The sequence below is a fragment of the Salmo trutta genome, chromosome 3 (assembly GCF_901001165.1).
Source record: "Salmo trutta chromosome 3, fSalTru1.1, whole genome shotgun sequence".
Taxonomy (NCBI): Eukaryota; Metazoa; Chordata; class Actinopteri; order Salmoniformes; family Salmonidae; genus Salmo; species Salmo trutta.
In genome coordinates, this window is record NC_042959.1 from 223939 (window position 1) to 296027 (window position 72089).

General features: G+C 46.2%; 1 protein-coding gene across 1 annotated transcript; it reads left to right on the plus strand.

The window, feature by feature from the left end:
* Positions 1-5461: 5461 nt before the first annotated feature.
* Positions 5462-50739, plus strand: gpr174 (G protein-coupled receptor 174). The gene is made up of 3 exons (XM_029719794.1): positions 5462-5611; positions 41727-42252; positions 48007-50739. The coding sequence occupies exons 2-3, from the start codon at positions 42046-42048 to the stop codon at positions 48940-48942; spliced, it is 1143 nt and encodes a 380-aa protein (XP_029575654.1). The 5' UTR covers positions 5462-5611; positions 41727-42045; the 3' UTR covers positions 48943-50739.
* The last annotated feature ends 21350 nt before the right edge of the window (positions 50740-72089 follow it).

The following is a 72089-nucleotide window of genomic DNA, read 5'->3' on the forward strand; positions in this document are numbered from 1 at the left end:
AGCATAGATAGACTAGAGAAAATAGAGAGAGAATAGAGAGACAAGAGAGAGACTTGAGAGAATAGAGAGATTAGAGAGAGAGAGACTAGAGAGAGAGAGACTAGAGAGAGTAGAGTGAATAGATAGACTAGAGAAAATAGAGAGAGAATAGAGAGACAAGAGAGAGACTTGAGAGAATAGAGAGATTAGGGAGACTAGAGCGAATAGAGAGACTAGCGAGACTTGAGAGACTAGAGACAGTAGAGAGACTAGAGAGACTAAAGAGAGACTAGATATAATAGTGAAACTAGAGATAATAGAGACAGTGGATCGATTAGAGAGACTAGAGAGAACAGAGAGACTAGAGCAAATAGAGAGACTAGAGAGACTAGAGACTAGAGAGAATAGCGAGATGAGAAAATTGGAAGGGAATATAGAGATTAAATAAACTAGAGACTCTATAGAGACTAGAGAGACTAGAGAGATTAGAGAGAGACTAAAGTTAATAGAGAGACTGGAGAAAATAGAGAGAGAATAGAGCGAATAGAGAGACTAGAAAGACTAGAGAGATTAGAGAGAGATTATAGGGATTAGAGATAGACTATAGATAATAGAGAGACTAGAGAGATTAGAGAGAGATTAGAGGGATTAGAGATATACTATAGATAATAGAGAGACTAGAGAGAATAGAGAGACTGGAGAGACTACAGAGAATAGAGAGACTAGAGAGAGACTAGAGACAATAGAGAGACTATAGAGAATAGAGAGACTACAGAGAAAAGAGAGACTAGAGCGAGACAAGAGTGAATAGAGAGACTAGAGAGAGACTATAGTGAGACTATAGAGAATAAAGAGATTCGAGAGATTAGTGAGACTAGAGTGAAACTAGAGAGACTGGAGAGAGATTAGAGAGACTTAGAGTACAGAGAATAAAGAGACAGAGAGGCAGAGAAAGAATAGAGCCAGAGAGAGAACAGAGTGACTAGAGAGAATAGAGAGAGACAAACGAGACTAGAGGGAGACGAGAGAAACTATAGAGAGACTATAGAGAATAAAAAAATTAGAGAGACTAGAAAGAGACTACAGAGAATTGAGAGAGACTAGCGATAAAAGAGAGACTATAGAGAATAGAGAGAATAGAGAGAGACAAGAGAGCATAGAGAGACTAGAGAAAATAGAGAGAGACAAGAGAGAGACTAAAGAGAGACTAGATATAATAGAGAGACTAGAGTGAGATTAGATAATAGAGAGACTAGAGAGCGACTAGAGATAATAGTGAGACTATAGATATTAGAGATACCTGAGAGGGAATAGAGAGAGACTAGAGAGAATAGAGACTAGAGATAATAGTGAGACTATAGATATTAGAGATACTAGAGAGGGAATAGAGAGAGACTCGAGAGAATAGAGAGACTAGAGAGAATAGAGACAGTGGATAGATGAGAGAGACTAGAGAGAATAGTGAGACTAGAGAGAATAGTGACAGTGGATAGATTAGAGAGACTAGAGAGAATAGAGAGACTAGAGCAAATAGAGAGACTAGAGAGAATAGTGAGACTAGAGAGAGACATGGGCGAATAGAGAGACTAGAGAGAGACAATAGAGAGACTATAGAGAATAAAGAGATTCGAGAGATTAGTGAGACTAGAGAGAGACTATAGATAACAGACACTGGAGATAGACTGGAGGTCGACTAGAGTGAGACTAGAGAGAAGAGAGAGAGACAAGAGAAAATAGAGAGACTGGAGAGAGATTAGAGAGACTTAGAGTATAGAGAATAGAGAGACAGAGGCAGAGAGAGAATAGAGAGACAGAGAGAGAATAGAGTGACTAGAGAGAATAGAGAGAGTCTAGCGAGACTAGAGGGAGACAAGAGAGAAACTAGAGAGACTATAGAGAATAAAGAAATTAGGGAGACTAGAAAGAGACTACAGAGAATTGAGAGAGACTAGAGCGAATAGAGAGACTAGTGAGACTTGAGAGAGTGACTAAAGAGAATAGAGAGACTAGAGAGAGACTAGAGAGAGATTAGATATAATAGAGAGTCTTGAGAGAGATTAGATAATAGATAGACTAGAGAGAATAGAGAGACGAGAGAGAAAAGACAGACTTGAGAAAATGGAGAGAAACTGGAGCGAGACCAGAGAGAATAAAGAAATGAGAGACTAGAAAGCGACTAGAGAAAATAGAGAGAGACTAGAGAGAGAGAGACTAGAGAGAGAGAGACTAGAGAGAGTAGAGTGAATAGAGAGACTAGCGAGACTTGAGAGACTAGAGAGAGACTAAAGAGAGACTAGATATAATAGAGAGACTTGAGAGGGACTAGAAATAATAGAGAGACTAGAGTGAGATTAGATAATAAAGAGACTAGAGATAATAGTGAGACTATAGATATTAGAGATACTAGAGAGGGAATAGAGAGAGACTAGAGAGAATAGAGAGACTAGAGATAATAGTGAGACTATAGATATTAGAGATACTAGAGAGGGAATAGAGAGAGACTAGGGAGAATAGTGAGACTATAGATATTAGAGATACTAGAGAGGGAATAGAGAGAGACTAGGGAGAATAGTGAGACTATAGATATTAGAGATACTAGAGAGGAAATAGAGAGAGACTAGAGAGAATAGAGAGACTATAGATATTAGAGATACTAGAGAGGAAATAGAGAGAGACTAGAGAGAATAGAGAGACTTGAGAAAATAGAGAGAGACTACAGAGACTAGAGACTAGAGAGAATAGAGAAACTAGAGATAATTTGAAGAGACTACAGAGAGTAGAGAGAGACTAGAGAACTTAGAATAAAGAAACTAGAGAGACTAGAGAGACTAGAGAGAGACTAGAGTCAATAGAGAGAGACTAGAGAGACTAGAGATAGACTATAGATAATAGAGAGACTAGAGAGAATAGAGAGAGACTAGAGAGACTACAGTGAATAGAGAGAGACTAGAGGTAAAATAGAGGCTGGAGAGAATAGAGAGAATAGAGAGACAAGAGTTAATAGAGAGACTATAGAGAGACTATAGAGAATAAAGAGATTTGAGAGATTAGTGTCTAGATAGAGACTAGAGAGAATAGAGAAACTAGAGAGAGACTATAGATAATAGAAAGACTAGAGACAGACTGGAGGGCGACTAGAGAGAATAGAGATACTAGAGAGAGACTGGAGAGAATATAGAGACTGGAGAAAATAGAGAGAGACCAGAGAGAGACTAGAGAGAAAAGAGAGACTAGAGAGAGACTAGAGCGACTAGAGAGACTAGAGAGAAAAGAGAGACTAGAGAGAGACTAGAGAGACTAGAGAGAGACAAGAGAGAATAGAGAGACTAGAGAGAGATTAGAGAGAGACTATATATAATAGAGAGACTGCAGAGATTAGAGAGACTAGAGAGTGACTGGAGAGAAGAGAGACTAGAGAGAGAGAGAGAACAGAGACTCGATAGAATAGAGAGACTGGGGTGAGACTATAGAGACTAGCTAGAGTAAAGAGTATAAAGAGACTAGAGAGAGACTAGAGCGACTAGAGAGACGAGCGAGACTAGAGAGACTAGAGTGAAAGACTAGAGAGAGACTATAGAGAGACTATAGAGAATAAAGAGATTTGAGAGAATAGTGTCTAGATAGAGACTAGAGAGAATAGAGAAACTAGAGAGAGACTATAGATAATAGAAAGACTAGAGACAGACTGGAGGGCGACTAGAGAGAATAGAGATACTAGAGAGAGACTGGAGAGAATAGAGATACTAGAGAGAGACTATAGAGAGACTATAGAGACAGAGAGAGAATAGAGAGGCAGAGAGAGAATAGGGAGACAGAGAGAGAATAGAGCGACTAGAGAATAGAGAGAGACTAGTGAGACTAGGGAGAGACTGGAGAGAAACTAGAGACTAGAGAGAATAAAGAGATTAGATGAACTAGAAAGAGACTAAAGAGAATTGAGAGAGACTTGCAATAAAATAGAGACTAGAGAGAATATAGAGACTAGAGAGAATAGAGAGACTAGAGAGACTTGAGAGAATAGAGAGACTAGATCAAGACTAGATCGAATAGAGAAAATAGAGAAAATAGAGAGAGACCAGAAAGAGACTAGAGAGAATAGAGAGTCTAGCGAGACAACAGAGAATAGAGAGACTAGAGAGAGACTAGAGAGAGACTATATAATAGATAGACTGCAGATATTAGATGATAGAGAGACTATAGAGCGACTAGAGATAATAGAGAGACTGGAGAAATAGAGAGAGACTAGAGAGAGAGAGAAAATAGAGAGTCGATCAAATAGAGAGACTGCAGTGAGACTACAGAGACTAGATATAATAAAGAGTATAAAGAGACTAGAGAGAGACTAGAGCGACTAGAGAGACGAGCGAGACTAGAGAGGCTAGAGAGAAAAGAGAGAGACTATAGAGAGACTATGGAGAATAAAGAGATTCGAGAGAATAGTAAGTCTAGATAGAGACTAGAGAGAATAGAGAAATTAGATAGACTATAGATAATAGAGAGACTAGTGACAGACTGGAGGGAAACTAGAGTGAGACTGGAGAGAATAGAGAGAGACTAGAGAAAATAGCGAGACTAGAGAGAGACTAGAGAGACAAGAGAGAATAGAGAGAATAGAGAGACTAGAGAGACTATAGAGAATAGAGTGAGACTAGAGATAGACTAGAGATTAGAGAGAGACTAGAGAGACTAGATTGTATAGAGAGACAGAGAGAGACTAGAGCGACTAGAGAGACCAGCGAGACTAGAGAGATACTATGGAGAGACTATAGAGAGAATATAGAGAGACTAGATAGAATAAAGAGATTAGAGAGACTAGAAAGATTAGAGAGATACTTGAGAGAATACAGATTACAGGAAGATTACAGGAAGACCCTCCAGTGATTCTGAGAACAGAATTGATGGTTTCTAACAGTCACTATAAACCACACCCCCAAACTCACACAGGAAGCTCTATCTGAGATCAACTTGAGAGAGACGGAGACAGAGACAGAGACAGAGACAGTGAGCGGGAGCGGGAGCGAGAGCGAGAGCGAGTGAGGCAGAACGAGACAGAGACAGAGAGCGTGAAAGGTAGACAGAGGCAGAGAGCGAGAGCGAGAGCCGCACACAGTACACACTGATAGAAACAGAGAGAAAGACAGAGGTTGAAAGCGAAACTTTGACAGTGACTGGTACAAGAGACAGTGTATTGATACTGATTGGAAGAAAAGAGGAAGAACGGAGAAACAGACTGACAAAAAGTTAGACCAGGAGGGCAGAGAGAGAGACAGGGAGAGAGAAAGATAGAGAGAGAGAGAGACAGGGAGAGAGAGAGACAGGGAGAGAGAGGGAGAGAGGGAGAGAGAGAGAGAGAGAGAGAGAGAGAGAGAGAGAGGAGAGGAGAGAGAGAGAGAGAGAGAGAGGGAGAGAGACAGGGAGAGAGACAGGGAGAGAGAGAGAGAGAGAGACAGGGAGAGAGAGAGAGGGAGAGAGACAGGGAGAGAGAGAGGGAGAGAGAGGGAGAGACAGGGAGAGAGAGAGGGAGAGAGGGAGAGACAGGGAGAGAGAGAGACAGGCAACATGTGTCTGGTGTGATATCGTTCTACTCTTTCCTCTAAATAGACTGAGAGACGAACCCTGAAGACAGGCTGAGGTGAGATACAACACTAACAACTATACCATTACGTGTGCGTGTGTGTGTGTGCGTGCGTGTGCGTGTGTGTGTGTGTGCGTGTGTGCGTGTGCGTGTGTGCGTGTGTGCGTGTGTGTGTGTGTGAGGGGAAAGGGATAACGGACTGCTTTAGCTGTATAGTCATGCCTCAGGGTGTAGTCAGGTGTAGTCAGGGGGTAGTCAGGTGTAGTCAGGTGTAGTCAGGGTGTAGTCAGGTGTAGGCATGGTGTAGTCAAGGTGTAGTCAAGGTGTAGTCAGGGTGAAGTCAGGTATAGTCAGGGTGTAGTCAGGTATAGTCAGGGTGTAGTCAGGTATAGTCAGGGTGTAGTCAGGTGTAGTCAGGGTGTAGTCAGGTGTAGGCATGGTGTAGTCAAGGTGTAGTCAAGGTGTAGTCAGGGTGTAGTCAATGTGTAGTCAGGGTGTAGTCAGGGTGTAGTCAGGTGTAGTCAGGGTGTAGCCAGGTGTAGGCAGGGTGTAGTCAGGTGTAGGCAGGGTGTAGTCAAGGTGTAGACAGGGTGTAGTCAGGTGTAGGCATGGTGTAGTCAAGGTGTAGTCAGGGTGTAGTCAGGGTGCACTCAGGTGTAGTCAAGGTGTAGACAGGGTGTAGTCAGGGTGTAGTCAGGTGTAGTCAAGGTGTAGTCAGGGTGTAGTCAGATGTAGGCAGGGTGTAGGCAGGTGTAGGCAGGGTGTAGTCAAGGTGTAATCAAGGTGTAGGCAGGGTGTAGTCAGGTGTAGGCATGGTGTAGTCAGGTGTAGGCAGGGTGTAGTCAAGGTGTAGACAGGGTGTAGTCAGGTGTAGTCAAGGTGTAGTCAGGGTGTAGTCAGGTGTAGTCAAGGTGTAGTCAGGGTGTAGTCAGATGTAGGCAGGGTGTAGGCAGGTGTAGGCAGGGTGTAGTCAGGTGTAGGCAGGGTGTAGTCAAGGTGTAGACAGGGTGTAGTCAGGTGTAGTCAAGGTGTAGTCAGGGTGTAGTCAAGGTGTAGTCAGGGTGTAGTCAGGGTGTAGTCAGGTGTAGTCAAGGTGTAGACAGGGTGTAATCAGGGTGTAGACAGGGTGTAGTCAAGGTGTAGACAGGGTGTAGTCAGGGTGTAGTCAAGGTGTAGACAAGGTGTAGTCAGGTATAGTCAGGGTGTAGTCAGGGTGTAGTCAATGTGTAGTCAGGTATGGGCAAGGTGGAGTCAGGGTGTAGTCAGGTATAGTCACGGTGTAGTCAGGTGTAATCAGGGTGAAGTCAAAGTGTAGTCAGAGTGTAGTCAGGTGTAGACAGGGTGTAGTCAGGGTGTAGTCGGGGTGTAGTCAAGGTGTAGACAGGGTGTAGTCAGGTGTAGTCAGGTGTAGTCAGGGTGTAGTCAAGGTGGAGTCAGGGTGTAGTCAGGGTGTAGTCAGAGTGTAGTCAGGTGTAGAAAGGGTGTAGTCAAGGTGGAGTCAGGGTGTAGTCAGGTATAGTCAGGGTGTAGTCAGGGTGTAGTCAGGGTGTAGTCAAGGTGTAGACAGGGTGTAGTCAGGTGTAATCAGGGTGAAGTCTATGTGTAGTCCGGTGTAGTCAGGTGTAGTCATGCCTCAGGGTATAGTCAGGTGTAGTCATGCCTCGGGGTGTAGTCAGGTGTAGTCAGGGTGTAGTCAGGTATAGTCAGGGTGTAGTCAGGTGTAGTCATGCCTCAAGGTGTAGTCCTGTGTAGTCAGGTGTAGTCAGTGTGTGTGTGTGTGTGTGTGTGTGTGTGTGTGTGTGTGTGTGTGGGTGTGTGTGGGTGGGTGTGTGTGTAGGTGTGTGTGTGTGTGTGTGTGTGTGTGTGTGTGTGTGTGTGTGTGTGTGTGTGTGTGGGTGCGTGGCATGGGGAAAGAGTTGAACGAGGGGGACTTTAGCAGTGTTGTGTCAGGACATCATTTTTCTGCCATGAGAATGAGAGGCTGTCCTCTCTCTGTCTCTCTGTCTCTCTGTCTCTCTCTGTCTCTCTCTCTGCCTCTCTCTGTCTCTCTCTGTCTCTCTCTCTGTCTCTCTCTCTGTCTCTCTCTCTCACACACACACACACACTCACTTGGCAGTAGTAGGTCCAGGCAGGGCAAGCAGACAGACAGCAGTAGTCTTCAGAGAGATGAGTCAAGGGGAAAAGTTACCACTCAGTACAGGTGTGTGTGTGTGTGTGTGTGTGTGTGTGTGTGTGTGTGTGTGTGTGTGTATGTGTATGTGTATGTGTATGTGTATGTGTGTGTGTGTGTGTGTGTGTGTGTGTGTGTGTGTGTGTGTGTGTGTGTGTGTGTGTGTGTGTGTGTGTGTGTGCCAGGTCACCCATGATACAAGTCAGTATTCGACGTCCATCCATGTCTGAGGACGTCGGGCGATGAAGTGGAAACCGGCCACTAAAGGAAACAGTGAACATTGTTACCTTCATATAGTTTAGGTTTTGCTAGAGTGTTGTGGACAGGGATGGCATTTGGGAGAAAGCATTTACCTTTGATTCCGAAAGTTACATGTTTGAATCCCAAGCTGATCTTACAGTTACACTATTGGATTTGACGTGTTTGGACGAAAATACTTTTTGACCCATTAATTCCATGTGGTTACAGAGTTAAAACAGAAAAAAATTGAAAGTGTTAAGTTTAGGTATTAATTCAGACTGGTTAAGTTTAGGTATTAATTCAGACTGGTTAAGTTTAGGTATTAATTCAAAGGGTTACATTTAGGTATTAATTCAGACTGGTTAAGTTTAGGTATTAATTCAGACTGGTTAAGTTTAGGTATTAATTCAAAGGGTTACATTTAGGTATTAATTCAGACTGGTTAAGTTTAGGTATTAATTCAGACTGGTTAAGTTTAGGTATTAATTCAGACTGGTTAAGTTTAGGTATTAATTTAGAGTGGATAAATGTAGGTATTAATTCAGACTAGTTAAGATTGGGTATTAATTTAGAGGGGTTACATGTAGGTATTCATTCAGACTGGATAAACGTAGGTATTAATTCAGAGTTTGTAAGTTAATGTATTAATTCAGAGGGATTAAGGTTAGCTATTAATTGAGAGTGGTTACATTTAGGTAATAATTCAAAGTGGTTAAATCAGGGTATTAATTCAGAGTGGATGTTTGGTATTAATTCAGAGTTGTTAAGTTTGGTATTAATTCAGAGTGGATGTTTGGTACAAATTCAGAGTGGATGTTTGGTATTAATTCAGAGTTGTTAAGTTTGGTATTAATTCAGAGTTGTTAAGTTTGGTATTAATTCAGAGTGGTTAAGTTTAGGTGTTAAATGAGAGTGGTTAAGATTAGGGCTATGGTTTGAGGAAAGCATAAACCTAAATATATTTTAAAAATGCGCTGTTTCCATTTAGTATCATCAAGAACTCTCCCTTCTTGCTAGAAATGTGTAAACTGCTGTGGTGCAGTGGACTAAGCAGCATGCTCTTGTTTTGAGCATTGTGGGTTTAAATCCCAGAAACGCTGAATCAGCTCCACCACGCACTGGGCCGAAGGTCAACAGAGGAGAGGAAAGAAAGAGAGAGAGAGAGAGAGAGCAGCAGAGAGAGAGCAAGAGAGAGAGAGAGAGAGAGAGAGAGAGACAGAGAGAGAGAGAGAGAGAGAGCGAGAGAGCAGCAGAGAGAGAAGAGAGAGAGAGAGCAGCAGAGAGAGAGAGAGAGAGAGAAGGGCTCTGAGATAAGATGATTAGAGATGTGAGAAGCAGGGTAGAGAGGAGCTGGAGCTGGGACAGGGAGCATGGTTAAAGGAGAGGGGAGCAGAGTGGACGAGGACAGAGGGGAGAATTTGTGCAAATATTTGAGAAATGTTAATGACTTTATGTGGAGAATAGACAGAGGTCAGACAGACTGATAGACATTGGCTAGATAACTGGCCAATTATAGAGGGGGGAGAGATGACAGTAGTCTGGACAGTGTTCTGCTAGACGAGAACCAGAGAGGGTCATGGGAGACTGCTGAGTCAGTTAGAACAGGAAACAGTTATTCTTCCAGGAAGAGGACCAGAACTAGAGCTGTAAATAATGATTAAACCAGGAAGAGGACCAGAACTAGAGCTATAAATAATGATTAAACCAGGAAGAGGACCAGAACTAGAGCTGTAAATAATGATTAAACCAGGAAGAGGACCAGAACTAGAGCTGTAAATAATGATTAAACCAGGAAGAGGACCAGAACTAGAGCTATAAATAATGATTAAACCAGGAAGAGGACCAGAACTAGAGCTGTAAATAATGATTAAACCAGGAAGAGGACCAGAACTAGAGCTGTAAATAATGATTAAACCAGGAAGAGGACCAGAACTAGAGCTGTAAATAATGATTAAACCAGGAAGAGGAGCAGAACTAGAGCTGTAAATAATGATTAAACCGGACCCTGAACCTCTGTAAGGGACTCAACCCTGATCCCAACCCTCTGTAAGGGACTCAACCCTGATCCTAAAGGAGCCCCAACAGATTAATAGATGACGCATTCTCAATTGCTTTCCACACTGCCCTCCCCCACCTAGATAAGGGTTAGGTATTAACTAACCCTACCCCACCTAGATAAGGGTTAGGTATTAACTAACCCTAACCCTAACCCACCTAGATAAGGGTTAGGTATTAACTAACCCTAACCCTAACCCTAACCCACCTAGATAAGGGTTAGGTATTAACTAACCCTAACCCTAACCCACCTAGATAAGGGTTAGGTATTAACTAACCCTACCCCACCTAGATAAGGGTTAGGTATTAACTAACCCTAACCCTAACCCTAACCCACCTAGATAAGGGTTAGGTATTAAACTAACCCTAACCCTACCCCACCTAGATAAGGGTTAGGTATTAACTAACCCTACCCCACCTAGATAAGGGTTAGGTATTAACTAACCCTAACCCTAACCCACCTAGATAAGGGTTAGGTATTAACTAACCCTACCCCACCTAGATAAGGGTTAGGTATTAACTAACCCTAACCCTAACCCACCTAGATAAGAGGAATACCTATGTGAGAATGCTGTTCATTGACTGTATCCACATTGATGGGGTGGCAGTAGAGCGGGTCGAGAGATTCAAGTTCCTCTGAGTCCAAATCACTAAGGACCCTCAAATCCTCAAAATGTTCTACAGCTGCACCATTGAGAGCATCTTGACTGTCTGCATCACTGCTTGGGATGGCAACAGCACCGCCCTCCATCGCATGGCGCTACAGAGGGTGGTGCAGACAGCTCAGTACATCACTGGGGCTATGCGTGCTGCCATCCAGGACCTCTGTATCAGAGGGTGGTGCAGACAGCTCAGTACATCACTGGGGCTATGCGTCCTGCCATCCAGGACCTCTGTATCAGAGGGTGGTGCAGACAGCTCAGTACATCACTGGGGCCGAGCGTCCTGCCATCCAGGACCTCTGTATCAGAGGGTGGTGCAGACAGCTCAGTACATCACTGGGGCCGAGCGTCCTGCCATCCAGGACCTCTGTATCAGAGGGTGGTGCAGACAGCTCAGTACATCACTGGGGCCGAGCGTCCTGCCATCCAGGACCTCTGTATCAGAGGGTGGTGCAGACAGCTCAGTACATCACTGGGGCCGAGCGTCCTGCCATCCAGGACCTCTGTATCAGAGGGTGGTGCAGACAGCTCAGTACATCCCTGGGGCCGAGCGTCCTGCCATCCAGGACCTCTGTATCAGAGGGTGGTGCAGACAGCTCAGTACATCACTGGGGCTGAGCGTCCTGCCATCCAGGACCTCTGTATCAGAGGGTGGTGCAGACAGCTCAGTACATCACTGGGGCTGAGCGTCCTGCCATCCAGGACCTCTGTATCAGAGGGTGGTGCAGACAGCTCAGTACATCACTGGGGCCGAGCATCCTGCCATCCAGGACCTCTGTATCAGAGGGTGGTGCAGACAGCTCAGTACATCACTGGGGCTGAGCGTCCTGCCATCCAGGACCTCTGTATCAGAGGGTGGTGCAGACAGCTCAGTACATCACTGGGGCTGAGCGTCCGGCCATCCAGGACCTCTATATCAGAGGGTGGTGCAGACAGCTCAGTACATCACTGGGGTTGAGCGTCCTGCCATCCAGGACCTCTGTATCAGAGGGTGGTGCAGACAGCTCAGTACATCACTGGGGCTATGCGTCCTGCCATCCAGGACCTCTGTATCAGAGGGTGGTGCAGACAGCTCAGTACATCACTGGGGCCGAGCGTCCTGCCATCCAGGACCTCTGTATCAGAGGGTGGTGCAGACAGCTCAGTACATCACTGGGGCCGAGCGTCCTGCCATCCAGGACCTCTGTATCAGAGGGTGGTGCAGACAGCTCAGTACATCACTGGGGCCGAGCGTCCTGCCATCCAGGACCTCTGTATCAGAGGGTGGTGCAGACAGCTCAGTACATCACTGGGGCCGAGCGTCCTGCCATCCAGGACCTCTGTATCAGAGGGTGGTGCAGACAGCTCAGTACATCCCTGGGGCCGAGCGTCCTGCCATCCAGGACCTCTGTATCAGAGGGTGGTGCAGACAGCTCAGTACATCACTGGGGCTGAGCGTCCTGCCATCCAGGACCTCTGTATCAGAGGGTGGTGCAGACAGCTCAGTACATCACTGGGGCTGAGCGTCCTGCCATCCAGGACCTCTGTATCAGAGGGTGGTGCAGACAGCTCAGTACATCACTGGGGCTGAGCGTCCTGCCATCCAGGACCTCTGTATCAGAGGGTGGTGCAGACAGCTCAGTACATCACTGGGGCCGAGCATCCTGCCATCCAGGACCTCTGTATCAGAGGGTGGTGCAGACAGCTCAGTACATCACTGGGGCTGAGTGTCCTGCCATCCAGGACCTCTGTATCAGAGGGTGGTGCAGACAGCTCAGTACATCACTGAGGCGGAGCGTCCTGCCATCCAGGACCTATGTATCAGGCAGAGGAAGGAAGGCCAGTACATCACTGGGGCTGTGCGTCCTGCCATCCAGGACCTCTGAATCAGGCGGAGGAAGGAAGGCCCGTTAAAGCCTCCAGCCACCCAAGACAGAGATTGTTCTCTCTGCCTCCTCGTGGCAAGTGGCACTGGAGCTCCAAGTCTACCACCAGCAGGCCCAAGCCATCAGACCTAAATAGCTAACTGTATAGCTACACTGACTATCTGAGTTGACCCTTGTATTTAATTTTCATGCACAGTGAAACACTCACGTACACTGACACTTCAACACACACACACTCACAATCATAATTTACACTGCTGCTACTCTGTTTATCATATACCCTGATGTCTAGTCCCCTGGCCCCTATACATACTGTATCTACTGACCCTGTATATAGTCCCCTGGTCCCTATACATACTGTATCTACTGACCCTGTATATAGTCCCCTGGCCCCTATACATACTGTATCTACTGACCCTGTATATAGTCCCCTGACCCCTATACATACTGTATCTACTGACCCTGTATATAGTCCCCTGGTCCCTATACATACTGTATCTACTGACCCTGTATATAGTCCCCTGACCCCTATACATACTGTATCTACTGACCCTGTATATAGTCCCCTGGTCCCTATACATACTGTATCTACTGACCCTGTATATAGTCCCCTGACCCCTATACATACTGTATCTACTGACCCTGTATATAGTCCCCTGACCCCTATACATACTGTATCTCCTGACCCTGTATATAGTCCCCTGGTCCCAATACATACTGTATCTACTGACCCTGTATATAGTCCCCTGGTCCCTATACATACTGTATCTACTGACCCTGTATATAGTCCCCTGGTCCCTATACATACTGTATCTACTGACCCTGTATATAGTCCCCTGACCCCTATACATACTGTATCTACTGACCCTGTATATAGTCCCCTGGTCCCTATACATACTGTATCTCTGACCCTGTATATAGTCCCCTGACCCCTATACATACTGTATCTACTGACCCTGTATATAGTCCCCTGGTCCCTATACATACTGTATCTACTGACCCTGTATATAGTCCCCTGGTCCCAATACATACTGTATCTACTGACCCTGTATATAGTCCCTGACCCCTATACATACTGTATCTACTGACCCTGTATATAGTCCCCTGGTCCCTATACATACTGTATCTACTGACCCTGTATATAGTCCCCTGACCCCTATACATACTGTATCTACTGACCCTGTATATAGTCCCCTGGTCCCTATACATACTGTATCTACTGACCCTGTATATAGTCCCCTGACCCCTATACATACTGTATCTACTGACCCTGTATATAGTCCCCTGGTCCCAATACATACTGTATCTACTGACCCTGTATATAGTCCCCTGGTCCCTATACATACTGCATCTACTGACCCTGTATATAGTCCCCTGACCCCTATACATACTGTATCTACTGACCCTGTATATAGTCCCCTGGTCCCAATACATACTGTATCTACTGACCCTGTATATAGTCCCCTGGTCCCTATACATACTGCATCTACTGACCCTGTATATAGTCCCCTGACCCCTATACATACTGTATCTACTGACCCTGTATATAGTCCCCTGGTCCCAATACATACTGTATCTACTGACCCTGTATATAGTCCCCTGGTCCCAATACATACTGTATCTACTGACCCTGTATATAGTCCCCTGGTCCCTATACATACTGTATCTACTGACCCTGGAACTGACCCTATGCAATATAGATTCTTATTTTCTCCTGTTTTCTTACTTATTTTTATTTCTCCTGTGTTTTTGTTCTTCCTTATTTTTAATACTAATGATATTGATTACTGCATTGTTGGGGTTACAGCCTACAAGAAAGGTGCTACAGTGGTACTGGTACCCTGTGTATATAGCCTGGTAATCATTACTCAGTACTGGTACCCTGTGTATATAGCCTGGTTATAATTACTCAGTACTGGTACCCTGTGTATATAGCCTGGTAATCATTACTCAGTACTGGTACCCTGTGTATATAGCCTGGTTATAATTACTCAGTACTGGTACCCTGTGTATATAGCCTGGTAATCATTACTCAGTACTGATACCCTGTGTATATAGACTGGTTATAATTACTCAGTACGGGTACCCTGTTTATATAACCTAGTTATCATTACTCAGTACGGGTACCCTGTTTATATAACCTAGTTATCATTACTCAGTACGGGTACCCTGTGTATATAGCCTGGTATACTGTGTATATAGCCTGGTTATCATTACTCAGTACTGGTACCCTGTGTATATAGCCTGGTTATAATTACTCAGTACTGGTACCCTGTGTATATAGCCTGGTAATCATTACTCAGTACTGATACCCTGTGTATATAGACTGGTTATAATTACTCAGTATGGGTACCCTGTGTATATAGCCTGGTATACTGTGTATATAGCCTGGTTATCATTACTCAGTACTGGTACCCTGTGTATATAGCCTGGTTATCATTACTCAGTACTGGTACCCTGTGTATATAGCCTAGTTATCATTATTCAGTACTGGTACCCTGTGTATATAGCCTAGTTATCATTACTCAGTACTGGTACCATGTGTATAACCTGGTACCCTGTGTATATAGCCTGGTACCCTGTGTATATAGCCTGGTTATCATTACTCAGTACTGGTACCCTGTGTATATAGCCTGGTACCCTGTGTATATAGCCGAGTTATCATTACTCAGTACTGGTACCCTGTGTATATAACCTAGTTATCATTACTCAGTACTGGTACCCTGTGTATATAACCTAGTTATCAATACTCAGTACTGGTACCCTGTGTATATAGCCTAGTTATCATTACTCAGTACTGGTACCCTGTGTATATAGCCTAGTTATTATTACTCAGTACTGGTACCCTGTGTATATAGCCTAGTTATTATTACTCAGTACTGGTACCCTGTGTATATAACCTGGTAGCCTGTGTATATAGCCTGGTTATCATTACTCAGTACTGGTACCCTGTGTATTTAGCCTGGTACCCTGTGTATATAACCTGGTACCCTGTGTATATAGCCTGGTACCCTGTGTATATAGCCTGGTTATCATTGACTCAGTACTGGTACCCTGTGTATATAACCAAGTTATCATTACTCAGTACTGGTACCCTGTGTATATAGCCTGGTTATAATTACTCAGTACTGGTACCCTGTGTATGTAGCCTAGTTATCATTACTCAGTACTGGTACCCTGTGTATATAGCCTGTTATACTGTGTATATAGCCTGGTTATCATTACTCAGTACTGGTACCCTGTGTATATAGCCTAGTTATCATTACTCAGTACTGGTACCATGTGTATAACCTGGTACCCTGTGTATATAGCCTGGTACCCTGTGTATATAGCCTAGTTATCATTACTCAGTACTGGTACCCTGTGTATATAGCCTAGTTATCATTACTCAGTACTGGTACCCTGTGTATATAGCCTGGTACCCTGTGTATATAGCCTGGTTATCATTACTCAGTACTGGTACCCTGTGTATATAGCCTGGTTATCATTACTCAGTACTGGTACCCTGTGTATTTATCCTGATACCCTGTGTATATAGCCTGGTTATCATTGACTCAGTACTGGTACCCTGTGTATAGAGCCTGGTACACTGTGTATATAACCTGGTTATCATTACTCAGTACTGGTACCCTGTGTATATAGCCTGGTACCCTGTGTATATAACCTAGTTATCATTACTCAGTACTGGTACCCTGTGTATATAGCCTGGTACCCTGTGTATATAGCCTAGTATACTGTGTATATAGCCTGGTTATCATTGACTCAGTACTGGTACCCTGTGTATATAGCCTAGTTATCATTACTCAGTACTGGTACCCTGTTTATATAACCTAGTTATCATTACTCATTACTGGTACCCTGTGTATATAACCTAGTTATCATTACTCAATACTGGTACCCTGTGTATATAGCCTGGTACCCTGTGTATATAGCCTAGTTATCATTACTCAGTACTGGTACCCTGTGTATATAGCCTAGTTATCATTACTCAGTACTGGTACCCTGTGTATATAGCCTAGTTATCATTACTCAGTACTGATACCCTGTTTATATAACCTAGTTATCATTACTCATTACTCAGTACTGGTACCCTCTGTATATAGCCTGGTACACTGTGTATATAACCTGGTACCCTGTGTATATAACCTAGTTATCATTACTCAGTACTGGTACCCTGTGTATATAGCCTGGTACCCTGTGTATATAACCTAGTTATCATTACTCAGTACTGGTACCCTGTGTATATAGCCTAGTTATCATTACTCAGTACTGGTACCCTGTTTATATAGCCTAGTTATCATTACTCAGTACTGGTACCCTGTGTATATAGCCTGCTACCCTGTGTATATAGCCCGGTTATCATTATTCAGTACTAGTACCCTGTGTATAAAACCTGGTACCTTGTGTATATAGCCTGGTACCCTGTGTATATAGCCTGGTACCCTGTGTATAGAACCATGTTATAGTTACTAGTTACTAGCATGTGACATTAACACTTCTGTAAGGGACTCAATCCTCACCCTCTGTAAGGACTCAACCCTCACCCTATGTAAGGACTCAACCCTCACCCTCTGTAAGGGACTCAACCCTCACCCTCTGTAAGGACTCAACCCTCACCCTCTGTAAGGACTCAACCCTCGCCCTCTGTAAGGGACTCAACCCTCACTCTCTGTAAGGGACTCAACCCTCACCCTCTGTAAGGACTCAACCCTCACCCTCTGTAAGGGACTCAACCCTCACCCTCTGTAAGGACTCAACCCTCACCCTCTGTAAGGGACTCAACCCTCACCCTCTGTAAGGGACTGAACCCTCACCCTCTGTAAGGGACTCAACCCTCACCCTCTGTAAGGGACTCAACCCTCACCCTCTGTAAGGACTCAACCCTCACCCTCTGTAAGGGACTCAACCCTCACCCAACCCTTAACCTCCTCCTATTGCACTAGCTAGGACAGGAAATACGTATCTTTACTATGGCAGCCCAGTGGAGTCAGAGGTGAAACTCGCGCTAAATGCGCGCTAAATGCAAAACCTCATAAATGCTATAACTTCAATTTCTCAAACATATGACTATTTTACACCGTTTTATAGATACACCTCTCCTGAATCGAACCACGTTGTCCGATTTCAAAAAGGCTTTACAGCAAAAGCAAAACATTAGATTATGTCAGCAGAGTACCCAGTGAGGGAGATAAGTGTTTCCAGTTTCAGAGATTTTTGTAGTTCGTTCCAGTCATTGGCAGCAGAGAACTGGAAGGAGAGACGACCAAAGGAGGAGTTGGCTTTAGGGGTGACCAGAGAGATATACCTGCTGGAGCGCGTGCTACAGGTGGGTGCTGCTATGGTGACCAGTGAGCGGAGATAAGGGGGGACTTTACCTAGCAGGGTCTTGTAGATGACCTGGAGCCAATGTGTTTGGCGACGATTATGAAGTGAAGGCCAGCCAACGAGAGCATACAGGTCGCAGTGGTGGGTTGTATATGGGGCTTTGGTGACAAAACGGATGGCACTGTGATAGACTGCATCCAGCTTGTTGAGTAGGGTATTGGAGGCTATTTTGTAAATGACATCGCCGAAGTCGAGGATTGGTAGGATGGTCAGTTTTACGAGGGTATGTTTGGCAGCATGAGTGAAGGATGCTTTGTAGCGAAATAGGAAGCCAATTCTAGATTTCACTTTGTTTGAATGTTTGAATGTTTGAATGTTTGAAGTGATATCCACACATCAGATTTCAGTTTTATCCGGCCGTGCAAATACTGCCCCCTATCCCCAACAGGTTTTAACTCACCTTGGCCTCTCTAGCCTTGTAGAGCTGTCCATGGTGTTAACTCACCTTGGCCTCTCTAGCCCCGTAGAGCTGTCCATGGTGTTAACCTCTCTGGGCTAGGTGGCACCAAATCGTCCCACCTACGTAACAGCCAGTTGAATCCTGTGGCGCGATTTTCAAAATGTTTGAAATGCTATTACTTCAATTTCTCAAACATATGACTATTTTACAGCTATTTAAAGACAAGACTCTCGGTAATCTAACCACACTGTCCGATTTCAAAAAGGCTTTACAACGAAAGCAAAACATTAGATTATGTCAGCAGAGTACCCAGCCAGAAATAATCAGACACCCATTTTTCAAGCTAGCATATAATGTCACAAAAACCCAAATCACAGCTAAATGCAGCACTAACCTTTGATGATCTTCATCAGATGACACACCTAGTACATTATGTTATACAATACATGCATGTCTGTTCAATCAAGTTCATATTTATATCAAAAAACAGCTTTTTTGTAACGGCTTGTCTGTGGTGTGGCGGAAAGAAGCGCAGGAAGCAGCGAACACTGTGTGGTAATTTTAATAAAACCACATGTACAAAATAAAAGGTCTCCCAACAACAGGGAAAATACACTTGACAAGCACAGTCGAACAAAACGCAGTCGACACACAGAAAGACAATCCCGCACAATAGGGAGCGGGCCAGCTGAACTAAATAGCCCTCTTAATTTACTAACTCAGGGCAGGTGAGAAAACATAAAAAAAGGGAAAAACAAAAAGGGAATCGGTGGTAGCTAATAGGCCGGTGACGACGACCGCCGAGCGCCACCCGAGCAGGAGGGGGCACCACCGTCGGTAGGAATCGTGACAGTACCCCCCTCCTGACGCGCGGCTCCTGCAGCGCGCCGACACCGGCCTCGAGGCCGACCCGGAGGACGAGGCGCAGGGCGATCCGGAAGGAGGCGGTGGAACTCCTTCAACATGGATGGGTCCAAGACGTCCTCCGCCGGCACCCAACACCTCTCCTCCGGACCGTACCCCTCCCAGTCCACGAGGTACTGCAGGCCCCCCGCCCGGCGTCTCGAGTCCAGAATGGCCCTTACGCTGTACGCCGGGGACCCCCCGATGTCCAGGGGGGGTGGAGGGACCTCCGGCACCTCATCTTCTTGTAGGGGACCAGCCACCACCGGCCTGAGGAGAGACACATGAAACGAGGGGTTAATACGGTAATAGGAAGGGAGTTGCAACCGATAACACACCTCGTTTATCCTCCTCAGGACTTTGAAGGGCCCCACACACTGCGGCCCCAGCTTCCGGCAGGGCACGCGGAGGGACAGGTTCCGGGTCGAGAGCCAGACCCTGTCACCCGGTGGGAACACCGGCGCCTCACTGCGGTGGCGGTCAGCACTCCTTTTCTGCCTGGCACTGGCCTCCTTCAGTGAGTCCTGTACTGCTTTCCAGGTCTCCTTGGAGTGCTGAACCCAGTCCTCCACCGCAGGAGCCTCGGTCTGGCTCTGGTGCCATGGGGCCAGGACCGGCTGGTACCCTAACACACACTGGAAGGGTGACATGTTAGTAGAGGAGTGGCGAAGTGAGTTCTGGGCTAACTCTGCCCAGGGAATATACCTCGCCCACTCCCCTGGCCGGTCCCGGCAATATGACCTCAGGAACCTGCTCACCTCCTGGTTCACCCTCTCCGCCTGCCCATTGCTCTCGGGGTGGTAACCGGAGGTTAAACTGACCGAGACCCCCAGCCGCTCCATAAACGCCTTCCAGACCCTGGATGTGAACTGGGAGCCCCGATCAGAGACAATATCCTCCGGCACCCCGTAGTGCCGGAAGACGTGGGTAAATAGGGCCTCCGCAGTCTGCAGGGCCGTAGGGAGACCGGGCAAGGGGAGGAGACGGCAGGACTTAGAAAACCGATCCACAACCACCAGGATCGCAGTGTTCCCCTGAGAGGGGGGAAGATCTGTCAGGAAGTCGATAGACAGGTGCGACCATGGCCATTGCGGAACGGGGAGGGGCTGTAACTTCCCTCTCGGTAAATGCCTAAGAGCCTTACTCTGGGCACACACCGAACAGGAAGAGACATATGACCTCACATCCTTAGCCAAGGTGGACCACCAATACTTCCCCCTTAGACTCCGCACTGTCCTCTCTACACCAGGATGACCCGCCGCAGGTAGCGTGTGCGCCCACCGAATCAAGCGATCGCGAACATCGAGCGGCACATACATGCGCCCCTCGGGCACCTGCGCAGGCGCAGGTTCCAACACCAGTGCCCGCTCGATGTCCGCGTCCACCTCCCACACCACTGGTGCCACCAGCCTAGACGCTGGAATGATGGGAGTTGGATCGATGGGTCGATCATCGTGTCATACAGACGGGACAGCGCGTCGGCTTTAGTATTAAGGGAACCCGGTCTATATGAGATGGTAAACCTAAACCGGGCGAAGAACATGGCCCACCTTGCCTGACGTGGATTCAGTCTCCTCGCTGCCCGGATGTACTCCAGGTTTCGGTGGTCGGTCCAGATGAGAAAGGGGTGCTTAGCCCCCTCAAGCCAGTGTCGCCACACCCTCAAGGCTTTGACTACCGCTAGCAACTCCCTGTCCCCCACATCGTAATTACGCTCCGCCGAACTGAGCTTCCCTGAGAAGAAAGCGCAGGGGCGGAGTTTCGGTGGCGCACCCGAGCGCTGTGATAGCACGGCACCCACCCCAGCCTCGGATGCGTCCACCTCTACTACGAACGCTAAAGATGGGTCCGGGTGCGCCAACACGGGCGCATCGGTGAACAGTGTCTTCAACTTCTTGAAGGCTCCGACCGCCTCCGTCGACCATCTCAAACACGCCGGCCCCCCCTTTAGCAGTGAGGTAATGGGAGCCGCTACCTGGCCAAACCCCCGGATAAACCTCCGGTAGTAGTTGGCAAAGCCCAAGAACCGCTGCACTTCCTTCACCGTGGTTGGAGTCGGCCAATTACGCATGGCCTTAATGCGGTCACACTCCATCACCACCCCCGTGGTGGAAATGCGATAACCCAGAAAGGAGACGGCTCGTTTGAAAAACTCACACTTCTCAGCCTTAACGTATAGGTCATGCTCCAGCAGTCTACCAAGCACCTTGCGCACAAGGGACACATGCGCGGAGCGGGTGGCGGAATATATCAAAATGTCATCGATATAAACAATCACGCCCTGCCCGTGCAGGTCCCTGAGAATCTCGTCAACAAAGGATTGAAAGACGGCTGGAGCATTTTTCAACCCATACGGCATGACGAGGTACTCATAATGGCCTGATGTGGTACTAAAGGCGGTTTTCCACTCATCTCCCTTCTTGATACGCACCAGGTTATACGCGCTCCTGAGATCCAATTTTGTGAAGAGCTGTGCTCCGTGAAATGATTCCACCGCCGTAGCGATAAGAGGTAGTGGGTAACTAAACCCCACCGTGATCGCGTTTAGACCTCTATAATCAATGCACGGACGCAGACCTCCCTCCTTTTTCTTCACAAAAAAGAAACTCGAGGAAGCGGGTGAGATGGAGGGCCGAATGTACCCCTGTCCCAAGGATTCCGTGACGTATGTCTCCATAGCCGCCATCTCCTCTTGTGACAAGGGGTACACGTGACTCCTGGGAAGCGCAGCGTTAACCTGGAGATCTATCGCACAATCCCCTTGTCGATGAGGTGGTAATTTAGTCGCTCTCTTTTTACAAAAAGCGATCGCCAAATCGACGTATTCAGGGGGAATGCGCAGGTGGACACCTGGTCTGGACTCTCCACCGACGTGGCACCTATGGAAACTCCTAGACACCTCCCTGAACACTCCTCCGACCACCCCTGGAGAACCTCCTGTTTCCATGAAATGAGGGGATTGTGACCAGCCAGCCAGGGGACCCCCAGCACCACCGGAAACGCAGGTGAATCAATAAGAAAAAAGTTAATGCTTTCCTTATGATTCCCCAGCGTTACCATGTCCAGCGGCACCGTAGACTCACTGACTAGCCCTGACCCTAATGGTCGGCTATCTAAGGAGTGCACGGGGAAGGGGGAATCTATCGGCACCCGTGGAATGCCCAGCTTAATGGCAAGTCCACGGTCCATAAAGTTCCCAGCTGCGCCTGAATCGACTAGCGCCCTATGCAGGGAAGAGGGGAAAAAATTAGAAAATGAAACAGGCAAAAACACATGACCAACAGGGGGTTCTGGGCGAGTCTGGTGCTGACTCACCTGAGGTGACCGAGAAGTGTTCTGCCTGCCTTCTCGACTCCCAGACTGGCTCCTCCAGCACCGGTCGGCCGTGTGTCCTCTCCGACCACAGCTGGTGCAGGAGGAGCCACCTCCTCCGGTGCCCCTTGACACGGCCCCCCCTACCTCCATAGGGGTAGGGGCGGGGGTGCACGGGGGTGGAACGGGCAGGACCCTCTCCGAACGCCCGCGGGCAGCCAGCAAATTGTCCAACCGTATGGACATATCAATGAGTTCGTCCAGGGATAGATTGGTGTCCCTACAGGCCAGCTCCCTGCGGACGTCCGCCCGGAGACTACACCGGTAGTGGTCTATGAGGGCCCTGTCATTCCACCCCGCTCCAGCAGCCAAGGTCCTAAACTCCAGCGCGAAGTCTTGAGCGCTCCTCGTCTCCTGCCTGAGGTGGAACAGCCGTTCACCCGCCGCTCTACCTTCGGGGGGGTGGTCGAAAACAGCCCGAAAGCGGCGGGTGAACTCTGGGTAGTGGTCCCTCGCCGAGTCCGGAGCGTTCCAGACCGCATTAGCCCACTCCAGAGCTCGGCCCGTCAGGCAGGAAACGAGAGCACTCACGCTCTCCTCTCCTGTAGGAGCAGGTCTGACGGTGGCCAGGTACAACTCTAACTGGAGAAGAAACCCCTTGCACCCAGCCGCCGTCCCATCGTACTCCCTCGGGAGTGCCAGGCGAAGCGCGCCAGAGCCAGACGTCGTAGGAGGAGGAGATGGTTGTATCGGGAGGGTGTAGGTGGAGAGAGGATACCACTCCTCTCCCATCGGTCCATCCTCTCCATCACCTGGTCCATGGCGGATCCGATGCGATGCAGGACCGATGTATTCTGCAGGACACGTTCCTCCATCGAGGGTAGTGGAGTGCCCGCTGCTCCCGCTGATTCCATGCTCTTTGAAGGTGCGGGATTCTGTAACGGCTTGTCTGTGGTGTGGCGGAAAGAAGCGCAGGAAGCAGCGAACACTGTGTGATAATTTTAATAAAACCACATGTACAAAATAAAAGGTCTCCCAACAACAGGGAAAATGCACTTGACAAGCACAGTCGAACAAAACGCAGTCGACACACAGAAAGACAATCCCGCACAATAGGGAGCGGGCCAGCTGAACTAAATAGCCCTCTTAATTTACTAACTCAGGGCAGGTGAGAAAACATAAAAAAAGGGAAAAACAAAAAGGGAATCGGTGGTAGCTAATAGGCCGGTGACGACGACCGCCGAGCGCCACCCGAGCAGGAGGGGGCGCCACCGTCGGTAGGAATCGTGACATTTTTACATTAGCATGTGACGTTCAGAAAAAGCATACCCCCCGCAAACTTCCGGGGAATTTACTAACAATTTACTAAATTACTCACGATAAACATTCACAAAAAGCATAACAATTATTTTAAGAATTATAGATACAGAACTCCTCTATGCACTCGATATGTCCGATTTTAAAATAGCTTTTCGGATGAAGCACATTTTGCAATATTCTAAGTACATAGCCCAGCAATCACGGCTAGCTATTTAGACACCCACCCAGTTTAGCCTTCACCAAAATCATATTTCCTATAAGAAAAATGGTCTTACCTTTCCTGTTCTTCGGCAGAATGCACTCCCAGGACTTCTACTTCAATAACAAATGTAGGTTTGGTCCCAAATAATCCATCGTTATGTTCCATCAGCGACGTTTTGTTTGTGCGTTCTAGACACTATCAGAATGGTAAATCACGGTCGCGCGTATGGCGCATAACGTGACAAAAAAATTCTAAATATTCCATTACCGTACTTCGAAGCATGTCAACCGCTGTTTAAAATAAATTTTTATGCAATTTATCTCGTAGAAAAGCGATAATATTCCGACCAGGAATCTGCGTGTCTGTAAACTGAGGGAAAAACCGAAAGGCGGGGGCGGGCAGGTCACGTGCCTAAGTTTTGTCTGCTGATAGACCACTTAGCAAAAGCTCTCGTGTGTTTCAGCCAGGGCTTTGAATTACGTCATTCAGATTTTTCCCGGGCTCTGAGAGCCCATTGGAGACCTGGGAAGTGTCACGTAACAGCAGAGATCCTGAGTTTTTGGAAGAGATGTCAAAGAAAGCAAATAAATGGTCAAACAGGCCACTTCCTGTAAAGGAATCTCTCAGGTTTTTGCCTGCCAAATGAGTTCTGTTATACTCACAGACACCATTCAAACAGTTAAAAACTTTAGGGTGTTTTCTATCCATATATAATAAGTATATGTGTTACGCCCCTGAAAAAGGGGAGAAATAATCACGAGAGTGATACGGTATTGTTTCCTCAACGAGAACTTTTACTGTAATCATTTTACCAAAGTAACACATTTTACACAAGTAACACATTTTACAAAACAACAGATCTACAGGAAAGAGCTAGTGTTGTAGGGTACAAGGCTTATTCAAGTCACAACAGTATACACTAATTCACTGAAACATACACTCATTTCAATATAACTGTCAAGCACAACGTTTTAACTCAGTAAACCATAACTCAATTTATCAACAGTCAATAAAGTGTTTGAAAAACCCTTACACAAATAACACCGCAACATATCTTATTAGCAACGCACATGTTCATTCACATGTTCATTCACGATCGACATAAAATGGCAGCTACTCTCAGTACGAAGCTAGCCTTAGCTGCAACCGAGCAGGGCTCATATTACTCTGCAAACGTAACTAACTTTCTCAAGATGTTACTAAGACACACCTTAAACACTCTTGACATGTTAGCGAGTTATTACATTTAAATGACTCTGTTTTATCATCAAGAACATACCTGAAAAAGGGGAGAAATAATCACGAGAGTGATACGGTATTGTTTCCTCAACGAGAACTTTTACTGTAATGAGGAAAAGACCGCGATTTCCCCGCGAACTTGGGTGGAGACCAGAGCAATCGATCTCAGACTCATGGATTAAAGAGAATTTAGTAGATCACAGATTAACACTTTTCCCCTTCAATTAGGCACCACAAAATAAAATAATCAATATAACATTTACACATTCCTTTTACAATTCTTACCTTTTGTACACTTGATGGATTTTAACTTTAACACAATTATATGAATGTTATCCATCTCTATCAACTAATACAGAATGCATGATCTTTTTAACCTTAGATGTTTTAAGATCCTCACATTCTATGAACTTACTAATACTTTTTAATGTATAACAGGCTATGAGTATTTCCTTTAACCTGTCACACTCTCCCCGACAAAATAAATGTTGTCCCAACATTACCAACATTGTCTTCTTCAACAGTCTGTATGCACTGGACCTATGACATCCTCTTCTGTAAGGTAGTACTTGAGCAGAGGTCAAGGGTCACAGTTCAAATATAACTAACAAGTTATTTTCACAGTCCATGTGTTGACCAGCTGTATAAACAGTCCATAAGCAGTCTTTTCTCATACTATTGATCAACAGTCCATCACTTTTAATGATCTATATGCATAGTCTGCAAATTGTCTCTTGTGACAGTCTGAAATCAGTCAGTAGTCCATGGTCAAACATGTCAACTCTGTAGCTTCATGTTTGCTGAAGCCCATACATGTAAGGTGGCTGAAAGTAACATTGCTGTAGTGATGGCAGCCATGGAACCATTCCTGGTGCAGAGTAGACATTGAACAACTGTGGCTGTGGCTGGATACTGTAGCAGGAAGGGATACCAAGATGATCATAGTTGATACGTCTTGGAGGGTGTCTCTCTCTTTGTGGCAGCTGGTAGGCTGGTTCCTCAGGTTCAGCAGCAGCAGTTAATGAAGGAAAGGCACTTGGTGGACGATCATCAGGCACATTTTCAGCAGGCAAGTTCATCTCCTCAGCAGGCCGGTCTTTAACTGTTGTCTCCTCCAGCCGCTTTTCAACCAGAGGCTGTGCTGGTTGCGTATCAGGGACTGGCATGGCAACTGTCTGTTTCACTGGTGGGGGCCTGTGTTCCCACTCTCTCGCTGGTTCAGCATTCCTCCCCTCAGGTACTGTAGATGTGGGAACCTGTAGCGGCTCATGATGAAGGTCACATTCATCACCGCTGTCTTCATCAGAATCTAGAGGCTCTGATTCAGGCTGATGACTTTTGTCATCTTTGGTCATTTCTGGTTGCGTCTCAAAAGGTAAGTGGTCACAGGACATGAGCAGGTTTCTGTGCAGGACCCTGGAGCGTCCCCTACCCTTTTCTGGTCTCAATTCATAAATCGGCAGGTCTGAACCCATTTGTCTCACTACTGTGTGAATTGTATCTTCCCAATAGTTACGGAGTTTTCCTGGTCCTCCTCTTGGTGTCAGGTTTTTAATCAGAACTCGCTTGCCAGGCTGTAGCACTGAACTCCTAACTTTAGTGTCATAGTACTTCTTACTTCTTTCAGCGGCTTTCTGAGCATTTTCATTTGCAATGGCGTATGCTTCTTCCATCCCTCGTTTCCAGTTCTCCACGTAGTCTCGCTGGTTACTGGAACCTGCCTCTGTGCACAATCCAAAGAGCATATCAACTGGAAGCCTGGGTGATCTCCCAAACAGAAGATAAAATGGTGAATAGCCAGTCACTTCGCAACGGGTGCAGTTATAGGCATAAACCAGTTTGTTCAGAGACTCCTTCCAATTTGACTTTTGTGTCTCAGTTAGTGTCTTTAACATTTGCAACACTGTTCTGTTCATGCGTTCCACTTGACCGTTCCCCATCGGGTGATAGGGTGTTGTTCTGGACCCCGCCATGCCACTGAGTTTATTTAATTGATGGAACAACTGATTTTCAAATTCTCCCCCTTGGTCATGGTGGATGCGGGACGGGAACCCGAACTTCAGGGCAAAGTCATTGAAGATGAGATTTGCAGCAGTTTTACCTGACTTTGATGTGGTGGCGTAGGCTTGAGTGAAACGTGTAAAATGATCAACAATCACGAGGATGTACTCATATCCCCCTTTGCATCTGTCGAGATGAAGGAAGTCTATACATACCAGTTCAAATGGCTGTGTTGTCACAATGTTTGTCAGAGGAGCTCTTGTTTCATGGGCTGGCTTTTTCTGCTTGACACAGCAACAAGTTTTAGTCACATAGTGCTCGATGTCAGATTGCATATATGGCCAGAAGAAGCGGTCACGTACTAGTGATACAGTGCGATCAGTACCTTGGTGTCCCATGTTATTGTGCAACTCTTCCATCACTTTACCTTTGTACTGCTCTGGTAGAACTAACTGCTTGCGGGCTGTAGTGATTCTGTACAGAATGCCATCACTGTCTATTGTCAATTTGTCCCATTCCCTGAATAGGCATTTTGTCTTTGGACTGCATTCCTTTTGCTCTTTAACCTCTTACATCTACACGTTCCGCTAGCGGAACGATTGCTCCAATATCCAATGATGGGCGGGGCGCGAAATTCAAACTCCTCTAAATCCGAAAACTTACACTTTTCAAACATATGACTATTTTACAGCTATTTAAAGACAAGGCTCTCCTTTATCTAACCAAACTGTCCGATTTCAAAAAGGCTTTACAGCGAAAGCAAAACATTAGATTATGTCAGCAGAGTACCCAGCCAGAAATAATCACACAGCCATTTTTCAAGCTAGCATATCATGTCACATAAACCCAAACCATATCTAAATGCAGCACTAACCTTTGATGATCTTCATCAGATGACACTCCTAGGACATTGTGTTATACAATACATGCATGTCTGTTCAATCAAGTTCATATTTATATCAAAAAACAGCTTTTTACATTAGCATGTGACGTTCAGAACTAGCATTCCCACCGAACACTTCCGGTGATTTTACTAAATTACTCACGATAAACGTTCACAAAAAGCATAACAATTATTTTAAGAATTATAGATACAGAACTCCTCTATGCACTCGATATGTCCGATTTTAAAATAGCTTTTCGGATGAAGCACATTTTGCAATAATGTAAGTACATAGCCCGGCGTTACAGGGCTAGCTATTTAGACACCCTGCAAGTTTAGCCTTCACCAAAATCACATTTCCTATAAGAAAAATGTTCTTACCTTGCTTGTTCTTCATCAGAATACACTGCCAGGACTTCTACTTCAATAACAAATGTAGGTTTGGTCCCAAATAATCCATCGTTATATCCAAACAGCGACGTTTTGTTCGTGCGTTCTAGACACTATCCCAACGCTAAATCTCGGCCACGAGCATGACGCAAAATATGACAAAAAATTTCTAAATATTCCATTACCGTACTTCGAAGCATGTCAACCGCTGTTTAAAACCAATATTTATGCAATTTATCTCGTAGAGAAGCGATAATATTCCGACCGGGAATCTGCCTGTCTGTAAACTGAGGAAAAAACCGAAAGCCGGGGGCGGGGCGTGTCACGCGCCTAAGGCTTAGTCCATTGAGTGACCACTTAGCTTTTGCTCTCCTTTGTTTCAGCCAGGGCTTTGAATTACGTCATTCCTGTTTTTCCCGGGCTATGAGACCTCATTGGAGACGTGTGAAGTGTCACGTAAGAGCAGAGATCCTTTGTAAACGATAGAGATAATAAAGAAGGGCAAGAAATGTTCAGACAGGGTACTTCCTGAACAGAAGCATCTCAGGTTTTTGCCTGCCATAGGAGTTCTGTTATACTCACAGACACCATTCAAACAGTTTCAGAAACTTTGGAGTGTTTTCTCTCCAAAGCTAATAATTATATGCATATTCCAGTTTCTGGGCAGGACTAATAATCAGATTAAATCGGGTACGTTTTTTATCCAGCCGTGAAAATACTGCCCCCTAGCCATAACAGGTTAACTGGCGGTTTGGAACCAGACAGTTTGAAATTGAGCACAGGACGGATGACCGGATCAGATTCTTGTGCTTCTCTTATCCCATCTTTTGGGATCGAGCTGATTGTTGCAGTGGTTGTCTCACCTTCAGCTGATACTGACATCGATGCAGCTGAAAGTGACCAAGGTACAACAGCCTCTTTCTGTACCTCAACTGCTTGTATCGTGGCGGCAATGGTGTCTGGTGGAAGCTCCTCAGAACATTCTTCCATCAGTGACTCTACATCCAGTGGCATCCTTGACAAAGCATCGGCATCGCCGTTCTCTCTGCCTGGCCTGTACTTTATTGTAAAGTGGAAATCAGCCAATTCTGCAACCCACCTGGAAGTGGTTGCGTTCAGTTTTGCAGTAGACAGAATGTAGCTGAGCGGGTTGTTATCGCTGTATACAGTGAAGGTCGGAGCATAGTACAAATAATCACGGAACTTATCAGTGATTGCCCATTTCAGAGCTAGAAATTCTAGCTTGCCCGAGTGGTAGTGATAGTTCTTCTCAGCTGCTGTTAAGGTTCGAGAGCCATAAGCAATGACCCTAAGCTTCGCATCTTGCTTTTGATACAGAACTGCTCCCAAGCCTTGGTGCGATGCATCAGTGTGTACAACAAATGGCTGAGTGAAATCAGGGAAACCTAAGACTGGTGGGTGAAGCAAACACTCAATCAGCTGTTCAAGTGCCTGTTGATGCTGGTCAGTCCACAGGATTGGCTTGTTTGAGGGCACCACATGACTTGCTTTCTTTGTTTTTGTTTTCCGTGGGTGGTGAGGTAATTTCTCTGAATCTGCTTTCAGGAGGTCATACAGGCAGCTGGCCCTCCTAGAAAAGTATTTGATGTACTGTCTGTAGTAAGTGAGCAAACCAAGCATTTTTCTGAGCTGGCCCACAGTCTCTGGTCTGATTTCTTTCAATGCTCTTACTGCTTCAAAATCGGCTGGGTCAACTCGGCTGCCCTCTGCAGACACTATTCTTCCCAAATAACGGACCTGGGGTTTAAAGAGATCACACTTACTTGGTTTGAGTTTAATGCCATACTCTCTGAGACGCTGCAAAACTTTTCGCACATCATTCACATGGCTGTCGAAGGTTTTACTGAAAACTAGCGTGTCGTCCAGATAAGGAATGCAGATGTTATCCCGGAGCCCTTCCAAACACTCCTCCATACACCGCTGAAAAGCTGCTGGAGCGTTCATGAGGCCGAATGGCATACGTATCCACTCATAGAGTCCCCATGGGGTCACAAATGCTGTCAGTGGTCTGCTTTCTTCAGAGATGAACCCCTGGTGATACGCTTTTCCCTGGTCTAAGAGGGAGAACCAGGAATTACCACCTAAACTGTCCATGATGTCTTGGACCCGAGGGATAGGCTGGCGGTCGGGATGTGTCTTTCTGTTCAGGTCTCTGTAATCTATACACAACCGGAGGGTCCCGTCCTTCTTCCGAACGCACACGACAGGTGAAGAATATGAAGAGTTTGACTTCCTAACCCAGCCCTGGGCTATGAGGTCATAAAGGTAACCCTTCATCTCCTGATACAGTGGCCTGGGCACTGACATGTATGTGCGCTTGACTGGTTCAGAGTCCTTTAGAGAAATAGTCATTTTCAATCGTTCAATACAGCCAATGTCATTGTCTGATCTGGAAAAGGAGTGGCACTCTTCTCTAAGCATTTGCCTAACAACTTCTCTCTGCTCTTCGGTGAGGTGATTTAAACCTACTGGTGGATCCCACTGTTCAGTAGCAGTACATGGGGTTTGTACACTGGTGTGATTCACTGTGGCTGGGGTGACAGTTTTTTCAAAGACTTGGGCAGGTAACACAGTCATAATGGTTTGTACTGTACCGATTATTGTGCGTCCTAGCAGGGCAATGTCGTGGTCAGTGGGGTTAGAGACATCAAGCATGACAACTGGAAAAACACCTTTCCTGACTCTGACTAGTGTGTCAAAGAACTCAAGGTCGTCTGGCCACTGCGGGTTCAGGTCTGGCTGGAAAAGCATTGTCATGTCCTCTTTGAAAGGCTGGGAAGCTACACGGCACTCAATCTGGATGCTACTGTGTTTTGGTACAGCAACCTTCTCTTTCTTGGTTTTCACTGCATATTCATCTGTCTGTTCTGCGCTAACAGCCTGTATAAAAGCTCTCACCTTGTTTCTTTTGAGGCTTGGGAAAGCTGTTTTTACTGCACTGTATCGTTTAGTCTTTTCAGTCATTGTCAGGATGTGCTCGATAACATTGAAACCTATGATGGGATGCGATAGGTGACAGCCTTTCATTACCAGCACTGGGATGATCAGTTCCTTTGTTTGGTCAGTTTCAGAGGCTAGCCGAAAAGTTGTTTCAATCCATCCCAGGTACGGCATTTCAGTCCCATTTGCTGCAGTCAACCTTAGACCATCAGGTGAGTCCAGGACTTCTGAAACATCTCTCAGCCTTGCGTTTGGGAGAGATTTCTCTTTCCATCGTTCATCGATGACCGATACCTGAGAGCCTGTGTCCCATAGAGCTTGGAGGTGGTGGCGATTCAGGTGACACTCAATAAGGCACTGTCTGCCGACTAGCGAGGTGACCTTACGGGGGTGGCAACCTTGAGCTAGGGATGGTAAAGAGTGGGCATTTTCCTCTGTGCAGGAAAACCTTTCCCTGGTAGAGTCAATTTTCAGGTGAGTGCATTTTTCCCTATGTTTAGTCCAATGTTGGTTTTGACATACTTTGGAACAGTACAGTGTCTCTTTACATGATGAACATTGTTTCAGGTTCTCAAATGAATCTTCTCTGGCACAATTTGCACATTTCTGGGACTTTTTGGTAGCTACGGTTAACACTCGTCCCTCAGCGGTAACCCTTCCCCGTTTAAAGGGGCCTCTCTTGATGGTCGGACTCCCCGGATTTTACATCCAGCTTGGAAATGTTCTCCACTCCCACATCGGAAGCAGTGTGTGCAGCGTGCATCTGTTCTGGCCTGCTGGCAGACAAAACACCTCCTTGGAGCTTGAGCAGAGCGGTTGGTATACAGGTTAGGTGCATATTGCTGCTGCGCAGGGTCAGGTGCTTGGGGCTGACTGTAGTTGCTGTAATACTGCTGCTGGGAAACAGGTGGCTGGGGGTCCCTATCTGGCCTCCTAACTGGAGGTGGGGCATAGACACAAGGCGGTGACTGAAACATAGGCTGCCGTAATGTCTCCTTAATCTGAGCAATCTCTGCACTGAGACCTTTTAGAGAAGCTACACCTGTCTTAAGTTCAGCTAACTCTGTTAACAGTTCTGCGGGTATCTTAGCTTTGGCTTCCTTCACAGGACACTTTGCAGTTGGCGTATCTTCTAACTGGACTACACTTACAGTTGTAACAGGCTGTGGGGCATTAAACCGCTTTTTGTTTCGTCTTTCTATCTCATTAGCACAAGCAATGTTAAGCTTCTCTAGCAAAACCTCATCTGATGTTTCGCTATCTAGCAGGAGAGGCTGCATGTCTATCCTGATACTGTCACTCTGGAGACCTGTAAGGACTGTGTGTAAACACATGCGCTGGACTAGAGCAGGGTCATACTTAAGCCCTGATTCTGACTCCTGGGATGCAAACAGTACTTTCTGCCTCAAATCTAAGACGCGCATCAGGAAGCTTTGAGGGGTCTCCTTGCTATGCTGTGCTTCTGAAGCTAGCTGTTTGTAAAGCTCTGTTGCACTCTTCTCTTGGAAGTGGGAACGCAGGATACATCTAAGTGTGGTAAGAGTTAGCTGGGGTTTACCTTCCAAGTAGCTGCGTAGCTGTGAGCCTGGAGAAATAGCCCTGACTACTGCGTCTACTATTTCTACCTCAGGATAGCCTCTGTTAAGTCCATTCTCGATCTGATGGGCAAGGCTGGAAAAAATCAGTTTATCTTTCTGGCCCGGTTCACCTATCTGACCAGAAATTTTAAACTCTTTGCGCCAATATGAGTTGGGCTGTGCACTGGGTGAGAGAGGCACGCTCACCTGAAGATTAGCATGGGGTTGGGGCTGACGCAGAGAATCACTGGCTTTGGCTGCAGTAATCTGCTCAGTTCCCACCCCTTGTTGTGGGGTTGCAGTTCTCAGTTCCTCTATTCTGTGATGTGTTCCGGCTGTTTCAATATCATGGTCAGTTTGCCCTGTTTTGTTATCTAAACCACTGATCATCTCTGTCATTTTGTCTTTAAGTAGCAACAATTCCGATATGCCGCCATCTTCTAACTCTGCAGCTTCCTCTCTTTCAAGGAACCTCATAATGTGAGTCATCTATGATATGCGGGATTTGTCTTGAACATCTCTTCTCTGTTCGCCTGAAATGTCAAGGAAATCACATATCTCTAGTAACTTGTCTTTAGTCAGGGTGTGCAATTCTCCTACTACCTCTTCCTGTAGTTCTTCCAAGGCGGTCGTCATGTTGACAGAACAGGAGGAACTTTTACTGTGCAGGAGTTGACTCTGAATTAGATGGTCCTTACTGTCTCTGATGGTCGATCAATGGCCTCAGTTGACACGTACTTAACCACCAACTTCCAGCTCTCCTCGAACAGCAACACTTTCCTCACTGCAGCCTGCCTGAGTTGTTATGTGGAGATTTAGCTGGCTCGGAATTCAGCGACCAGGATGTGGAAACTGGACATCTGAGCAGCAATCTCAGCGGAGCCTCCAAAAATGTTACGCCCCTGAAAAAGGGGAGAAATAATCACGAGAGTGATACGGTATTGTTTCCTCAACGAGAACTTTTACTGTAATCATTTTACCAAAGTAACACATTTTACACAAGTAACACATTTTACAAAACAACAGATCTACAGGAAAGAGCTAGTGTTGTAGGGTACAAGGCTTATTCAAGTCACAACAGTATACACTAATTCACTGAAACATACACTCATTTCAATATAACTGTCAAGCACAACGTTTTAACTCAGTAAACCATAACTCAATTTATCAACAGTCAATAAAGTGTTTGAAAAACCCTTACACAAATAACACCGCAACATATCTTATTAGCAACGCACATGTTCATTCACATGTTCATTCACGATCGACATAAAATGGCAGCTACTCTCAGTACGAAGCTAGCCTTAGCTGCAACCGAGCAGGGCTCATATTACTCTGCAAACGTAACTAACTTTCTCAAGATGTTACTAAGACACACCTTAAACACTCTTGACATGTTAGCGAGTTATTACATTTAAATGACTCTGTTTTATCATCAAGAACATACCTGAAAAAGGGGAGAAATAATCACGAGAGTGATACGGTATTGTTTCCTCAACGAGAACTTTTACTGTAATGAGGAAAAGACCGCGATTTCCCCGCGAACTTGGGTGGAGACCAGAGCAATCGATCTCAGACTCATGGATTAAAGAGAATTTAGTAGATCACAGATTAACACTTTTCCCCTTCAATTAGGCACCACAAAATAAAATAATCAATATAACGTTTACACATTCCTTTTACAATTCTTACCTTTTGTACACTTGATGGATTTTAACTTTAACACAATTATATGAATGTTATCCATCTCTATCAACTAATACAGAATGCATGATCTTTTTAACCTTAGATGTTTTAAGATCCTCACATTCTATGAACTTACTAATACTTTTTAATGTATAACAGGCTATGAGTATTTCCTTTAACCTGTCACATATGCATATTCTAGTTACTGGGTAGGATTAGTAACCAGATTAAATCGGGTACGTTTTTTATCCAGCCGTGTAAATACTGCCCCCTAGCCCCAACAGGTTAACTCACCTTGGCCTCTCTAGCCCTGTAGAGCTGTCCATGGGGCTGACTCACCTTGGCCTCTCTAGCCCTGTAGAGCTGTCCATGGGGCTGACTCACCTTGGCCTCTCTAGCCCTGTAGAGCCGTCCATGGGGCTGACTCACCTTGGCCTCTAGCCCTGTAGAGCTGTCCATGGGGCTGACTCACCTTGGCCTCTCTAGCCCTGTAGAGCTGCCATGGTGTTAACTCACCTTGGCCTCTCTAGCCCTCTGGAGCAGACCAAGGTCCAGCTCCTGCCTTGGTAGCTCCCTGCTGGCCCCCGGGTTGCCACACTACCTAGAACATGTGTAAAGCCTGATGATGAATCTCCAGTGGATCTCCCTTCTAAATGACCTGCAGAGTATAAAAATATAAATATGTATTTTTATACTTAAGACAAGTCAGTCAGTCTGTTGCCTGTTGAACCTCTCAGCTCTGCCTTGTTACAGAAAACTAACCAACCATACACTGAGTGTACCAAACATTAAGAACACTTTCCTAATATTGAGTTTGCCCTCAGAACAGCCTCAAATCGTTGGGGCACGGACTCTACAAGGTGTGGAAAGCGTTCCACAGGGATGCTGGCCCATGTTGACGCCAATGCTTCCCACAGTTGTCAAGTTGGCTGGATGTCCTTTGGGTGTTGGACCATTCTTGATACAAATGGGAAACTGTTGACTGTGAAAAACCCAGTAGCGTTGCAGCACTTACTACCATACTCCGTTCAAAGGCACTTTCATCTTGCCGATTCAGCCTCTGAATGTCTCAAGGCTTAAAAATCATTATTTTAAAACCTTTTAGGGACAGAAGTTCCGCTAGCGGAACGCCTCACCAATATCCAATGGTAGAGCGTGGCGCGAAATACAAACACCTCAAAAATGCTATAACTTCAATTTCTCAAACATATGACTATTTTACACCATTTTAAAGACAAGACTCTCGTTAATCTAACCACACTGTCCGATTTCAAAAAGGCTTTACAGCAAAAGCAAAACATTAGATTTTGTCAGGAGAGTACCCTGCCAAAAATAATCACACAGCCATTTTCAAAGCAAGCATAAATGTCACAAAAACCAAAACCACAGCTAAATGCAACACTAACCTTTGATGATCTTCATCAGATGACATTCCTAGGACATTATGTTATACAATGCATGTTTTGTTCAATCAAGTTCATATTTATATCAGAAACCAACTTTTTACATTAGCATGTGATGTTCAGAACTAGCATACCCACCGCAAACTTCCGGTGTGTAACGCCTTGGCCATAGAGAGGGGTTTTTTGTTCTTTATTTTGGTTAGGCCAGGGTGTTACATTGGGTGGGCGTTCTATGTTCTGTGTCTATGTGTTTGTATTTCTTTGTTTTGGGCCGTGTGTGACTCCCAAATCAGGCACAGCTGATGTTCGTTGCTGTTGATTGGGAGTCACACATAAGTGCATGTTTTTCCGTTGGGGTTTTGTGGGTAATTGTTTCTGTTCAGTGTGTTAGCTGTCAGGACTGTTTAGCTGTTTGTTGTTTCTTGTTTTGTAGTTATATAGTGTTCTTTCTGAATTAAATTATGAACACTAACTCCGCTGCACCTTGGTCTTCTTCCGACGACAGCCGTTACACGGTGAACTTACTAAATGACTCATGATAAACGTTCACAAAAAAACATAACAATTATTTTAAGAATTATAGATATAGAACTCCTTTATGCAATCGCTGTGTCAGATTTTAAAATAGCTTTTCGGCGAAAGCACATTTTGCAATATTCTGAGTACATAGCCCGACCATCATGGCTAGCTATTTTGACACCCACCAAGTTTGGCCCTCACCAAACTCAGATTTACTATAAGAAAAATTTGATTACCTTTGCTGTTATTCATCAGAATGCACTCCCAGGGCTTCTACTTCAACAACAAATGTTGTTTTGGTTCCAAATAATCCATAGTTATATTCAAATAGCTTCGTTTTGTTTGTGCGTTCAGGTCACAATCCGAAGGGTGACGCGCGAGCGCATTTCGTGACATAAAAATTCAAAATATTCCATTACCGTACTTAGAAGCATGTCAAACGCTGTTTAAAATCAATTTTTATGCAATTTTTCTCGTAAAATAACGATAATATTCCAACTGGGCAACGTTGTATTCATTCAAAGGCTGAAAGAAAAAAATGGAGTAGTCTCGTGGACGCGCATCTCCAGTGTCACTCTTCCCAGGCTGACCACTCACAAATTCTCCTGCTGTACTTCGCCCAGAGACTGCAGACACCCCATTCCACTTTCTGGCGCCTTCTGAGAGCCAATGGAAGCCTTAGAAAATGTCACGTTACAGCACAGATGCTGTATTTTCGATAGAGATGCTACAGAAGGACAACAAATTGTCAGACAGGGCACTACCTGTATGGAATCTTCTCAGGTTTTGGCCTGCCATATGAGTTCTGTTATACTCACAGACACCATTCAAACAGTTTTAGAAACTGTAGAGTGTTTTCTATCCAAATCTACTGGGCAGGAGTAGTAACCAGATTAAATCGGGTACGTTTATTATCTGGCCGTGAAAATGCTGCCCCGTATCCCAAAGAGGTTTTAACCTGTCTCCTCCCCTTAATCTACACTGATTTTAAGTGGATTTAACAAGTGACATCAATAAGGGATAACAGCTTTCACCTGGTCAATCTGTCATGTTCATGATGCTTGTACAGTCGTGGCCAAAAGTTTTGAGAATGACACAAATATTAATTTCCACAAAGTTTGCTGCTTCAGTGTCTTTAGATATTTTTGTCAGATGTTACTATGGAATACTGAAGTATAATTACAAGCATTTCATTAGTGTCAAAGGCTTTTATTGACAATTACATGAAGTTGACGCAAAGAGTCAATATTTGCAGTGTTGACCCTTCTTTTTCAAGACCACATACTGATGGCAGCCCATTCTTGCATAATCAATGCTTGGAGTTTGTCAGAATTTGTGGGTTTTTGTTTGTCCACCCGCCTCCTGAGGATTGACAACAAGTTCTCAATGGAATTAAGGTCTGGGGAGTTTCCTGGCCATGGACCCAAAATATTGATGTTTTGTTCCCTGAGCCACTTAGTTATCACTTTTGCCTTATGGCAAGGTGCTCCATCATGCTGGAAAAGGCATTGTTCGTCACCAAACTGTTCCTGGATGGTTGAGAGAAGTTGCTCTCAGAGGATGTGTTGGTACCATTCTTTATTCATGGCTGTGTTCTTAGGAAAATTGTGAGTGAGCACACTCCCTTGGCTGAGAAGCAACCCCACACATGAATGGTCTCAGGATGCTTTACTGTTGGCATGACACAGGCCTGATGGTAGCGCTCACCTTGTCTTCTCCGGACAAGCTTTTGTCAGGATGCCCCAAACAATCGGAAAGGGGATTCATCAGAGAAAATGACTTTACGCCAGTCCTCAGCAGTCCAATCCCTGTACCTTTTGCAGAACATCTGTCTGTCCCTGATGTTTTTCCTGAAGAGAAGTAGCTTCTTTGCTGCCCTTCTTGACAGCAGCCATCCTCCAAAAGTCTTCGCCTCACTGTGCGTGCAGATGCAATCACACCTGCCTGCTGCCATTCCTGAGCAAGCTCTGTACTGGTGGTGAACTGATCCCACAGCTGAATCAACTTTAGGAGACAGTCCTGGCGCTTGCTGGACTTTCTTGGGTGCCCTGAAGCCTTCTTCACAACAATTGAACCGCTCTCCTTGAAGTTCTTGATGATCCGATAAATGGTTGATTTAGGTGCAATCTTACTGGCAGCAATATCCTTGCCTGTCAAGCCCTTTTTGTGCAAAGCAATGATGACGGCACGTGTTTCCTTGCAGGTAACAATGGTTGACAGAGGAAGATCAATGATTCAAAGCATCACCCTCCTTTTGAAGCTTCCAGTCTGTTATTCGAACTCAATCAGCATGACAGAGTGATCTCCAGCCTTGTCCTCGTCAACACTCACACCTGTGTTAACGAGAGAATCACTGACATGATGTCAGCTGGTCCTTTTGTGGCAGGGCTGAAATGTAGTGGAAATGTTTTGGGGGGATTCAGTTCATTTGCATGGCAAAGAGGGACTTTGCAACTCATCCAATCACTCTTCATAACATTCTGGAGTATATACAAATTGCCATCATACAAACTGAGAAAGCAGACATTGTGATGATTAATATTTGTCATTCTCAAAACGTTTTGCCACGACTGTGTACTCAGTGTATTTTCTGTGGTCCTCTGTAGTTCAGATAGTAGGACATGTTCCTATGTAGTTCAGTTGGTAGAGCATGGTCCTCTGTAGTTCAGTTTGGAGAGCATGGTCCTCTGTAGTTCAGTTGGTAGAGCATGGTCCTCTGTAGTTCAGTTGGTAGAGCATGGTCCTCTGTAGTTCAGTTGGTAGAGCATGGTCCTCTGTAGTTCAGTTTGGAGAGCATGGTCCTCTGTAGTTCAGTTGGTAGAGCATGGTCCTCTGTAGTTCAGTTAGTAGAACATGGTCCTCTGTAGTTCAGTTGGTAGAGCATGGTCCTCTGTAGTTCAGTTGGTAGAGCATGGTCCTCTGTAGTTCAGTTGGTAGAGCATGGTCCTCAGTAGTTCAGTTAGTAGAGCATGGTCCTCTGTAGTTCAGTTGGTAGAGCATGGTCCTCTGTAGATCAGTTAGTAGAGCATGGTCCTCTGTAGTTCAGTTTGGAGAGCATGGTCCTCTGTAGTTCAGTTGGTAGAGCATGGTGCTCTGTAGTTCAGTTAGTAGAGCATGGTCCTCTGTAGTTCAGTTGGTAGAGCATGGTCCTCTGTAGTTCAGTTGGTAGAGCATGGTCCTCTGTAGTTCAATTAGTAGAGCATGGTCCTCTGTAGTTCAGTTGGTAGAGCATGGTCCTCTGTAGTTCAGTTAGTAGAGCATGGTCCTCTGTAGTTCAGTTGGTAGAGCATGGTCCTCTGTAGTTCAGTTAGTAGAGCATGGTCCTCTGTAGTTCAGTTGGTAGAGCATGGTTCTCTGTAGTTCAGTTAGTAGAGCATGGTCCTCTGTAGTTCAGTTGGTAGAGCATGGTCCTCTGTAGTTCAGTTTGGAGAGCATGGTCCTCTGTAGTTCAGTTGGTAGAGCATGGTTCTCTGTAGTTCAGTTTGGAGAGCATGGTCCTCTGTAGATCAGTTGTTGAAGCATCGTCCTCTGTAAATCAGGTGGTAGAGCATGGAGCGTGCAACACCAGAATAGTGGGTTAGATTCCCGAGACTACCCACACGTAAAATGTATTCATGCGTGACTGTAAGTCACTGGATAAAACCGTCTACTAAATGGCATTAATTATTATTCTATTGTAGCTCATCACTGCAGTTTCACACCTTACTACATACGTTCCACAGACAATACATTATCTGTTGCAGCACAGAGAACTACCCTGTGGGGTGGAACATTTGACTGCAGCAGCCTTGTTTGAAGTGTGTGAGTGTACATGCATGTGTGTTCCAGGAGACACCTGTTATTACCTTTGACAGGACAGGGTTAGGGTTAGGTTAAGGTTAGGTTAGGGTTAGGTTAGGGATAGGTTAGCATTAGGTTAGGGTTAGGTTAGAGATAGGTTAAGGTTGTGAGATTGGGGACAAGCACTGTCCTACTCTACTTGTTGTGAGGTGGGGACAAGCACTGTCCTACTGTATTTGTGGTGATTTAGGGACAAACACTGTCCTACTGTACTTGTTGTGAGGTGGGGACAAACACTGTCCTGCTGTACTTGTTGTGAGGTGGGGACAAACACTGTCCTGCTGTACTTGATGTGAGGTGGGGACAAACACTGTCCTACTGTACTTGTTGTGAGGTGGGGACAAACACTGCCCTACTGTACTTGTTGTGAGGTGGAGAGAAACACTGTCCTACTGTACTTGTGGTGATTTGGGGACAAACACTGTCCTACTCTACTTGTTGTGAGGTGGGGACAAACACTGTCCTACTGTATTTGTGGTGAGGTGGGGACAAACACTGTCCTACTGTATTTGTGGTGATTTAGGGACAAACACTGTCCTGCTGTATGTGTGGTGATTTGGGGACAAACACTGTCCTGCTCTACTTGTTGTGAGGTGGGGACAAACACTGTCCTACTGTACTTGTTGTGAGGTGGGGACAAACACTGTCCTACTGTACTTGTTGTGAGGTGGGGACAAACACTGTCCTACTGTACTTGTGGTGATTTGGGGACAAACACTGTCCTGCTGTACTTGTTGTGAGGTGGGGACAAACACTGTCCTGCTGTACTTGTTGTGAGGTGGCGACAAACACTGTCCTGCTGTACTTGTTGTGAGGTGGCGACAAACACTGTCCTGCTGTACTTGTTGTGAGGTGGCGACAAACACTGTCCTGCTGTACTTGTTGTGAGGTGGGGACAAACACTGTCCTGCTGTACTTGATGTGAGGTGGGGACAAACACTGTCCTGCTGTACTTGTTGTGAGGTGGGGACAAACACTGCCCTACTGTACTTGCTGTGAGGTTTGGCTGTGTGAAGTTGTCTCATAGCGCTTGCATTCTCTTCTGATATTTTCCTCTGAAAACACTTAGATATAACATTGTATTTCTCTGTGCTAGTTGGTTACTAGCCAGGGACCCAGACAACTACTGACTACCTTTACTTTACTGTCTGTCTTACAGGGGCCCTAATACTGAGACTTGGAATGAGAGAAGAGGACAGTCACACACGGACTGACCCTGCATTTGGTTTGTTAGTGCTGCTCAGGGTGATCTGAGATGGTCAGACTATATACCTACAGCCATGAAGAACATTGTGGACACACCTGGGCAGACTTGAATGGACGCACAGACCTGAATACTCCTGGACATATAAATATACCTGCACTCAGAAGCCTGACCACACTGAGACCTCCTCTGCTCTGAACAAGCCTCACCATTGGCCAGCCAGGTGACTAACACATATCCTGACCAGTGGCGGTTCCTGGTGGGCAGGGTTAAGATGAGCCTGTCCAATCAAAGCTGTGGTAGTAGCGTTGACGACCTGCGGCGCTACCAACATCATGTTTACGCAGTTGTCTACAGCGTCATCTTGGCCCCGGGCCTTCTGGGTAATGTCCTGGCTCTTTGGGTGTTCCAGGCATACGTCAGGGAGACCAAGAGAGGAGTGGTGTTCATGATGAACCTGGCTGTAGCTGATCTCATGCAGGTAACTTTAGGATATAGACATCATCATATATACACTACCATTGAAACGTTTGGGGTCACTTAGAAATGTCCTTGTCTTTGAAAGAAAAGGACATTTTTTTGTCCATTAAAATAACATCAACTTGATCGGAAATACAGTGTAGACATTGTTAATGTTGTAAATTACTATTGTAGCTGGAAACAGCAGATTTTTTTATGGAATATCTACATAGGCGTACAGAGGCCCATTATCAGCAACCATCCCTCCTGTGTTCCAATGGCACGTTGTGTTAGCTAATCCAAGTTCATCATTTTAAAAGGCTAATTGATCATTAGAAAACCCTTTTTCAATTATGTTAGCACAGCTGAAAACTGTTGTCCTGATTAAAGAAGCAATAAAACTGGCCTTCTTTAGATTAGTTGAGTATCTGGAGCGTCAGCATTTGTGGGTTCGATTACAGGCTCAAAATGGCCAGTAACAAAGAACTTTCTTCTGAAACTCGTCAGTCTATTCTTGTTCTGAGAAATGAAGGCTATTCCATGCGAGAAATTGCCAAGAAACTGAAGATCTCGTACAACTCTTTACTTGACATTATGGGAAAATCCAAAGAAATCAGCCAAGACCTCAGATAAAAAATGGTAGACCTCCACAAGTCTGGTTCATCCTTGGTAGCAATTTCCAAACACCTGAAGGTACCACGCTCATCTGTACAAACAATAGTACGCAAGTATAAACACCATGGGACCACTCATCCGTCATACCGCTCAGGAAGGAGACGCATTCTGTCTCCTAGAGATGAACGTACTTTGGTGCGAAAAGTGCAAATCAATCCCAGAACAACAGCAAAGGACCTTGAAGATGCTGGAGGAAACAGGTACAAAAGCATCTGTATCCACAGTAAAACGAGTCCTATATCGACATAACCTGAAAGGCCGCTCAGCAAGGAAGAAGCCACTGCTCCAAAACAGCCATAAAAAAGCCAGACTTCGATTTGCAACTGCACATGGGGGCAAAGATCATACTTTTTGGAGAAATGTCCTCTGGTCTGATGAAACAAAAATAGAAGTGTTTGGCCATAATGACCATCGTTATGTTTGGAGGAAAAAGGAAGAGGCTTGCAAGCCGAAGAACACCATCCCAAACGTGAAGCACGGGGGTGGCAGCATCATGTTGTGGGGGTGCTTTGCTGCAGGAGGGACTGGTGCACTTCACAAAATAGATGGCATCATGAGGGGGGAAAATTATGTGGATATATTGAGGCAACATCTGAAGACATCAGTCGGGAAGTTAAAGCTTGGTTGCAAATGGTTCTTCCAAATGGACAATGCCCCAAGCATACTTCAAAAGTTTTGTCAAAATGGCTTAAGGACAAAAAAGTCAAGGTATTGGAGTGGCCATCACAAAGCCCTGACCTCAAACATATAGAACATTTGTGGGTAGAACTGAAAAAGCATGTTCGAGTAAGGAGGCCTACAAACCTGACCCAGTTACACCAGCTCTGTCAGGAGGAATGGGCCAAAATTCACCCAACTTATTGTGGGAAGCTTGTGGAAGGCTACCCGAAACGTTTGACCCAAGTTAAACAATTTAAAGGCAACGCTACCAAATACTAATTGAGTGTATGTAAAATACTGACCCACTATGGTCTAGCTTGGCCATGTAGGGTACATATCCAGCAGTCTATGGTCTAGAAAAGCCATGTAGGGTACATATCCAGCAGTCTATGGTCTAGAAAAGCCATGTAGGATACATATCCAGAAGTCTATGGTCTAGCTTAGCCATGTAGGGTACATATTCAGCAGTCTATAGTCTAGAATAGCCATGTAGGTTACATATCCAGCAGTCTATAGTCTAGAATAGCCATGTAGGGTACATATCCAGCAGTCTATAGTCTAGAATAGCCATGTAGGGTAGATATCCAGCAGTCTATAGTCTAGAATAGCCATGTAGGGTACATATCCAGCAGTCTATGGTCTAGAATAGCCATGTAGGGTACATATCCAGCAGTCTATAGCCTAGAATAGCCATATAGGGTAGATATCCAGCAGTCTATGGTCTACCTTGGCCATGTAGGGTACATATCCAGCAGTCTATAGTCTAGAATAGCCATGTAGGGTACATATCCAGCAGTCTATAGTCTAGAATAGCCATGTAGGGTACATATCCAGCAGTCTATAGTCTAGAATAGCCATGTAGGGTAGATATCCAGCAGTCTATAGTCTAGAATAGCCATGTAGGGTACATATCCAGCAGTCTATGGTCTAGCTTGGCCATGTAGGGTACATATCCAGCAGTCTATGGTCTAGCTTGGCCATATAGGTTACATATCCAGCAGTCTATAGTCTAGAATAGCCATGTAGGGTACATATCCAGCAGTCTATAGTCTAGAATAGCCATGTAGATTAGATATCCAGCAGTCTATAGTCTAGAATAGCCATGTAGGGTACATATCCAGCAGTCTATAGTCTAGAATAGCCATGTAGGGTACATATCCAGCAGTCTATAGTGTAGAATAGCCATGTAGGGTACATATCCAGCAGTCTATGGTCTAGAATAGCCATGTAGGGTACATATCCAGAAGTCTATAGTCTAGAATAGCCATGTAGGGCTATTCTAGACTATAGACACTGGGCTCCCGAGTGGCGCAGCGGTCTAAGACACTTCCTTTCGGTGCAAGAGGTGTCACTACAGTACCTGGTTTGAATCCAGGCTGCATCACATCCGGATGTGATTGGGAGTCTCATAGGGCAGCGTACAATTGGCCCAGTGTTTGTATCAGTTTGAATCACTTTCAATGGGGGACTTTTATATTCAAGGCGAACCGGAAATTATTGTGGCTAGCTTCACACAAGGGTGCACAGCAGAGTTGAAAAATAGCCAACACATGGCAGAGTTGTTAGTTTGGCACTGTTGATCAGTACACATGTCAAGAAGAAAAGAGCGTACTGGAATGTATTAAGGTTATTCAACTGTTGAGTTTTTCTGATGCATGCAAGCATGCATTTGCACCCTGCAGTCATTGAACAACAGGCCAGAGGCGCTGTTAACGTTAGCCAGCATTATACATTTTTTTTGCAGTTTGGGTTGTGTTCTGTCTGACTTGAAATGTGTCTAGCTCTTACTGTAGCCTGGACTGTGGAATAGCTAGCTAGTGTTAAGAAAGTCCATTGCATGCATAGTAAGATAGCAGTATGACAATTTTTCCAAAGTTTGGTGATGGTTTTGAACTGATGCACGTTAGCTAGCTAGCTACAGTGCGGGGAAAAAGTATTTGATCCCCTGCTGATTTTGTACGTTTGCCCACTGACAAATAAATGATCAGTCTATAATTTTAATGATAGGTTTATTTGAACAGTGAGAGACAGAATAACATAAAAAAAATCCAGAAAAAGCATGTCAAAAATGTTATGAATTGATTTGCATTTTAATGAGGGAAATAAGTATTTGACCCCCTCTCAATCAGAAAGATTTCTGGCTCCCAGGTGTCTTTTATACAGGTAACGAGCTGAGATTAGGAGCACACTCTTAAAGGGAGTGCTCCTAATCTCAGCTTGTTACCTGTATAAAAAACACCTGTCCACAGAAGCAATCAATCAATCAGATTCCAAACTCTCCACCATGGCCAAGACCAAAGAGCTCTCCAAGGATGTCAGGGACAAGATTGTAGACCTACACATGGCTGGAATGGGCTACAAGACCATCGCCAAGCAGCTTGGTGAGAAGGTGACAACAGTTGGTGTGATTTTTCGCAAATGGAAGAAACACAAAAGAACGGTCAATCTCCCTCGGCCTGGGGCTCCATGCAAGATCTCACCTCGTGGAGTTGCAATGATCATGAGAACGGTGAGGAATCAGCCCAGAACTACATGGGAGGATCTTGTCAATGATCACAAGCCAGCTGGGACCATAGTCACCAAGAAAACAATTGGTAACACACTACGCCGTGAAGGACTGAAATCCTCCAGCGCTCGCAAGGTCCCCCTGCTCAAGAAAGCACATATACATGCCCGTCTGAAGTTTGCCAATGAACATCTGAATGATTCAGAGGACAACTGGGTGAAAGTGTTGTGGTCAGATCAGACCAAAATTGAGCTCTTTGGCATCAACTCAACTCACCGTGTTTGGAGGAGGAGGAATGATGCCTATGACCCCAAGAACACCATCCCCACCGTCAAACATGGAGGTGGACACATTATGCTTTGGGGGTGTTTTTCTGCTAAGGGGACAGAACAACTTCACCGCATCAAAGGGACGATGGACGGGGCCATGTACCGTCAAATCTTGGCTGAGAACCTCCTTCCCTCAGCCAGGGCATTGAAAATGGGTCATGGATGTGTATTCCAGCATGACAATGACCCAAAATACACAGCCAAGGCAGCAAAAGAGTGGCTTAAGAAGAAGCACATTAAGGTACTGGAGTGGCCTAGCCAGTCTCCAGACCTTAATCCCATAGAAAATCTGTGGAGGGAGCTGAAGGTTCGAGTTGCCAAACGTCAGCCTCGAAACCTTAATGACTTGGAGAAGATCTGCAAAGAGGAGTGGGACAAAATCCCTCCTGAGATGTGTGCAAACCTGGTGGCCAACTACAAGAAACATCTGACCTCTGTGATTGCCAACAAGGGTTTTGCCACGAAGTACTAAGTCATGTTTTGCAGAGGGGTCAAATACTTATTTCCCTCATTAAAATGCTAATCAATTCATAACATTTTTGACATGCGTTTTTCTGGATTTTTGTTGTTGTTATTCTGTGTCTCACTGTTGAAATAAACCTACCATTCAAATTATAGAGTGATCATTTCTTTGTCAGGGGACAAACGTACAAAATCAGCAGGGGATCAAATACTTTTTTCCCTCACTGTAAGTTTTGTGGAAAACTGTAGGACTGGCATGTGGATGTAAGCTAACTATTGTTAGCTAGCTTCAGCTGGCTCTAGCTACCTAGTTTCTGAAGTTATATGTGTAACAAACCGTCCATAAACAAATATAGCTAGCTACCTTTCTTTGCCTGTTCGTTAGCTGACTGGTGTTAGCTAGCTAGCTACAGAGGCTAGCTGCTTATCTTTGTACAATCAAACTAATGTTAGCCAGCTACCTAGCCAATCAAAATATCTGTATGCATTTATTGATTAACCTCAGCTTGAATACCACCATTTCGCTAGCTATCTACAGTAGCCTAGGTTTGTTCGCATAAACTTCTTCTGACTGGCAGCCTGATGCAAGCAGCTGTGTTGTTAACGAGCAACCTACCCGCTGTTAGAACTCTGAGCTTTGTCCCAAAAGAAAATGTAGCACATCGTTGTTTCTCAATGGACGTAAATGTTCACATGACAGCGATAAATTATACATTTAATAAAAACTATTGCACCTACAAATTGAGTCAAAACTTTGCATTTTTGAAATCCAATGGTCACTTTATAGACGCTATAGTCTCGTTTTAAATCAACGTCTAGAATTTGAGTTTGGTAGACGTAAGAAATAATCTTAAAACGAAATAACCACCCTGTTAAAAAATCTGGTAAGTGTGTTGTATACCTCCAATTGATTAGCAAATTTTCATAGAGATTGGTGTCATATTGGCTTAGAAATGATAACAGGGACACTGAGCTTCATCCAATCCCTATATAGATGCGACTGACATCAGGCATAGGGGTGTATGTTCCTCTCCGTATCTACCTGAACTTCACCTGTTTTAACCTCTCCTAACCTGTACATTTTAATACCTGTTGGATATATATAAATATATATTTAACGACCTGTATGTTCTGTCTCCTCCAGGTCCTCTCCCTACCTCTCCGTATCTACTACTACCTGAACCATACCTGGCCATTCGGCCGGCCTCTCTGCATGTTGTGTTTCTACCTGAAATACGTCAACATGTACGCCTCTATATTCTTCCTGGTGTGTGTGAGTGTGCGGCGCTGTGAGCTCATCATGCACCCGCTGAGGTACCGTTCCAACAGACGACGAGGGGACATGTGTGTATGTGCCGCTGGCTGGCTGCTGGTCTGTCTCGGCTGTCTGCCTTTCCCTCTGCTCCGAAACACCAGCCTGACCCCTGACCTCTACACTCACACTGACCCCTATGACCTTACCCCTAACCCCTATGCCTCCAGTCCTAGCTCATATGCCCCAGCCCCCACCTCTTCCCCAACCCCTACACCTACCTCCATCCCGGCGGCGGTGTGTTTTGCGGAGCTCCCCATGCGTGAAGTCAGCCCTGCGGCCGGCTGGGCTCTGATGGTGGGAGCGGAGCTGGTTGGCTTCATCCTCCCTCTGATCCTAGTTCTGACCTGTGCCTGTCTGTCAGCCGGCAGCCTGCGAGTCCACAGGGGGGAGGGGGAGGGGGGAGGGGTGAAGGACCACGGGGAGAAGAAGAGGGCGTTGAGGATGGTGTTAAGCTGTGCCGGGGTGTTCCTGCTCTGCTTTTCCCCATACCATGTCACCATGCCGCTAGACTTTCTGGCAAAGGCCGATGCCCTGGGGAGCTGTGAGGTCAGAGAGATGGTGCTGCGTTGCCATCCTGTCACCCTCTGTCTCGCCAGTCTCAACTCAGGACTGGACCCTCTCATGTATTACTTTACTACAGATGAGTTCAGGAGAAGATTCAGCAGGCCAGAAATACCGGAGAGCTTCAGTCTGGCTCCAAGACTATCCTGTACTAGTGGTGGGGGGGGGAAGGACCTGCCTCTGACCCCTGAACCTGACCTATAACCCCTCAGCAGGCCAGCGATACCTGAGAGCTTCAGTCTGGCTCCAAGAATGTCCTGTACTAGTGGTGGTGGTGGGGGGGAAGGACCTGCCTCTAACCCCTGAACCTGACCTATCACCCCTCAGCAGGCCAGCGATACCTGAGAGCTTCAGTCTGGCTCCAAGAATGTCCTGTACTAGTGGTGGGGGGGAGGACCTGCCTCTAACCCCTGACCTCTAACACTGACCCTGGTCCCAAGACTGTCCTGTACCGCTGGAGTCTGTAAGACTGAACCCTGATCTCTAACCCCAAGACTGTCCTGTACCGCTGGAGTCTGTAAGACTGAACCCTGATCTCTAACCCCAGACTGTCCTGTACCGCTGGAGCCTGTAAGACTGAACCCTGATCTCTAACCCCAAGATTGTCCTATACCGCTGGAGTCTGTAAGACTGAACCCTGATCTCTAACCCCAAGACTGTCCTGTTCTGCAGTGGACAGCAAGTCATGGGTGAAGAGGAGAAACAAGGACAAAGGGAACAAGGAGAAAGTTTCAACTGTGAACTAAAGACAGTTTATTACTCCGAATGTGGACATCTGCTGGACTGCGTTTGGAACTGCCGGTCTGTGGTCAAAAACGCTGAGTTCATCTCAGCCTAGGCTGCCCGTCAGTCCCTAGATAGACTTTTTGACCCTGATGGAGACATGGATCACCCCAGAAAACACAGCTATTCCAGTTGCCCTGTCTTTATCTGACTACGTTTTCTCTCATAGTCCGAGAGCATCTGGTCATCACCGTGGTGGCACAGGGCTACTCATTTCTCATAATGGGAGATTTTCTCCTTTCTCCCTCACCTGTCCATCTCCTCATTTGAATTCCATGCTGTCACTGTCACTTGTCAACTCAAGCTTAACATTGTTTTAATCTATCGCCCACCAGGTTCCCTTAGAGAGTTCCTCAATGAGCTTGACACCTTGATAACCTCATTTCTTGACAATGGCTCACCGCCATTTCCTTTTCTTCCTCCCTTTCCTCCAACCATAACCACTCAGCCCCTACCTAGATGGTCATGCACTGTCGCAAACTTCTCTCTCTCTCTCTCCCACTACTCTCTCCTCTTCTATCCTATCTTCTCTCTCTCCTGCTAAATCCTTCTCCCTCCTGTCTCCATATTCTGCCTCTTCGACCCTACTCTCCTCTCTTTCCGCATCCTATGACTCTCACTGTGTCCTTTTCACCGGCCGGCTCGGGTTTCCCTTCCTGCTCCGTGGCTAAGTGACTCATTACGAGCTTACAGAACAGGACTGCAGGCAGCTGAGTGAAAATGGAGGACTACTAAATCATCCTTTCACTCCCTCCTCTCTACCTTCTGTTCCTCTGTATCTGCTGCTAAAGCCACTTTCTACCACTCTAAATTCAAGATTCTGCCTCTAACCCAAGGAAACTATTTTCCTCTCCTTAATCCTCCTCCCCCTCCCTCCTCCCTCTCTGCAAGCGACTTTGTCAACCACTTTGAACAGAAGGTTGACGACATCCACTCCTCATTCACTATTGAGTCCACTGGTCCCAGAACTACCCTACGCCTTGACCTCTTTCTCGCCAGATGAAATCCTGCGACTAGTGATTTCCGTCCGCCCGACAATCTACCCGCTCAACCCCACCCCCTCCTCCCTTCTCCAGACCATCTCTGGAGACCTTCCCCCATTCCTCACTTCCCTCATCAACTCATCCCTGACCACTGGCTGCATCCCCTCTGACTCCAGAATGGCAGAGTTGCTCCCCTCCTCAAGAAACCAACACTTGACCCCTCGAACATCAAAAAGTAGAGAACGGTATCCCTTTCTTTTCTTTCCAAAACGCATGCTATCTCTAACCAACTCTCTCGCTATTTCTCTCAGAACAATATTCTTGACCCTAACCAGTCAGGCTTCATGACAGGTCACTCAACCAAGACTGCTCTCCTCTGTGTCACGGAGGCTCTCCACACTTCCAAGTTCTCTCGGTTCTCATCCTCCTAGATCTATCCGCTTATCGTGAACCATCAGATCCTCCTCTCAATCCTCGCAGGGATGGGCGTCTCAGGCTCTGCACACTATTGAATTGCATCCTACCTGGCAGGCCACTCCTACCAGGTGATATGGAGAGGTTCTGTGTCTGCACCACGTGCTCTCACTACTGGTGTCCCCAGGGCTCGTTCTAGGCCCTCTCCTCTTCTCTCTATAGACCAAGTCACTCAGCCCCACCCCCCCCCTTCTGACACACAGTTGGCAACACGCATCTCTGCATGCCACCTCAACCTCGACAAGACAGAGCTGCTCTTCCTCCCGGAGAAGGCCTGCTGCTCCAAGACCTCGCCATCATGATTGACAACATCACAATGTCTCCCTCCCAGAGTGCAAAGAACCTTGGCATGAATCCAGGCCCTTGTCATCTCCAGTCTGGACTACTGCAACTCACTGTTGGCTTATCCAGAATGCCGCAGCCCATCTGGTGTTCAACCTTGCCAGGTTCTCCCATGTGACACCACTCCTCCGCACACTCCAATGGCTTCCAGTTGAAGCTCGCATCCACTACAAGACCATGGTACTTGCCTACGGAGCAGCAAGAGGAACTGCCCCTCCTTACCTTCAGGCTATGCTCAAACCCTACACCCCAACCCAAGCACTCCACTTTTCCACCTTTGGTCTCTTGGCCCTCCCACCCCTATGGCAACTCCCGCTCAGCCCAGTCAAAGCTCTTCTCTGTCCTGGCACCCCAATGGTGGAACCAGCTTCCCCCTGAAGCTAGGACAGCAGAGTCCCTGCCCATCTTCCCCCCTGAAGCTAGGACAGCAGAGTCCCTGCCCATCTTCCCCCCTGAAGCTAGGACAGCAGAGTCCCTGCCCATCTTCCCCCCTGAAGCTAGGACAGCAGAGTCCCTGCCCATCTTCCCCCCTGAAGCCAGGACAGCAGAGTCCCTGCCCATCTTCCCCCCTGAAGCCAGGACAGCAGAGTCCATGTCCATCTTCCCCCCTGAAACTAGGACAGCAGAGTCGTTGCCCATCTTCCTCTTGAAGCTAGGACAGCAGAGTCCCTGTCTATCTTCCCCCTGAAGCTAGGATAGCAGAGTCCCTGCCCATCTTCCCCCCTGAAACTAGGACAGCAGAGTCCCTGTCCATCTTCCCTGCACATCTGAAACCCTACCTCTTCCAAGAGTACCTTAAATAATCCTACACCCCCCCCAAATTAAAATAGCCTTTCGTGAACTAACACTCACAAGTTTTACTCCCCCCCCAAATAACACTGACTTTGCTAATATCTACATTATTGAGGAATAATCTGCTTAGTATGACTGTGATATGTGGTTGTCCCACCTAGCTATCTTCAGATGAATGCACTAACTGTAAGTTACTCTGGATAAGAATGTCTGCTGAATGACTGAAATGTCAATGTAAATCTGCTGGACACTGAAGTTCAGCTGAATCTGGGGAGAGATGAATCTGTGAATATTAAGCTTGCTAACTGTTAAGTCTCGAAGAAGAGCCATGCTTTAACTGTAAATACTTTGGACCGTGCTGAAATGCCTGAGGTTAATAAAAACATTTTTTTCGATCCGTTTCTCTTTCTTCTCTTTAAATGACCCACCTCACCTACAGATGGAACATACAAACCCAGATGAAGTGATAGTTCTCTGGAAGATCTTGCAAACTGAAACCTGTCAGTCAGCGGAAAAACACAGTCACATCTAGCACTTCTGTCTCTGCATGGTATCTCTGCCTACTGATGTCTCAGTCTCTGTGAACCAGATAAAAGCAGGGTGGATTATCGGTGATGAGAAGTCAAAGGCTTTCTGTAGAGACACTGAGGACTACAGTGCATTCGGAAAGTATTCAGACCCCTTCAATTTCGCCACATTTTGTTACGATACAGCCTTGTTCCAAAATGTATTAAATGAAAACATTTCCTCATCAATACCCCATAATGACAAAGCGAAAACAGGTTTTAGATTAAAAAACAGAAATACTTTCTTTACATAAGTATTCAGACCCTTTGCTATGAGACTTGAAATTGAGCTCAGGTGCATCCTGTTTCAATTGATCATCATTTACCTGTTTCTACAACTTGATTGGAGTCCACCTGTGATAAATTCAATTGACTGGGCATGATGTGGAAATGCACACACCTTTCTATATAAGGTCCCAAAATTGACAGTGCATGTCAGAGCAAAAACCAAGCCATGACATCGAAGGAATTGTCCGTAGAGCTCAGAGACATGATTGTGTCGAGGCACAGACCTGGGGAAAGATGCCAAAACATTTCTGCAGCATTTTAGAACGCCAAGAACACAGTGGCCACCTTCATTCTTAAATGGAAAAGGTTTAGAACCACCAAGACTCTTCCTAGAGCTGACCGCCCGGCTAAACTGAGCAATCGGGGGAATGCCAAGTGTCACGTCTGGACGAAACCAGGCACCAGCATGGTGGTGACAGATCTTTGAAGAAAACCTGCTCCAGAGTGCTCAGGACCTCAGACTGGGGCAAAGGTTCACCATCCAACAGGACAAGTCTCTGAATGTCCTTGAGTGGCCCAGCCAGAGCCTGGACTTCAACTCGATCGAACATCTCTGGAGAGACCTGAAATAGCTATGCAGCGAAGCTCCCCATCCAACCTGACAGAGCTTGAGAGGATCTGCATAGAATAACGGGAGAAACTCCCCAAATACAGGTGTGCCAACATTATAGCGTCATATCAAAAAAGACTTGATGCTGAAATAGCTACCAAAAGTGCTTCAACAAAGTACTGAGTAAAGGGTCTGAAAACATATGTAAATGTGATATATCCAGTTTTTGTATATATTTGCAAAATTTTCTAAAAACCTGTTTTTTCTTTGTCATTATGGGGTATTGTGTGTAGATTGATGAGGGGAAAACTGCATTCCATTTTACAATAAGGCTGTAACGTAATAAATGCGGAAAAAGTCAAGGGGTCTAAACACTTTCCGAATGCACTGTATGTCTGTAAACCTCCTGTTTGGTGTAGGTGTAGAGAAATGTCAAACAGGCAAACTAGCTAGCTGTGGTTTCCTGTTGCTGCTGCTGTTATCGTCGTAAAAACTACAGCTTACCTCAGTCTAATGTAACGTTCATATGTCAGTCTAAACTAACTTCAGAACCTGTCTGACCCTGACTTCAGTATCTAACTACAGTATCTAACTACAGTATCTAACTACAGTATCTAACACACTAACCCTAACTACAGTATCTAACACACTAACCCTACAGTATCAAACACACTTACCCTGACTACAGTATCTAACTACAGTATCAAACACACTAACCCTGACTACAGTATCTAACACACTAACCCTAACTTCAGTATCTAACTACAGTATCTAACACACTAACCCTAACTACAGTATCTAACACACTAACACTGACTACAGTATCTAACACACTAACCCTGACTACAGTATCTAACTACAGTATCTAACTACAGTATCTAACACACTAACCCTAACTACAGTATCTAACTACAGTATCTAACACACTAACCCTAACTACAGTATCTAACTACAGTATCTAACTACAGTATCTAACACACTAACCCTAACTACAGTATCTAACACACTAACCCTAACTACAGTATCTAACACACTAACCCCAACTACATGATCTAACTACAGTATCTAACTACAGTATCTAACACACTAACCCTAACTACAGTATCTAACTACAGTATCTAACTACAGTATCTAACACACTAACCCTAACTACAGTATCTAACTTCAGTATCTAACTACAGTATCTAACTACAGCATCTAACACACTAACCCCGACTACAGTATCTAACTACAGTATCTAACTACAGTATCTAACACACTTACCCTGACTACAGTATCTAACTACAGTATCTAACACACTAACCCTAACAACAGTATCTAACACACTATCCCTAACTACAGTATCTAACTTCAGTATCTAACATACTAACCCTAACTACAGTATCTAACTACAGTATCTAACTTCAGTATCTAACACACTAACCCTAACTACAGTATCTAACTACAGTATCTAACACACTAATCCTTACTACAGTATCTAACTACAGTATCTAACACACTAATCCTTACTACAGTATCTAACTACAGTATCTAACTACAGTATCTAACTACAGTATCTAAGTACAGTATCTAACACACTAATCCTAACTACAGTATCTAACTACAGTATCTAACTACAGTATCTAACTACAGTATCTAACACACTAACCCTGACTTCAGTGTCTGACTCACTAACAGTTAATGTGTTCATGGAGAATTCCAATTTCCTTTAATCTTGACAAGGCCAAACAAAGAAATTAATAGTTTTATAATTTTTAGAGTTGAAAATCATAACTAAAATTGGTTAAACTCATTTTCTCGTTTATGGTTTCCAAATTGGGCCTAACCCTAACCAACAAATGAACAAAGTTGGCTTGCACTACCTGGCTACCTAGCATTAGCCTGCTAAAGTTATTGCTGACTAGCTAGCAAGCTGGCTAACTGACTAGCTACCTAGCCCTGCCTGGCTACTGTCTATAGTCATTCTAGCTAGTGAAATTAATTTAGTCCCTCATGCTAGCTAGTAGTAGCTAGCTAGTGGAAGCAAGTTAACGTTAGTCCCTCAACCTGCTACAAGATGAATGTGGCACGGCCAGAGGAATCCCCGACCTAACAAGGTAAAAATCTCTCGTTCTGCCCGTGAACAAGGCAGTTAACCCACTGTTCCTAGGCCATCATTGTAAATAAGAATTTGCTCTTAACTGACTTGCAAATTTAAACCAAGGTAAAAAAATTATGAATTAAAAAAACCTGCAGCAGAAAGGTACGATTTCTACATTACTTTCTGTATCTAACTTTGCTAGATCTTCTGTCTGGCTGGTGCTTATTGACTGTGTAGGCTAATAAAGAGCTGCAATTACTGTAATTAGTATTTGATCCTTTGCATAGCTATTTCTTACACATTCAATACAACAATATCCAGTTACACTTCACACAATTCTGATATTGTGTGTGTGGGGGGTCAGAATATGCCCCAGGAAACAGCATGGAAAATGAACAGATCATAAAGACGATCATACAGGTACCTCAGCCAATAGATATTCTGGGCTGAGTGAATGGTCTGGATAGGGCTGGGTAACTGGACTGGGTGAATGGTCTGGACTGGGCTGAGTGACTGGACTGGGTGAATGGTCTGGATAGGGCTGGGTGACTGGACTGGGTGAATGGTCTGGATAGGGCTGGGTGACTGGACTGGGTGAATGGTCTGGATAGGGCTGGGTGACTGGACTGGGTGAATGAAAGAGAGGGAGAGAGGGTATGGGGGAAATCAGTAATTAAGTAATGTCGGACTTTTGTCCTAAACATTGATCGAGAAATCAAATTTTATTTGGCACATGCGCCGAATACAGCAGGTGTAGACCTTACAGTGAAATGATTTTACAAGCACCTTAACCAACAATGCAGTTTTCAGAAGAAAAAAAACAAACAAGAAAAAACAGTAACAAATACATTTACATTTACATTTAAGTCATTTAGCAGACGCTCTTATCCAGAGCGACTTACAAATTGGTGCATTCACCTTAAGATATCCAGTGGAACAACCACGTTACAATAGTGCATCTAAATCTTTCGGGGGGGGGGGGGTAGAAGGATTACTTTATCCTATCCCAGGTATTCCTTAAAGATTTGGGGTTTCAGGTGTCTCCGGAAGGTGGTGATTGACTCCGCTGTCCTGGCGTCGTGAGGGAGCTTGTTCCACCATTGGGGTGCCAGAGCAGCGAACAGTTTTGACTGGGCTGAGCGGGAGCTGTGCTTCCTCAGAGGTAGGGAGGCGAGCAGGCCAGAGGTGGATGAACGCAGTGCCCTTGTTTGGGTGTAGGGCCTGATCAGAGCCTGAAGGTACGGAGGTGCCGTTCCCCTCACAGCTCCGTAGGCAAGCAGCATGGACTTGTAGCGGATCCGAGCTTCAACTGGAAGCCAGTGGAGAGAGCGGAGGAGCGGGGTGACGTGAGAGAACTTGGGAAGGTTGAACACCAGACGGGCTGCGGGGTTCTGGATGAGTTGTAGGGGTTTAATGGCACAGGCAGGGAGCCCAGCCAACAGCGAGTTGCAGTAATCCAGACGGGAGATGACAAGTGCCTGGACTAGGACCTGCGCCGCTTCCTGTGTGAGGCGAATGTTGTAGAGCATGAACCTACAGGATCGGGTCACCGCCTTGATGTTAGTGGAGAACGACAGGGTGTTGTCCAGGATCACGCCAAGGTTCTTAGCACTCTGGGAGGAGGACACAAGGGAGTTGTCAACCGTGATGGCGAGATCATGGAACGGGCAGTCCTTCCCTGGGAGGAGGAGCAGCTCCGTCTTGCCGAGGTTCAGCTTGAGGTGGTGAGCCGTCATCCACACTGATATGTCTGCCAGACATGCAGAGATGCGATTCACCACCTGGTTATCAGAAGGGGGAAAGGAGAAGATTAATTGTGTGTCGTCTGCGTAGCAATGATAGGAGAGACCATGTGAGGATATGACCGAGCCAAGTGACTTGGTGTATAGTGAGAATAGGAGAGGGCCTAGAACAGAGCCCTGGGGGACACCAGTGGTGAGAGCACGTGGTGCGGAGACAGATTCTCGCCACGCCACCTGGTAGGAGCGACCTGTCAGGTAGGACGCAATCCAAGCGTGGGCCGCGCCGGAGATGCCCAGCTCGGAGAGGGTGGAGAGGAGGATCTGATGGTTCACGGTATCAAAGGCAGCAGATAGGTCTAGAAGGATGAGAGCAGAGGAGAGAGAGTTAGCTTTAGCAGTGCGGAGAGCCTCCGTGACACAGAGAAGAGCAGTCTCAGTTGAATGCCCAGAGAAGAGCACTCTCAGCTTTTTTTGACAGTATAGTCTGTCACCACTATAGGCCATATCAAGATGCAATGTCACAGCATTGATATCACTCCCCCTGCTCTCTCTCCCCCTGCTCTCTCTCCCTGCTCTCTCTCCCCCTGCTCTCTCTCCCCCTGCTCTCTCTCCCCCTGCTCTCTAGACCCTGCTCTCTCTCCCCCTGCTCTCTGGACCCCTGCTCTCTGGACCCTGCTCTCTCTCCCCCTGCTCTCTCTCCCCCTGCTCTCTCTCCCCCTGCTCTCTCCCCCTGCTCTCTAGACCCTGCTCTCTCTCCCCCTGCTCTCTAGACCCTGCTCTCTGGACCCTGCTCTCTGGACCCTGCTCTCTGGACCCTGCTCTCTCTCCCCCTGCTCTCTCTCCCCCTGCTCTCTGGACCCTGCTCTCTGGACCCTGCTCTCTCTCCCCCTGCTCTCTCTCCCCCTGCTCTCTCTCCCCCTGCTCTCTAGACACTGCTCTCTCCCCTTGCTCTCTCTCCCCCTGCTCTCTGGACCCTGCTCTCTCCCCTTGCTCTCTCTCCCCCTGCTCTCTCTCCCCCTGCTCTCTCTCCCCCTGCTCTCTCTCCCCCCTGCTCTCTAGACACTGCTCTCTCCCCTTGCTCTCTCTCCCCCTGCTCTCTGGACCCTGCTCTCTAGACCCTGCTCTCTAGACCCTGCTCTCTAGACCCTGCTCTCTGGACCCTGCTCTCTGCACCCTGCTCTCTCCCCCTGCTCTCTCCCCCTGCTCTCTAGACACTGCTCTCTCCCCTTGCTCTCTCTCCCCCTGCTCTCTCTCCCCCTGCTCTCTAGACCCTGCTCTCTCTCCCCCTGCTCTCTCTCCCCCTGCTCTCTCCCCCGGCTCTCTAGACCCTGCTCTCTCTCCCCCTGCTCTCTAGACCCTGCTCTCTGGACCCTGCTCTCTGGACCCTGCTCTCTCTCCCCCTGCTCTCTGGACCCCTGCTCTCTCTCCCCCTGCTCTCTGGACCCTGCTCTCTCTCCCCCTGCTCTCTGGACCCTGCTCTCTCTCCCCCTGCTCTCTCTCCCCCTGCTCTCTGGACCCTGCTCTCTCTCCCCCTGCTCTCTCTCCCCCTGCTCTCTCTCCCCCTGCTCTCTAGACACTGCTCTCTCCCCTTGCTCTCTCTCCCCCTGCTCTCTGGACCCTGCTCTCTCCCCTTGCTCTCTCTCCCCCTGCTCTCTCTCCCCCTGCTCTCTCTCCCCCTGCTCTCTCTCCCCTTGCTCTCTCTCCCCCTGCTCTCTCTCCCCTTGCTCTCTCTCCCCTTGCTCTCTCTCCCCCTGCTCTCTGGACCCTGCTCTCTAGACCCTGCTCTCTGCACCCTGCTCTCTGCACCCTGCTCTCTCCCCCTGCTCTCTAGACACTGCTCTCTCCCCTTGCTCTCTCTCCCCCTGCTCTCTCTCCCCCTGCTCTCTAGACCCTGCTCTCTCTCCCCCTGCTCTCTCTCCCCCTGCTCTCTGGACCCTGCTCTCTCTCCCCCTGTTCTCTCTCCCCCTGCTCTCTCGACCCTGCTCTCTAGACCCTGCTCTCTGGACACTGCTCTCTCCCCTTGCTCTCTCTCCCCCTGCTCTCTCTCCCCCTGCTCTCTAGACACTGCTCTCTAGACACTGCTCTCTCTCCCCCTGCTCTCTGGACCCTGCTCTCTAGACCCTGCTCTCTGGACACTGCTCTCTCCCCTTGCTCTCTCTCCCCCTGTTCTCTCTCCCCCTGCTCTCTCGACCCTGCTCTCTAGACACTGCTCTCTAGACACTGCTCTCTCTCCCCCTGCTCTCTCTCCCCCTGCTCTCTGGACCCTGCTCTCTAGACCCTGCTCTCTGCACCCTGCTCTCGGCATTGGTCATAGGGCTGCTCAGTTACTGACGGTGCATTACTGCCACCTGCTGGATCACAAAATACTGCCACTGTAATGCATCACATTACCACTCTTACATTCCTACTGTTGATCTCAACCATGAAAGCAACAATGCAAATTAAGGGTATTTAATTAAGTTGGACATTAAGGGTGTAATTTCCAATGCTATCAAGTTGCCCACACCGATTGGAAGGTGAGTGTTGAGCCAATATCTTCTCTGTATCTCTCTGCAGATCAAATTAATTGTAGAAAATTCCTATGACATTCTGAATCACAATCTAACTTTATTGTGGCCATGGAACCTTTGGGTCAAAATAGTGCCCACCAAAATTCTACAAAAACCATATGAGAGCTTTTATACCTAAGTCCTACTTCCAGCTTTGTACACTTTTATAATTACTATGCTATGGGGAGAAGCCACAACATTTTGGATACTGAAGTTGAAAATAAGAAAAAGAAAACGTGACTGAGTTTCTAGACCAGGGGCACGATTTACTACAAAAAATACCACATTGGTACACATTGTTGAAATTAGGACAGAGACTGGTGTGTTTTACTAAGCCAAAACCAACTGGAAAATGGGCTTTATGCTTCAAGTTACCCTCTAAAACAGAGTTGCAAGTGTCATCTGTCAACTTTCAGTCAAAAAACGCACACTTGAAGCAAATGTAAATATTTAAGGAAACCAATTTAATCAAAGAGCAGTTGAACAAGAGGAAGCAACATTTAAGATAAGGGGGATAAAGTGGGTGATGTCTGCCATCGTAGGATTGGTGCCAACAGCAAAGCAACTTCCCCTAATCAAATCAAACTTTATTTGTCACATGCGCCGAATACAACAATTGTAGACTTTACCGTGAAATGCTTACTTACAAGCCCTTAACCAACAGTGCAGTTCAAGAAGAAGAAAATATTTAACAAGTAGACTAAAATAAAAAGTAAGAATAAAAAGTAACACAATAAGAATAACAATAAACAATAACGAGGCTATATACAGGGGGCACCGGTACCGAGTCAGTGTGCAGGGGTACAGGCTAGTTGAGGTAATCTGTACATGTAGGTGGGGGCGAAGTGACTATGCATAGATAACAAACAACAGCGAGTAGCAGCAGTGTACAAAAGGAGGGGGGGTCAATGTAAATTGTCCGGTGGCGATTTTATGAATTGTTCAGCAGTCTTACGGCTTGGGGGAAGAAGCTGTTGAAGAGCCTTTTGGTCCTAGACTTGGCATTCCGGTACTGCTTGCCGTGCGGTAGCAGAGAAAACAGTCTATAAATTGGGTGACGGGAGTCTCTGACAACTATATGGGCTTTCCTCTGACACTGGTGTAGAGGTCCTGGATGGCAGGAAGCTTGGCCACAGTGATGTACTGGGCCATTCGCACTACCCTCTGTAGCGCCTTACGGTCAGATGCCGAGCAGTTGCCATACCAGGCGGTGATGCAACCGGTGGTGCAGCTGTAGAACCTTTTGAGGATCTGAGGACCCATGTCAAATCTTTTCAGTCTCCTTAGGGGGAAAAGGTTTTGTCGTGCCCTCTTCATGACTGTCTTGGTATGTTTGGACCTTGATAGTTCATTGGTGATGTGGACACCAAGGAACTTGAAACTCTCGAACCACTCCACTACAGCCCCATCGATGTTATGTTCGCCCCGCCTTTTCCTGTAGTCCACAATCATCTCCTTAGTCTTGCTCACATTGAGGAAGAGGTTGTTGTCCTGGCACCACACGGCCAGTTCTCTGACCTCCTCCCTATAGGCCATGTCATCGTTGTCGGTGATCAGGCCTACCACTGTTGTGTCATCAGCAAACTGAATGATGGTGTTGGAGTCGTGTTTGGCCACACAGTCGTGGGTGAACAGGGAATACAGGAGGGGGCTAAGTACACACCCCTGAGGGGCCCCAGCCCCCAGGATCAGCGTGGTGTTGTTGCCTACTCTTACCACCTGGGGGCGGCTCGTCAGGAAATCCAGGATCAAGTTGCAGAGGGAGGTGTTTAGTCCCAGAGTCCTTAGCTTATTGATGAGCTTTGTGGGCACTATGGTGTTGAACGCTGAGCTGTAGTCAAATGAATAGCATTCTCACATAGGTGTTCCTTTTGTCCAGGTGAGAAAGAGCATTCTGGAGTGCGAGATTGATTGCGTAATCTGTAGATCTGTTGGGGCGGTATGCGAATTGGAGTGGGTCTAGGGTGTCCGGGAGGACGCTGTTGATGTGAGCCATGACCAGCCTTTCAAAGCACTTCATGGCTACCGACGTGAGTACCACGCGATGGTGATCATTTAGGCAGGTTACTTTCGCTTCCTTGGGCACAGGGACTATGGTGGTCTGCTTGAAACATGTAGGTATTACAGACTCGGTCAGGGAGAGGTTGAAAATGTCAGTGAAGACACTTGACAGTTGGTCCGCCCATGCTTTGAGTACATGTCCTGGTAATCCGTCTGGCCCCACTTCTTTGTGAATGTTGACCTGTTTAAAGGTTTTCCTCACATCGGCTACCGAGAGCATTATCACACAGTCATCCAGAACAGCTGGTGCTCTCGTGCATGCTTCAGTGTTGCTTGCCTTGAAGCGAGCATAAAAGCCATTTAGCTCATCTGGTAGGCTCGCATCACTGGGCAGCTCGCATCTGGGTTTCCCTTTGTAGTCCATAATAGTTTTCAAACCCTGCCACATCCGATGAGCGTCAGAGCCGGTGTAGTAGGATTCAATCTTAATCCTGTATTGACGCTTTGCTTGATTGATGGTTCGTCTGAGGGCATAGCGAGATTTCTTATCAGCGTCCAGATTAGTCTCCTGCTCCTTGAAAGCGGTAGCTCTATCCTTTAGCTCGATGAGCATGTTGCCTGTAATCCATGGCTTCTGGTTGGGGTATGTCCGTACAGTCACTGTGGGGACGACGTCATCGATGCACTTATTGATGAAGCCGATGACTGAGGTGGTGTATTCTTCAATGCCATTAGATGAATCCCGGAACATATTCCAGTCTGTGCAGCAAAACAGTCCTGTAGCGTAGCATCTGCGTCATCTGACCACTTCCGTATTAAGATGTGTCACTGGTGCTTCCTGCTTTAGTTTTTGCTTGAAAGTAGGAATCAGGAGGATAGAATTATGGTCAGATTTGCCAAATGGAGGGTGGGGGAGTGCTTGGTATACATCTCTGTGTGTGGAGTAAAGGTGGTCTAGGATGTATTTTTCCCTGGTTGCACTTGTGACATGCTGGTAAAAATTTGGTAAAACTGATTTAAGTTTGCCTGCATTAAAGTCCCCGGCCACTAGGAGCGCCGCTTCTGGGTGAGCATTTTCTTCTTTGCTTATGGCCTTAGCGTTGGTTGAGAGCGGTCTTAGTGCCAGCTTCGCTTTGTGGTGGTAAATAGACGGCTATGAATAGTACAGATGAGAAATCTCTTGGTAGATAGTGTGGTCTACAGCTTATCATAAGGTATTCTACCTCAGGTGAGAAATACCTCGAGACTTCTTTAATATTAGACATCGCGCATCAGCTGTTATTGACAAAAAGACACCCACCCCCACTCCTCGTCTTACCAGAGGTAGCGTCTCTGTTCTGCCGGTGCATGGAAAATCCCGTTAGCTCTATATTGTCCGTATCTTCGTTCAGCAACGTCTGGATAAAACATAAGATGTTACAGTTTTTAATGTCCCGTTGGTAGGATTATCTTAATTGTAGGTTATCAAAAAAAATCCAATGATTGCACGTTAGCAAGAAGAATAGAAGGCAATGGGAGTGTACTGGCCTCTGGATTCTCAGAAGGGTGCCCGATCTGCGGCCTCTTTTCCAGGGTCTTTTCTTCACGCAAAAGGAGTGGATCTGGGCCTGTTCCAGTGAAAGCAGGATATCCTTCTAATCGGACTCGTTAAAGGAAAAGGTTTCTTCCAGTCTGTGGTGAGTAATCTCTGTTCTGATGTCCAGAAGTTATTTTCAGTCATAAGAGACGGTAGCAGCAACATTATGTACAGAATAAGATAAAAAATAAATTACACAAAACACTTTTTTTTTTACAAAATAACACAATTGGTTGGGAGAATGTAAAATGTCAGCCATGTTCTTCGGCGCCACCTTAAAACTGTATGTATCCTGGAGAGAAAGAGAACAGATGGCAGGAGGGATCATTCAAATGATGTGAAAGCGCAGTATTCTAACACACAGGTAACCAGTAAATAGCCTGATGTGGACACCAATTAAGAGGCAAACTGTCTAGGAGTCATCTATAGTTAACGCCACATGAGAAAGAGAGAAAGGGACACACCTTGAGAGCATCATGCCAAACAGGAAGTGTAGAGAAGAGGCTTTCCTTGAAAGACGAGGAAGGAGGAGAGGGTGAGGTCCAAGCATTCTGATACGTTCTGTCCAGTTGTCCCTCAAACAGGCCTGTAGGTGCCATCAGGATGGCAGAGAGAGATCAATAATGACTATCCATTTAAAAATTGTGAAATACTGTCCTAGAGTCAGATTGTCTTAGCACGGTAGGGTACAGCAGGGTTAGAAAGTTATCCAAACTTACAGTCATGGGGGCAGACGTGGGGTCAGTCGTGGGGTCTGTCATGAGGTCAGTCGTGAGGTCAGTCGTGAGGCCAGTCGTGGTGCCAGTCGTGGGGTCAGTCGTGGGGCCAGTCGGGAGGCCAGTTGTGGTGCCAGTCGTGGGGCCAGTCGTGAGGCCAGTCGTGGGGCCAGTCGTGGGGTCAGTCGTGAGGCCAGTCGTGGTGCCAGTCGTGGGGCGAGTCGTGGTGCCAGTCGTGGGGCCAGTCGTGGGGTCAGTCGTGAGGCCAGTCGTGAGGCCAGTCGTGGGGCCAGACGTGGGGCCAGTCGTGGGGCCAGTCGTGGGGCCAGTCGTGGGGTCAGTCGTGGGGCCAGTCGTGGGGTCAGTCGTGGGGTCAGTCGTGGGGCCAGTCGTGGGGCCAGTCGTGGGGCCAGTCGTGGTGCCAGTCGTGGGGCCAGTCGTGGGGCCAGTCGTGGGGCCAGACGTGGGGCCAGACGTGGGGCCAGTCGTGGGGCCAGTCGTAGTGCCAGTCGTGGGGCCAGTCGTGGGGTCAGTCGTGGGGCCAGTCGTGGGGCCAGTCGTGGGGCCAGTCGTGGTGCCAGTCGTGGTGCCAGTCGTGGGGTCAGTCGTGGGACCAGTCGTGGTGCCAGTCGTGGTGCCAGTCGTGGGGTCAGTCGTGGGGCCAGTCGTGGGGCCAGTCGTGGGGCCAGTCGCGGGGCCAGACGTGGTGTCAGTCGTGGGGCCAGTCGTGGGGCCAGTCGTGGGGCCAGTCGTGGGGTCAGTCATGAGGCCAGTCGTGGGGCCAGTCGTGGGGCCAGTCGTGGGGTCAGTCGTGGGGCTTCTTGCCGTGTAGGACCTTGATAGCTTCTGGATAGGACTGAACTGTGTGAATGGTCTGGATAGGGCTGAGTGACTGGACTGGGTGAATGGTCTGGATAGGGCTGAGTGACTGGGCTGGGTGAATGGTCTGGATAGGGCTGAGTGACTGGACTGGGTGAATGGTCTGGATAGGGCTGAGTGACTGGACTGGGTGAATGGTCTGGATAGGGCTGAGTGACTGGACTAGGTGAATGGTCTGGATAGGGCTGAGTGACTGGACAGGGTGAATGGTCTGGATAGGGCTGAGTGAATGGACAGGGTGAATGGTCTGGATAGGGCTGAGTGACTGGACTAGGTGAATGTTCTGGATAGGGCTGAGTGAATGGTCTGGACAGGGCTGAGTGACTGAAAGAGAGGGAGAGAGAGTATGGGGGAAATCAGTAATCAAGTAATGTCGGACGTTCTCCTCATCATTGATCATCAAATCAAATGTTATTTGTCACATGCGCCGAATGCAACAAGTGTAGACATTACAGTGAAATGCTTACTTACGAGCCCTTAACCAACAATGCAGTTAAGAAAAAATATCTACCAAAAAATAAATAAAAGTAAAAAATATTTAAAGAGCAGCTGTAAAACAACAATAGTGAGGTTATTTACAGGGGGTACCGGTACAGAGTCAATGTGCGGGGGTACAGGTTATTCAAGGTAATTGAGGTAATATGTACATGTAGGTAGAGTTATTAAAGTGACTATGCATAGATAAACAGAGAGTAGCAGCAGCGTAAATGAGGGGGGTCGGGGGCAATGCAAATAGTCTGGGTAGCTATTTGATTAGATGTTCAGGTGTCTTAGAATATGTGGACAACTACAAATACCTAGGTGTCTGGTTAGACTGTAACCTCTCCTTCCAGACCCACATTAAGCATCTCCAATCCAAAATTAAATCTAGAATCGGCTTCCTATTTCGCAACAAAGCATCCTTCACTCAAGCTGCCAAACATACCCTCGTAAAACTGACTATCCTACCGATCCTCGACTTTGGCGATGTCATTTACAAAATAGCCTCCAACACTCTACTCAACAAATTAGATGCAGTCTATCACAGTGCCATCCGTTTTGTCACCAAAGCCCCATATACTACCCACCACTGTGACCTATACGTTCTCGTTGGTTGGCCCTCGCTTCATACTCGTCGCCAAACCCACTGGCTCCAGGTCATCTACAAGTCTTTGCTAGGTAAAGCCCTGCCTTATCTCAGCTCACTGGTCACCATAGCAGTACCCACCCGTAGGACACGCTCCAGCAGGTATATTTCACTGGTCACCCCCAAAGCCAATGCCTCATTTGGCCGCCTTTCCTTCCAGTTCTCTGCTGCCAATGACTGGAACAAACTGCAAAAATCGCTCAACCTGGAGACTCATATCTCCCTCACTAGCTTTAAGCACCAGCTGTCAGAGCAGCTCACAGATCACTGCTCCTGTACATAGCCCATCTGTAAATAGCCCATCCAACTACCTCATCTCCATACTGTATTTATTTATTTATTTTGCTCCTTTGCACCCCAGTATCTCTACTTGCACATTCATCTTCTGCACATCTGTCACTCCAGTGTTTAATTGCTATATCGTAATTACCTATCCACTATGGCCTATTTTATTGCCTTACCTCCCTTATCTTACCTCATTTGCACACACTGTATATATACTTTTTATCCTACTGTATTATTGACTTTATGTTTGTTTATTCCATGTGTAACTCTGTGTTGTTGTATGTGTCGAACTGCTTTGCTTTATCTGGGCCAGGTCGCAGTTGTAAATGAGAACTTGTTCTCAACTAGCCTAACTGGTTGAATAAAGGTGAAATAAAAAAATAATTATGGCTTGGAGCTAGACTTGGCGCTCCAATACTGCTTACCGTGCGGTAGCAGAGAAAACAGTCTATGACTAGGGTGGGTGGAGTCTTTGAGAATCTCTAGTCAATGAATAGCATTCTCACATAGGTGTTCCTTTTGTCCAGGTGTGAAAGGGCAGTGTGGAGTGCAATAGAGATTGCATCATCTGTGGATCTGTTAGGGCGGTATGCAAATTGGAGTGGGTCTAGGGTTTCTGGGATAATGGTGTTGATGTGAGTCATGACCAGCCTTTCAAATCACTTCATGGCTACAGACGTGAGTGCTACGGGTCGGTAGTCATTTAGGCAGGTTACCTTAGTGTTCTTGGGCACAGGGACTATGGTGGTCTGCTTAAAACATGTAGGTATTACAGACTCGGACAGGGAGATGTTGAAAATGTCAGTGAAGACACTTCAAATCAAATACAATTTATTTGTCACACACACATGGATACCAGGTGTTAATGCAAGTGTAGCGAAATGCTTGTGCTTCTAGTTCCGACCATGCAGTAATATCTAACAAGTAATCTACCAATTCCACAACAACTACCTTATACACTCAAGTGTAAAGGAATGAATACGAATATGTACATATAAATATATAAATGAGTGATGGCTGAACGGCATAGGCAAGATGTAATAGATGGTATGGAGTACAGTACATATAAATGAGATGAGTATTGTAGGGTATGAAAACATAAAGCGGCATTGTGTAAGGTGGCTAGTGATACATTACATCAGGATGGCAAGATGCAGTAGATGGTATAGAGTACAGTATATACATATGAGATGAGTAATGTAGGTTATGAAAACATTATATAAAGTGGCATTGTTTAAAGTGGCTAGTGATACATCTAATACATCAAGATGGCAAGATGCAGTAGATGGTATAGCGTACAGTATATACATATGAGATGAATAATGTAGGTTATGTAAACATGATCTAATATAAATAATATAAAGTGGCAAGTGATAAATTGATTACATGAATTTTCCCATTATTAAAGTGGCTTGAGTTGAGTCAGTATGTTGGCAGCAGCCACTCAATGTTAGTGATGGCTGTTTAAAAGTCTGATGGCCTTGAGATAGAAGTTGTTTTTCAGTCTCTCGGTCCCCGCTTTGATGCACCTGTACTGACCTCGCCTTCTGGATGTTAGCGGGGTGAACAGGCAGTGGCTCGGGTGGTTGCTGTCCTTGATGATCTTTTTGGCCTTCCTGTGACATCGGGTGGTGTAGGTGTCCTGGAGGGCAGGTAGTTTGCCCCCGGTGATGCGTTGTGCAGACCTCACTACCCTCTGGAGAGCCTTGTGGTTATGGGCAGAGCAGCTGCCGTACCAGGTGGTGATACAGCACGACAGGATGCTCTCGATTGTGCATCTGTAAAAGTTTGTGAGTGTTTTGGTGACAAGACAAATTTCTTCAGCCTCCTGAGGTTGAAGAGGTGCTGTTGTGCCTTCTTCACCACGCTGTCTGTGTGGGTGGACCATTTCAGTTTGTCAGTGATGTGTACGCAGAGGAACTTAAAACTCTCCACCCTCTCCACTATGGTCCCGTCGATGTGGATAGGGGGGTGCTCCCTCTGCTGTTTCCTGAAGTCCACGATCATCTCCTTTGTTTTGTTGACATTGAGTGCGAGGTTATTTTCCTGACACCACACTCCGAGGGCCCTCACCTCCTCCCTGTAGGCCGTCTCGTCGTTGTTGGTAATCAAGCCTACCACTGTAGTGTCGTCTGCAAACTTGATGATTGAGTTGGATGCGTGCATGGCCACGCAGTCGTGGGTGAACAGGGAGTACAGGAGAGGGCTGAGAACGCACCCTTATGGGCCCCAGTGTTGAGGATTAGCGGGGTGGAGATGTTGTTACCTACCCTCACCACCTGGGGGCGGCCTGTCAGGAAGTCCAGGACCCAGTTGCACAGGGCGGGGTCGATACCCAGGGTCTCGAGCTTAATGACGAGTTTGGAGGGTACTATGGTGTTAAATGCTGAGCTGTAATCGATGAACAGCATTCTTACATAGGTATTCCTCTTGTCCAGATGGGTTAGGGCAGTGTGCAGTGTGATGGCGATTGCGTCGTCTGTGGACCTATTGGGTCGGTAAGCAAATTGGAGTGGGTCTAGGGTGTCAGGTAGGGTGGAGGTGATATGATCCTTGACTAGTCTCTCAAAGCACTTCATGATGATGGAAGAGAGTGCTACAGGGAAGTAGTCATTTAGCTCAGTTACCTTAGCTTTCTTGGGAACAGGAACAATGGTGGCCCTCTTGAAGCATGTGGGGACAACAGACTGGGATAAGGATTGATTGAATATGTCTGTAAACACACCAGCCAGCTGGCCTGCGCATGCTCTGAGGACGCGGCCGGGGATGCCGTCTTGGCCTGCAGCCTTGCGAGGGTTAACACGTTTAAATGTTTTACTCACGTTGGCTGCAGTGAAGGAAAGCCCACAGGTTTTGGTAGCGGGCCGTGTTAGTGGCACTGTATTGTCCTCAAAGCGAGCAAAAAAGTTGTTTAGTCTGTCTGGGAGCAAGGCATCGTGATCCGCGACGGGGCTGGTTTTTCTTTTGTAGTCCGTGATTGACTGTAGACCCTGCCACATACCTCTCGTGTCTGAGCCGTTGAATTGCGATTCCACTTTGTCTCTGTACTGACGCTTAGCTTGTTTGATTGCCTTGCGGAGGGAATAGCTACACTGTTTGTATTCGGTCATGTTTCCAGTCACTTTGCCCTGATTAAAAGCAGTGGTTCGCGCTTTCAGTTTCGCATGAATGCTGCCATCAATCCACGGTTTCTGGTTGGGGAATGTTTTAATAGACTCTGTTGGCACGACATCACCGATGCACTTGTTAATGAACTCGCACACCGAGTCAGTGTATTCATCAATGTTGTTGTTCGCCGCAATGCGGAACATATCCCAGTCCACGTGATCTATAGGCTGGGAGCAATAAAATGGAGTCGTGGTCAGCTTTTCCAAAGGGAGGGCGGGGGAGGGCCTTATATGCGTCGCGGAAGTTAGAATAACAGTGGTCTAGGGTTTTGCCCGCCCTGGTAGCACATCCGATATGCTGATAGAATTTGGGGAGCCTTGTTTACAGATTAGCCTTGTTCAAATCCCCGGCTACAATAAATGCAGCCTCAGGATATGTGGTTTCCAGTCCAATGAAGTTCTTTCAGGGCCGTCGATGTGTCTGCTTGGGGGGGAATATACACGACTGTGATTATGATCAAAGAGAATTCTCTTGGTAGATAATGCGGTCGGCATTTGATTGTGAGGAATTCTAAGTCAGGTAAACAAAATGACTTGAGTTCCTGTATGTTGTTATGATCACACCACGTCTCGTTAATCATAAGGCATACACCCCCACCCTTCTTCTTCCCAGAGAGATGCTTGTTTCTGTCGGCGCGATGCGTGAAGAAACCAGGTGGCTGTACCGACTCAGATAGCGTGTCTCGAGTGAGCCATGTTTCCATGAAACAAAGAACGTTACAGTCTCGGATGTCTCTCTGGAATGCTACCCTTGCTCGGATTTCGTCTACCTTGTTGTCAAGAGACTGGACATTGGTGAGTAGTATGCTCGGGAGCGGTGCGCGATGTGCCTGTCTACGGAGCTTGACCAGAAGACCGCTCCGTCTGCCCCTTCTTCTGCGGCGCCGTTGTTTTGGGTCGCCGGCTGGGATCAGATCCATTGTCCTGGGTGGTGGACCAAACAAAGGATCCGCTTCGGGAAAGTCGTATTTCTGGTCGTAATCTTGGTGAGTTGACGTTGCTCTTATATCCAATAGTTCCTCCCGACTGTATGTAGTAAAACCTAAGATTACCTGGGGTAACAATGTAAGAAATAACACATAAAAAAGCTAAATACTGCATAGTTTCCTAGGAACGCGAAGCGAGGCGGACATCTTTGTCGGCGCTGGAAGTGATTGCCAGTTGGTCAGCGCATAACTGGATATTGTTGTATTGAATGTGTAAGAAATAGCTATGCAAAGGATCAAATACTAATTACAGTAATTGCAGCTCTTTATTAGCCTACACAGTCAATAAGCACAAGCCAGACAGAAGATCTAGGAAAGTTAGATGCAGAAAGTAATGTAGAAATCGTCACCAGGCAATCTCTTTCTGCAGCAGGTACCTCTGGTCGGGCCGCTTCATCTTGTAGCAGGTTGAGGGACTAACGTTAGCTTGCTTCCACTAGCTAGCTACTACTAGCTAGCATGAGGGACTAACTTACTTCCGCTAGCTAGCATGACTATAGCCAGTAGCCAGGTGGGGCTAGCTAGCTAGTCAGTTAGCCAGCTTGCTAGCTAGTCAGCAATAACTTTAGCCGGCTAATGCTAGCTAGGCAGGTAGTGCAAGCCAACTTTGTTCAGTTGTTGTTGAGTTTGTTCTATTGGCATGCAAATTTCATGATAAGTTAAACATCTTAGCTAACATTACTATGTTTATCTTCCTGTCACACAAATGTCTAATCCTTTCTCTGTGCTGCTGACACTGCAGCTCAACCTAGACAGTAAACAAATCTGCTATGCTTCATGAATATTATATTAGGGATCGTCTACTTCCAGCTATGAACAAAATACAAAATAAAATAAAAAATTGAATGATACATTTTGTCATTATTATTTGTTACCCAAGTGGAAATTAATCGTTTTATATTTTTTATAGTTTAAAATCAAAACATAAAAATTGGGCATTTACTAACAGAAAACAAATAATGACAACATTGGTCAGTGTGGGTCCAACGTTGGTCAGTGTGGGTCCAACATTGGTCAGTGTGGGTCCAACGTTGGTCAGTGTGGGTCCAACGTTGGTCAATGTGGGTCCAAGTACTTTTTGGCCAATTAATATTTCCTAATAGATGACGAGATAAAAAAACGAGTGAAGGGTTGTTCCTCAATTATCTGATTTGAATCAATCTGAAATCAAACCACACAAACGGTTTTGTTTTTGTTTTTATTGTCTAAAGGAAATTTTAAATAACAAGAAATTGAATAATGATTTGATTTTTAAAATGTTGTGTATTTAATTATAGGTTCTGGTTCGACTCTTGCACCAGTATGTTTTGGCCAATTAATTGTTGTGGCTTCTTGACAATACAGAAAATAATAAATGGGTCTTTCTTTATGTAATCGAATAAACAGATAAATGTTATTTGTATTTTTATGTATCTCATTCCAATGATTTGATGATTGACAGTCACTGTAGACGGTCATACGACCAG

Coding starts and splice junctions, on each gene's coding strand:
- gpr174 (XM_029719794.1), top strand. CDS start 42,046: ATGAGCCTGTCCAATCAAAGCTGTGGTAGTAGCGTTGACGACCTGCGG. Junction 42,253..48,006: donor CTGTAGCTGATCTCATGCAG/GTAACTTTAGGA, acceptor TGTCTCCTCCAG/GTCCTCTCCCTACCTCTCCG.